The following is a 72,089-nucleotide window of genomic DNA, read 5'->3' as shown; positions in this document are numbered from 1 at the left end:
GAGACCGGTTGCTTGGCTGTGGATGGTGCATGCGCCGGCTCACGAGTTTCAGGTATCTTCATGACGTGCGCTCTAGCCGGATCAACTGCTACAGGATTCCTGTAGGACATCCTGTAGCAGTTTCTCCTCCTCAGGTGCATGCTGAAATGGTGGAGTCACGTTCACGGTTGCAGGGTCTTCGGATTGCCTTGACAGGTAGCGTAGCGGCCTCTGCATGCTTTGTTTTTCATTTGAAAATGATTTCTTCTGAGAGTCCAACGTTCTGGTTTGACTGCGCAGGTATTTCAATCGTATGGCAGCAATGGTGGTGGAAGGAGGCGACAACAGTGGGTGATGGAGAAAAACATTGGTTGCATGCCTCCTTATTGGACTTCAGGCTTCAAATTCTTCTACACAGTCGGTCCTGGCCCGTCCCAAGATTCTACAGGAAGTTTCCTGTAGAAATACAGAACTTCCTGTAGAAAGTCCTGTAGCTTCCTGTAGGAGGCTAAACTATGACCAGACCGTGCCCAAACCTTGGAAGAGATGAGTGTTTCTGGAGGGAGTGCTGGTGAGGTCACCTGGTAGCATGGTAGGGACCCTTATCCTTGAGTTGAGAGGCCTCCTTTTCTGCATGGAATACCTGCAACCTGCATTAATTTCCAAAGCTTGAGCCTGTTTTTCTGTTTCTGCCTCTTTTTTCTTTTCCTTGGTTTTTTCCCTCTTTTTTTTTTTTTTTTGAGACAGAAGGGGTGCCTCAATGAGGTTTTCACCCCTACTATCTGCCTTGGGTGCCTCAGAGAGGTTTTCACCCAAGGGTCTTTTTTGTTTTATTCCAATTTTTCAGAGAGACAGCAGGGGCGCCTCAATGAGGTTTTCACCCCTACCATCTGCCTTGGGAGCCTCAGAAAGGTTTTCACCCAAGGATCTTTTTATTATGATTTTTTTTTTCTTTTTTCTTTTTTGGATGCTCAGGGTATGCCCAAAACAGAGGCAGAACCCTTCTCTATGACCAACACTGATTTTTCCACAGTTTTGATGAACTCTTGCCTCGAAAGAGGTTTCCTGTAGATCTTTAGTCGATGCCCATTGACGAGCATGGGGATGGCTTCCTCATCGATGGTCCGGATAAGAACAGACCCATTATCATTACACTTCTCCACTGCATATGGCCCTAACCATCTTGTCCTCAGCTTCCCCTTGAAATCCTTGTGTCTGGAATCATACAACAGTGCCCAATCTCCCAGTTGGAATTGCTTGTCATTGAGGTGCCGGTCATGCCATATCTTCCTCTGAAGTTGAACCACTTCTGAGTGGAGAAGGGCCTGCATTCTGTGTTCATCTAGCCCATTCAGCTGCAATAACCTTTCTTGTTGGGCGTGGCTGAGATCTAGGTCCAGCTGAGCTGCCATCCTCAATGTGTTGTACTCGAACTCAATTGACAACAAAGCTATCTTCCCATAGACCAGTTCATAAGGTGTAAAACTGGTTGTGGTCTTCCAAGTGGTGTTGTAAGCCCAGGTGGCCTCAACCAGGTGATCTGCCCAATCCTTTCTGCTGCTGCTCACCACCTTAGTCAAAATCCCTTCTAATGCTCTATTGGTGACTTCCACCTACCTATTTGCTTGAGGATGATAGGGGGTGGAAGTCCTATGCTGGATCTTGTGATGAGCAAGCAAATATTCAATTAAGTTGGAGGTGAACTGGCTTCCTTGATCGGTGACTAGCTCTCTTGGGTAGCCAAATTTGTAGAAGATGTTTTCTCTTAAAAACTCAACCACCTTTTCTTCTGTCGCTGCTTTGATTGCCTTGGTTTCTGCCCACTTTGTCAGATAGTCTGTGCACACAATGATGTAAGACCTTTGCCTTGAAGGAGGATTGATAGGACCCACAAAATACATGCCCCACTTCTCGAATGGTTCAAGAGTCACTTGAGGTTGGAGAGGCATTTCGTCCCTTGGGGTTGGCTTCCCCATCCTTTGGCATTGGTCACATTGGCTGATATATCTCTTGACATCTTGATGAAGCGTGGGCCAATAGTAGCCTACCTGTAGAATTTTGAAGGCAGTCCTCTTAGCTGCAAAATGTCCTCCACAAGGCCCATCATGACAGGTTAGGAGGATGTCAAAGACTTCCTCCTCCCTTACACAATGCCTTAAGATCTGATCGGGGCCAAGTTTGAACAGGTTGCCCCCGATCCAAGTGAATGAGGCACTCTTCCTTACAATTCTGCTTTTCTCTTTGGAAGATAGATGTGGAGGGAACTGTGCTGAGACCAGATAGTTTGCTATATCAACAAACCATGGGGAGAGTACTGAGATAGCAAACAAATGTTCATCTGGCATCTGGTCATCCACTGTTCCATCTTCACCTGCAGGTAAATCCAATCTAGACAAGAAGTCAGCAACAACATTTTCTTTACCTGGTTTGTCAACGATAGTCAAATCAAATCGCTGCAACAGAAGTAACCATCTAATAATACGAGCATTCACATCTGGTTTATTCATTAAATATCTAATTGCAGCATGATCAGTATGTACAAATGTTTGATAGCCAGTGATGTAGTGTCGGAACTTGTTCAGGGCATGGACCACAGCCAGGAACTCTTTCTTAGTTACAGTATAGTTCAGTTCTGCCTTGGATAAGTTTTTGCTGATAAAGTAGATGGCATATGGGAGTTTTTGTTCAACCTGTCCTAAGGCTGCCCCTATGGCTTTGTTCGAGGCATCAGTGTGGATGTGGAAAGGTAGGGCCCAGTTTGGACCTCTTAATATCGGGGCGGACACCAACTTATCCTTTAATTCATTCAGAGCCCTTTGACAGTCGTCCGTCCATTTGAACTCAACATCTTTTGCTAAGAGGCCAAACAGTGGCGAGGCTAGCTTACTGAAATCTTTAATAAATCTTCTATAATATCCTGCTAAGCCTAGGAAACTCCGAACATCTCTTACTTTCTGAGGAGGTGGAACCTTTTTGATGAGAGCAATTTTATTAGGATCCACCTGCAATCCCTGGCGAGAAATGGTATGTCCTAGCACGGTCCCTTCAGTCATCAAGAATTCACATTTTTCCGGACTAAGGGACAGGTTCATCTCAATGCACTTGGTTAGGACTTTTCCCAGATTGGACAATGCTTCTTGGAAGTTGGACCCATAGGGAGTGAAGTCATCCATATAGATTTCCACCGAATCATGGACCAGCGCAGAAAAGATGCTTAATATTGCTCTTTGGAAATTGGCAGGAGCGTTGCATAGCCCAAAGGGAAGGACTCGGTAAGCAAAGGTACCCCAAGGACAAGTGAAGGTGGTCTTATCTTGGTCTTCCGGGCTGATTTGGATCTGGTTATACCCGCTAAACCCATCTAGGAAAGAGAAAAACTTCTTTCCCGCTAGTCCATCCAACACTTGATCTATGTAAGGCAGAGGAAAGTGGTCTTTCTTGGTGGCTTTGTTCAGTTCTTGGTAGTCCACACAGATTCTCCACTTTCCATTTTTCTTGGGTACCAACACCAGAGGGGACACCCACTCGCTATCTGAGATGGGGTAGATGAATCCTACATCCAACAGTTTTTGTAGTTCTTCTTTGACAATGTCCTTAAGGGCTGGATTCATTCTCCTTTGAGGTTGCGTGACCGGTTTACAATCTTCTTTGATGTAGATGTGATGGGTACAGACCGAAGGGTGGACTCCTTTCATCTCCTTATAGCTCCAAGCGAAAGCATCTAGATGACTGGCCAACAGACTATACAACTCCTTTTCCTGGGAAGGAGATAGGGAGGAGCTGATATTTAACGTTCTCTCGGGGCCAAACTCCACATTTTTGACCCTGGGAGAGAGTGGATTGGTCACACAAAGGTCCACTAAGGTGCTGGCTTGAGTATCTTCCACCAATTTCTCTAAGGACAATGCACTGGGAGGCGGATTTTGAATCAAGGTCTCAATCAAATCATCCTCAGTTTGAGGACCTCCCCTGGTGGTCTCTAAGGCACACAAGGGTGCAGAGTACACCTCATCCTCTTCTCCTTCTTCCAACCAAAGTGGTAAGTCATGCTCTAATAGAGGTTGGGCAGGAGGGTATAGGACTAGCTGCTTGGACATAGGACCATTTTTGATGGTCATGTTTCCTGCTCGACAGCTTATGTAAGCATCCGTTGTGGCTAGCCAAGGTCTTCCCAAAATAAGGGGGTATCCGGTAAGCTTTACCTTTGGCTGAAGAACCAAGAAGTCCGCAGGATACTCCCAAGAGTCAACAGAGACCAAGACATCCTCCATAATCCCTTCGGGAGTCACGGTGGAGCGATCTGCCAACTGCAGGACTGTCGAGGTCTTCCTTAAGGAACCCTGAAGGTTGAGTTTGAGCATGGTATCCCTGTTCATCACATTAATGGCAGCCCCTAAATCAATCAAAGTGTGCGGTATGATGGTGCCATTGATGTGGACATCAACTACAGGACTCCTAGGATCCAAATACTTTGGACAGATTACTTGCCCCAACATAAGATCAGACAGTTGTCCTACGACATTGATGGTTGATCTCTTGGATCTCCACAGCATAGGTAGGGCAGGTTGTTTCCCCGGTATATTCCTGCTGGGCTTGTCGGCTGTTGGGGTTCGGGTTCAGTTGAGCAGGCATTTGGGGTTGTCTCGGAGGACTAGGAGGTAATGGTTGTGGTTGAGCTGGTGGTGGAGGCAAAATAGCGGAAGGAGTGTTGTACTTGGGCCTCCACCCCGGTTGAGGTGCATTCCACAAGGCTGTGGCTGGACATGTGAGTGAAACGAATGAGTAGTGGGCTGAGTATGGTATTGAGGTGGGTAAGACCATGGAGGAGGTACAGATCAGGGAGGATGAGCAGGGGGCCTCCAAGAAGGCATAGGAGCAGATTGGTTGGGGCTATAATAGGCTTGGGATGTCCCTTGCATCCCCTGCTGGTAAGGTCTAGGTCCATGCGGCCTTCTTTGGTTGAGGAAGTAGAGAGGTTCAGTGGGTGCCTCAGTTCCTTGGTACATGGCCTTAAACCCAGGTAAGGTTGGGCATTGGTTTGTGGGGTGGTCCTCCTCACAAACGAAGCATACCTCTACCGAGTGTAAGGGACACTCGTTCTTAGGGTGCTTCCTTGTACACCTAGGACTAAAGATGGCCAAAGCCCTCTCAGCTCCTCTTTCTTTTGTTGGATTCAGAATGTATCAAGTTGCATGGCAATGGTCTGTCTCACCTCACTTTTGAGGTCCTCCAGCTGATTAACAAACTCATTCTTGGAGAAAGTAGCACTAGATGAAAGGGGGTTTCCCCTACCTCTTTTCCGGGCTGCCCTAGAGTGGTTTCTAAACACAGTCTTTATATCCTCGTAAGGTAGTTGGTAGATGTCTCCTCCAGCTAGCATGTGAAGGGTATCTAGGAGGTCTTCAGGGACTCCTCGGAGCAGGACCAACTTGAGAGATTTAGGGCCAAGTGTGCACCTGGCCCGTTTATAGCTAAGTTGGAATCTTTCCTCATAATCTTCTAAAGACTCCTCACTTCCCATGGTCATCCGAAAGATCTCTCCCTTGGCTTCCTTGGACCTACAGTAGTCCCGGTATTTGGTATTGAAAGCTTGCTGCATCTGAGCCCAAGTGGTGATACTATTCCCAGGTAATCCCATGAACCAGCGTAATGCTGCATCCTTGAGAGTAGAGGGAAAGAGTTTCAGTTTTTGCTCATCTTCTGTATAGTCATAGGTTCGACAAAGGACAAAAAACTCAAACAAGAAGGTATTAGGGTCTTCAGTAGTCAATCCATGGAAGTGAGGTAAAGCGGAGGGGCTTATGTTTTTCATTTTCATGTCTCCATTGGTCTCTCGGATGGGAAAGGCACCTTCTATTCTCTCATCCTCTCTTCCATCTTCAGCCATGGCTTCAGGTGGGATGGTTTCTAAATCTTCTTCTGGTATAGGATCTTCGTATGTCTCAGGAGGCTCGCCTATAGGTTCTTCTGGATCATTGTCACCAAAGAAGAGAGAAGGGTGACTCAGTGAAGTGGTGGGGGTGTTGGGTAAGAATTTTCCAGTTTTATCTCTGTTCCTATGAGGCATGAAATGGAAAGGCTTTTGATTTCTTTTTGCTTTTTCTACTTGTACCTGCAAAACTAAAATAGATTGAACTGCAACTAGCTATCTTGCTGGAATGAAGATGCGGAATTGAAATGAGACTAAGCTACGTTGCTCAAATGAAATTGCAGGAATGAAATGCTAGTCTACGCTTGCAGAATTGAAATTGCTAGTCTACGCTTGCAGAATTGAAATTGCTAATCTATGAAAGCAGGAAATATCTATTTTACTTTTGCGGAAATGAAATTGCAGAATGGAAATGAAATGAACTATTTAGCAGAAGGCGAGTGTAGAAAAATAGAAGAAAAGCAACAATCACCAATACTCTGACGCTTCCCTGGCAACGGCACCAAAAAGATGGTGGGCTCCAGTATTGCAGCAATAATGCTGCAACTCCTGGGACTCCCTTCTTTACTCTTATCAACCCGGTAGTTCGTAACAAACTTGGAAGCGACGGTGCTGTATGCACAAGTACTAGCTCTTGCCGCAGCTGTCACTTGGTCAGCTGGCACAAGTCCGCTAGGGGCTCAAGCCAACTTCTATGAGCTCTTAGAAGAAGCTTTGTACCTGATGGATGGAAGCTAACTCAAAGGAAGCTGATCTACTTGCAGAAAGAAACTGAAAGTCAAAGAGTAACATAAACCCTAGCAAACCCTAATTCTACCAGCTAGTCCTACTGATGCAAAGGAGAGGATGCAAACTATTGAAAAAGATGCCATTACTTCTACAAAGGTGAAATGCACATGCCTATGCTATCTCTATCTAAAGAACACATCTTTTTTGTATTTTTGATTACGTTATCAAAATTATCATACATGTACTTTTAACTGGCTTCTTACTGTGCAGGGGTGGATCAAGGAGGAGAAATGCTTGGAAAAGGTTGGGAAGGTTCAGAGAGGGTCTAAGGAGTCCCTAGCACTCTTCCAGAGAGTTTCACCAAGTTTGGCTATCCATCAACCTCACTTGTGAGCTTCTACAGGAAGTCTGCCGGGGTTCTACAGGATGTTTCAGGGATTTCTACAGGATGTTCTGACATTGGATTCTGGAAGATGGGTGAGTGAAAGAGGATGCATGAATGGATAGGGAGGTAGGGTAGGGGTCTGATATGACCCAGTGACTGATGGATGAAGTGATGAGAGGGTGTGGAGAGCTAACTTGTCTTAAGGAAGGCTAAGGCAATGGAAGAGCAAGAAGGTAGGGTTACGTGGACAGAAGAGGAGTTGTGAGATGAAGAAGCTGACTAGGAGATGGAGCAGCTGGCCTGGACGAAGCTTAGGTGGATGAGAGAAAGATGGATATGCCCTGCATGGTGTGCACTTAACTGAATCAACCAAATCCTGCATACAATCGAAATCTTAGCTAATCTATCCAAACTGTCAATGAAACAAATGAACAACAACTTTATTTCCAAAGAGAACCATGTACAACACTTAATCAAAGGAACATATAAAAAGGTCTAAATGCATGACTAACTTCTACAAATGAAAAACATTACACCAATGATTGCATGGTCAAGCAAACTAGTGTTTTTGTTGAGCCACACTGGCTCCACAATTCCAGCCCCTGATCCAATAAGGGAGAGGTGAAACTGAGAGTGCAGGCAACCCTTTTATGGAGCTTTTATCAATCTTTATCTTATCAATCTGTTCTACACATCTGAAGTAATTCTATTCCTCAACAATAACATACTTAACCAACACAACTAAATCTAGCTCAACAAACTTCGTTCCAGATGCAAAAAAGGAAAATCACAGTTCTTAAAGGAAAGATAACAATACAAATAAGGAGGCCCTAGGCTCTCAGGTTGGGCCGAACCCCGAGAGATATGGCTCCTATAAAAAACTCAGAGCTGATATCAAATCTAATTGCTTCCCATTATCAGAAAATAATCATAAGTCAAGAGTTATGCCAATAATGGCTACAAAAGAACAAAACAGAGCTAGAAACACGTAGTGCAGAATATGCAAGAGTTTTTCAAAAGTTTTTTTTGAAGGCTGAAGCCTTAACATTTATACACTACGAGGCCCTAGCTGGCCTCCTAAATCTATGGGACTTGGCTGCCCAAACTGTAAGTGAACAACTCCTTCCAAGAAATCTGCTTGGCTGCCTTCTAGATCCGGTTTTGGTGCCTTTGGAGCTCAGAGTTTGGGGTGAAGATCCCGAGGGAGGCTATTTAATACCATAGACAAACCCCCTACGAATCCTCAACCCAAGCTTGGCTGTCTCCTAGCCCGTGTCTGCTCAGTTTTGCTTCAACATGTGTCAAAAAATCCTGAAATGAGCACGTGTTAGCCACCTAGGAATAGTGACTACCCTTATTCGTACAAATGACATAAACATACTAGAAAATAATGCATAAGTTATGAAAAATGAAGGATTGAACAAGGGTAGTTAGGCCAAATGAGCCCAAAATGTTACCAAATTTGGGGCTCATCAAGTATCACATGTGCATAGCACCACCTGCACAACATGTACACAACACCACATGTACATCATACCATCTGTACAATGTGTGCACAATGCCAGACATACACAACACCACATGCACATGAACATGACACCACATGTACACAACACCATATGCCTGACATGTACACAACACCACATGTACAACATGTACACGACACCACATGCCCACAATACCACTTGTACAATCATGCACACAACACCATATGTACATAGCATCTCATGTGCAACATGCACACAACACCATATGTACATAGCACTGCATATACAACATGTACATAGCACCCTATATACACAACACTACATATCCAACATGTGCACAACACCATACGAACACAACACCACATATCCGTCATGCGCATGGTACAATATTTACACAACACTGCATATCCATTGTGTACACCCATATATACCTAATATTGCACATGCTATATTTGCACAACACTATCTATACCACCATGTACATAACATTGCATAAACAACATGTACACACACTATATATACACAACATCACATGCACACAACGTCTCATTCGCAACATGTTCAACATATACACCATATGCACAATAGTAGTACCACACATCCAAAACCACACTGTCTCTACCAAGCATCCTTTCTTCCACTGTCTTATCCATGTTTGTCCCAACATGTCACATACCACATTGATTTCATTCAGCTGATGTATCCCTCAGAGATACCTGTCATAACATAAACATAGGCATAATACAAGCATACAATATCAATTCATATCCATATGATACTGACCTTGTATATTTTTCATGACTACTATCCCCACTTCATTCCCCATAAGACTGGAACCTCGTCATGTCATCCACCTGCATAAGAAATCCCTCCTCCACCAGAATGATCCCTAACAACCCTGTTGGACAGTGACATAGATACATAGATATATACATATAAATATTAGCATTAAACAATCATGATCCTATCAGATAATGACATACATACATGCATACATACATACATAAAAACATTAGCATTAAACAACCATGATCCATGATGACCTTATCAGACATGACATGCATACATACATACATATATACATACATACATACATACATGTATATATATATATATATATATATATATATATATATATATATATATATATATATATATATATATAAACATCAACATAATCATGATCATAACATAATTACTAGATAACATAAGGTCAAGGTTAAGAGAACTCCCTTTATTTGTGCACACCATGCACAACATTGAGAACAATCGTTCCTGACATAGCCAACGCATCTAACACCTCAGATCCATTTACTTCACCTTTCCTACTACCTTTCTCGTGAATGTACTGCTACTGTCCATTTACACCAATGGACCAAACCAATCCAACCGATTGTCATATTTTTACCTTCAAATTACCTTACTCATGCATTGAGCTTCATTTAGATCTTGCATTACCTACTAGGTTTCATTCTGCTCTCCTTGAGCTCCATTAACTTTCCTCTTTCCCAACCAATTCCCAATACCCTCAAGACATAAAAGGAAAGGAAAAATTCAAACAAGAAGAAAACCATGAAAACCAATAACAATGCGACACCATAACCAAAATGGCATGGCCATTTACAAGACACATATAAAACCGCAAATCAAGCACAAGTAAATCACAAAACATTGAAAGCACAAGACTAGAAACAAACAACATGACTCAATCCCATGGTTCCCAATGCTTCCAAAGGAAATATCAACCTGAGCCTTCTTAACAATTTCATTGTAGTCACTTTTCCATGCAAGCCCCTACATCACATTTCCATAAACACATAACTATCGGTGCATAAATAAACATAAAAATACACCAGTTACCTAAGCTTGTTGTGTGAAGCATGTTGCGTGCAACTAAACACATCCACGCCATCTCTGAAGGGACTCCAATCCTTTGACAAATCTAGCTATAACTAGAACAAACTGTTATACTTGTAAAATACATATTTATGAATAAAACACATATCCTCATAATGTTAGAAAAATTCAAGGTTAAGAAGGATTCCTGTATGAAAATCACTCATTCATTTGGAATTGTAGTTTCCAAACATAGCCAAAGGATTTTTCACCCAATTCCTTTCTTTTATCTTTTCCTCATTGCAATTGAGTCTTACTATGAACTGCCACATCACCCAACTATTAGTTATATACACACGTCAACTATTACCTTGTCAAGCTAATACCAGGCATGTTGCCCTGCAACTGCTCACACATGTCAGTCTCACGTTCCAAAGATCAAGACATCATGTATATTAATTTGAAATCAACCTTTAATAGGTCTCACTACCATGTCATACTTAATAATCAACTCACATTCATCAGTCATAATACATAATGCTACAACTATCACCTACTTACACTCAAGTACATATCAGCTGTCTCAACACATATGTATTAGTACAACCATCTTAAAACAATATCATTTCAGCAAGAAATCTTATAGACACATACTCATATCATTCAAGTAATCAAACATTTAGACAACAAATAGATGACATAATAGACACCAAACACTCAAACACCAAATAAACGACATAGTCAAACATTCAAACACCAAATAGACGACATAAGAAAACTCATACCTTAATGTATCTCAGGGGAGGTTATCTTATTTGCACAATCAATCTAGATTAGCACGATATAACTTCACAACATATCAACTCAAACATAAATAAGGTCATGATATCCATAATAGTCACTAGCTAACATATTCACATCATAAACTCATAAACAATTATCATTCATACATAATAATCACATCTTCACAGCTAGTCTAGATTAATATAACACAATGTCACAAATAAGTTGAACCATACCTGAATATCGTAACCATAACCATTTGCATAGGCCAATCCAGGTTAACACAATACATATAACATCAAGATCTTAAATCCAATAACCCTAATCATTAACTAACATACAACAACAACAAGTTAACATATAACATGCTCATCAATGACATATAACCTAATCATCAAGATACCTATCATATAACAACAAGAAGTTAACCTATAACATACTCATCAACAACATATAACATAATCATCAAGTTATCTAAACTAAAACAACAATAGAAATGCATACAACCACCTGTTACTATCATTCATGACTATCCGACACATGTGCATATGACTACACTAATCAACTAGCATCTATCATGTATGTAACCATAACATAAATATAATGAAAGGCATACACATAACCATAATTCATATATGAATCCTTAACATACATACCTTCATATCCAACATGCAAACTTGTATGACAACATGCTCTTGCCTCGAGGTCCAATGTTGCAACTTCACTTTGATGATCTACATCTCCTACTCTATCTCATGAAACACAAAAGAATCATAACTTAACAGTATCATCATGATGACCTAATTGCATACAATGAAATCAAAATGCATGTCTGACCTACTGTACATGCATAACCATAACCATGAAAATGCATGCATAACAACATATAGACACCGACATGCATAACAAATGCATATACAACCATACACTCATGACAACACATCCCACAACAACATCATCAACCTTCACATGGCGACATCACAACAACAATGATAAAGACCATGCAAATGCAGCAAGAACATGGACTACAAGCTTAAGGAACACATACAAAACCAACATGAATGCATGACCAACACACATCCCATCCAGTTTGACGAGTGAACCATGCTCTGATACCATTCTGAAATGCCCTCCTCTCACTACCCAAGTAACCGACCAACCGAGGTAAACATGTGAAGAGAGGCTACTATGATGGGATTCAACCTCCTATGTGACCTTGAGGACGTGGAATCAATAGAAACAAAACATAAAAACCTTCCACATCATCTACATGACTCCCAGGAACCATCCCAAACACTTAAGTAACTAGCTCTTGGGTCTCACTGAGGTTTTAAACCAATTAACCCCTAGATGCTCCCATGATATGGGCATGCCATCTTCCAGAAGGCTCTAGACGCTCTCACAACATGGTATGTTAGTGTCCATGGACTATTTTTCTCAATTCTGTGCCAATGTCCCCGTGATTTGAGTCACTTTTTTAGGTCCAGAGCCTAGGTCACTGCCCAAAATTCAATGATACCTTCAAAACAAAAAGATAACAACAAAATAATAATACAAATGAAATTAATTAAACAAACCCTTAATTGGACCCCTACTAGCCATGACAAACATGTCATCAAACATATCACAAATATGTAATCTACAGGTGTAAACAACAGAGCTGAGCATAGGGGTCTCATACTTATCTGAGAATCTCTAAGAATCATTGTTCTGTTATATCATTAAATGCATTATCATCTATTAGGTCATAGATACATTTTTAATTCATTTACAAATCAAAACATGAGGAGATCCATACATCATCAATGTCATAAAACATGCTTATAAAAAACATAATAAGAACAAAAATATCAATGATACATCAACCATAGAATCCATATATAAAACAATACATTTACACATAAGATACCAAGGATAGAACCTCTTATTAATGAATGCAAAAGCAAACAGAGTACGAGACTACCATGTTCCACCCAACCATAGATTGGCTGAGTCAAATCTCTCTTTAGCCAATCACCCCCATGTCATATTCCAAGCATGAATGTGGGATCTCATAAAACACATTAATCAAAACCATGCAGGGCTTCCAGAGGCCAAACCACCTCAACCCATCAAATAGTGATTCCACCTCATGGTTAGACATCACAAAAACATCACCAGATTGGTCTCTACCCAAGCCTTCCAAGGCTCCAGAGTGTTTGTTCCAACTAGGCTTCGAGAACTAGTAACTCAACGCACACCTGTCATCGAGCTTCCAGAGCGTTTGTCCAACCAGGGCTTCCAGGAATAGTAACTCAACCCACCAAGGGCTTCCAGAGCGTTTGTCCAACCAAGGCTTCCAGGACTAGTAACTCAACCCAAGCTGTTATAGGGCTTCTAGAGAATTTATCCAACCAGGGCTTCCAAGAACTAGTAACTCAACCCAGGCTCAAGGAAACATGATAACTAACCAGAAAAATAAAGAAATAAACCTACAACACCATGGCTATCCAGGAAATGGAAAGGCTAGGAAAAGCCACTGTCAATCCAGGAAATCCTCCATGCCAATAACAAATCATGACCAATAAACCACATGCATATGCCATGCATGACAAATCTAGTAAGGAAAATATACACGCAACTAGGTACCTGCAAGGAAAACCCGCTATAGATGTTAATCCCGATCTCCTCTTGCACTATCCTACTCTTACTTTTCCTTCTTGCTCCAATACTCTAAGTACGACACACTCTCCAAGAGTGCTCCAAGAGAACTGAACAGACCAAGTCTTTCCAATTGATCCTCAGAAGCTTTTTTATCCATGAGGCCTCTATTTTCTTCATTTTCCTCCTCACATGCAATATGTGACCTTTCACCTCCCTTTTTTCCTAATTTCCATCATTTTCATAAATAAAATGCCAATAAATGCCTCATGACTTTCCAAAGCCTTTGCCAATTTAATTTAGCCATAATAAACCGAAGTGAACACCCACAAGGATGTTTTTCCCACCATTCAGCTTGGAATACGTGTCCCATGACTATGGTCTTATATATTTTTTACATGAATTTTTTAACAGGGAATGTTACAAGAACACAACTGCAATAATACCATCACCATGCATACACATAAATCACATATAAATAATAAGAAGACAAGGCCTCTAATGCAAAAGTTGAACAAGGACCTGACTTGACTCATGCTAACCTTGACAAGAATTTCGCCAAACACATCATGAACATGTAATGTACAGGTCATAAAAACACATATGAACATACATAATACCTCATACTTATCTGAGATTTGTCAAGAATGTCTGATTCCCTCTGACAATAGATGAATTATCATCTATTAGGTCATTCATTCATTATCCATTAATTTACTAATCAAAACATGATGAGCGCCATAGTTCAAGTCTTTCATAAAACCATAATTATAACCAACATATAACCAGAGAAACATCAATGATAGAACAACCATTAAAGCCACACAATAACAAGTACATTTAAACATAATACACAAGAGGAAAAGAGCTCTTATTAACATATCCAAAAGCCAACCAAGTCAGGGACTTCCACGTACCACCTGACCATAGATTGGGTTGAATCAAATCTTTCTTCCAACCGATCACCCCGGTGCCATATTCCAAGCATAAATGTGGGACTCATTACCAAAAAACCAGTTCTTCCTTAGGCTATACCACAACCCCACCATATACCGGTCAAAGATTCCTAGGCCCAAGCCCTCATCTATACAACTAGGCCTTACCATATATCCCACCAAAGGATTCCTAGGCCTAAACAAGAAACATGCACTACCAAGCTTTATTGCAATCCCACCATATATTGGTCCATGGATCACTAAGCCTATACAAGCATTGATGCCTCTGGATCTCTCCACCTAAATCATGAGTAATTTGTCTGTCTCCACCCTCTAGGATTTACCCTATATCACACAATTTATTGGTTGAGGATTCCTAGGCCCAACGAGGGTATACACAACTAGGCTTTAACGCAATCCCACCTTTACCAGTCCAGACATTCCTAGGCCTTGTGATTTTTCTTGAGACTACCTCACTCAATTTTGAGACCATCCAACAATCCCTATCAACTAAATGAAAGAACCCCATCACCCTATAGCTATCCTGAAATGGCAAGGCAAGGCTGAAAATCATTGTCACAACTGGAAAAATCCATGCCAATGACAACAAGAGAACCAAATACACACATGCACACCAAAAATAGCAAGGAAATCATACATGTCAATTGATACCTGCAACTAATATTGTTGTACCTGCTTGATCCAACTCTTCCTTGCTTAATCTTTACTTTCCTTTTCCTTCCTTGTCCTTCCTTTGCTTTCCTTTCTCCAATGCTAGAGTGATCCAATAATTCTCTAAGTGCGCAAGAGTGTGAGAGAATAGAGAGAGCTCCACAACTAAACTGACAAAAGGTTGTGAACTGATCCTCAAAAGCCTTTTTATCAATGAGTCCTCTATTTTCTTCAATTTCCATTATTTTTCCTTCATTTTCCTCCTCACATGCAACCTGCGACCTTTCACCTTCCTTTTCTCCTAACTTCCATTATCTTTCATAAATAAATGCCAAATAATGCCTCTTTTCCTTTCTAAAGCCTTTTCCATTGCATTTGCCAATTTCCCCTTAGCCATAATAAACCAAATAAACACCCACACTGGATGTTTTCCCCAACATTCATCTTGGAATATGTGTCCCATGAACTTGATCTTATTTTTCCTTTATTAACTTTATTACATGGATTTTTAACCAAGGGATGTTATAGCTACAAAGACAACATTCGTACATGGGGATTTGGATGAGGAAATTTACATGAAGTAGCCATAGGGATTTCCAGTAAATATAAATAAAGAGTCGGTACATACGATGAAAAGGTCCTTGCATGGGTTAAATAAATCACCAAGGATGTTGTATAAAAAAATGATACTTATATATTGGGACTTGGCTTCACAAGGAACAAAGAAGATCATTATGTATTTTTCAAATTAGTTGGTGATCATCTTATTTTAGATATCATTTTTGGGATTCAACTGCGTTAAGTAAGTCATTCAAACGTATGACCATTTCCATGAGAGGTAGTCGTAACTGACTAATTTCTCATGATTTTTGAATAGTTCACTTAGCACTCATTGCATCGGGTGATGCTCACAGGGGTGAAGAAGTGGGATTGAAACTAGTGAAATGTGGAGAACGAATCACATAGCATCAATCATCACTTCCGGGGCTTGCACCCGGTAACCAGGACTTCCCAGGAGGTCACCCATCCCAGAACTCCTCTGGCTCAAGCGCGCTTAACTGTGGAGTTTTTCCCACAATCAAGCCCACTTAGCTTGCTACCCCATTTGCAAAACCTTAGCAAGTATTGTGCCTCATGAACCATTCAAGTAGAGATCCCTTGACTCTTTTTGAATTTAAGTATGGGGGATTTACGCAGTGCATTATATTAGATATCATTTTTGGGATTCAACTGCGTTAAGTAAGTCATTCAAACGTATGACCATTTCCATGAGAGGTAGTCGTAACTGACTAATTTCTCATGATTTTTGAATAGTTCACTTAGCACTCATTGCATCGGGTGATGCTCACAGGGGTGAAGAAGTGGGATTGAAACTAGTGAAATGTGGAGAACGAATCACATAGCATCAATCATCACTTCCGGGGCTTGCACCCGGTAACCAGGACTTCCCAGGAGGTCACCCATCCCAGAACTCCTCTGGCTCAAGCGCGCTTAACTGTGGAGTTTTTCCCACAATCAAGCCCACTTAGCTTGCTACCCCATTTGCAAAACCTTAGCAAGTATTGTGCCTCATGAACCATTCAAGTAGAGATCCCTTGACTCTTTTTGAATTTAAGTATGGGGGATTTACGCAGTGCATTATATTAGATATCATTTTTGGGATTCAACTGCGTTAAGTAAGTCATTCAAACGTATGACCATTTCCATGAGAGGTAGTCGTAACTGACTAATTTCTTATGATTTTTGAATAGTTCACTTAGCACTCATTGCATCGGGTGATGCTCACAGGGGTGAAGAAGTGGGATTGAAACTAGTGAAATGTGGAGAACGAATCACATAGCATCAATCATCACTTCCGGGGCTTGCACCCGGTAACCAGGACTTCCCAGGAGGTCACCCATCCCAGAACTCCTCTGGCTCAAGCGCGCTTAACTGTGGAGTTTTTCCCACAATCAAGCCCACTTAGCTTGCTACCCCATTTGCAAAACCTTAGCAAGTATTGTGCCTCATGAACCATTCAAGTAGAGATCCCTTGACTCTTTTTGAATTTAAGTATGGGGGATTTACGCAGTGCATTATATTAGATATCATTTTTGGGATTCAACTGCGTTAAGTAAGTCATTCAAACGTATGACCATTTCCATGAGAGGTAGTCGTAACTGACTAATTTCTCATGATTTTTGAATAGTTCACTTAGCACTCATTGCATCGGGTGATGCTCACAGGGGTGAAGAAGTGGGATTGAAACTAGTGAAATGTGGAGAACGAATCACATAGCATCAATCATCACTTCCGGGGCTTGCACCCGGTAACCAGGACTTCCCAGGAGGTCACCCATCCCAGAACTCCTCTGGCTCAAGCGCGCTTAACTGTGGAGTTTTTCCCACAATCAAGCCCACTTAGCTTGCTACCCCATTTGCAAAACCTTAGCAAGTATTGTGCCTCATGAACCATTCAAGTAGATCATCTTATTTATTTGGTCTTGTATGTGGATGATATGTTTCTAATTCAAAACGAAAAGGAAATCATCCAAGATGTGAAAACTCAATTGTCTTCTAAATTTGACATGAAGGATATTCATGTTGCAAATTTCATTTTGGGCATGGAAATGAAAAGAGATTAAAAAAAATAAGGATTTTTGGTTAAATTAGAGGAAATGTGTTGAGAAAATATTGTATAGGTTTAATATGGAATAAAGTAAACCAATAATGGTCCTTGTTCATGTAGATGTAAAGTTATCTATAGATTAATGTCCTAAAACATAGGAAGAGGAAGAGGAAATTTTCAATGTTCTACATGCTAATGTGGTTGATAGTCTGATGTATGTAATGGTGTATAAAATATGAGACATTACAAATGTTGTGGGATTTTTAAATAGGTATATGTGTTTAAACAAGTGGGAATACAAGTGGTAATGTGTTTAAACAATGTGGACAAGTAATCAATTGCATGGGCAAGAGATGTAGTTGGACTCTCAATTGCATAAGTTGAATACATGTGAAACACTCAGGTAAACAAGGAATCAACATGGTTACAAATATTATGTTTAGGAATTAGGTTGGTACAATAAGTTGTAAGGATATATTGTTATAATCAAACTGTAATGTTCTAGGTGAAGAATCCAACTTATCACTTGAAGACGAATCACATTAATGTTCAATATTACTTTGTGAAGGAAATGGTTGAAGACAAGAAGGTGTTACTAGTGAGGATAAATTCCTTGAGTGTTGCAAATTTTTTAACGAATAATGTGAACATCGAGAAGTTTTCTTGGTGTAGATCTACCTTGGACCGTTGATTAAGAAATACTATGGCCCACTCTATTTAAAGAAAAAAAACAAGTGGGAAAATGTAGGGCATGCGTTATATTATTTGCACAACTAGCCCCACCTATGATTTTTCGGATCCTTGTGCTTTTTTCTTCTATGCTTGTCCCCTTTAGGGAATTTATATGGTTACCAATCCTAGAGTAAGACCCCAAGACCTTACAAGAGTAAGACCCTAAGACCTTATAAGAGTAAGACCCTGGGCACCTTATAAGAATAAAATCCTAGGCACCTTATGCATCGATAAGGCTACCTCGATCCCAAAGTGCCCCTTCAAGGACCACTACAAGAAATAGAACAATTAGATTGTTGGCTCACGTGAAGCATGAAGGTGAGGAATGACTATTAGGAGAAAATATTTGCATACTCAGTAACTATGCACTCCTTCCCCTTGCACTAATTATTGATCTTCCTAGCAAACAATACTAGCAGACCTGGACATCAACTAAGCCTATGGAATAAGTTAATGTGTTTCCACTCCCAATGTAGTTCCACTACGAATCTACTCATTTTTACACAAAGGTAGGAGAAGCGAGCACTTTTCCACAACATTTTTCTACACCTGATTCTCCTTACTTCCTTGATATATTGATTGATCAAAACCTCTCCATTCAAAGGTCTGGATTCAGTCTCTATAATTAGTGGAAGGAGGAATACCAACGTTGGCCAAAGTGATTAATTTAGTGTAGAGCACCTCTATCTATGGATTGAAGTGATAGAACATGACAACCCCACCCAACATTCTTGTATGAGCCACATTGTAAATATGATGTAACATTATGCAATGTTCGAAATCAAAGAAAAAAGGGGACTGAGTCAAAGGGACACAGATTCTAGAGCTGGGGGAGGAGAATTGTTGCTTGGGGTGTTATGGTTTTTTGTGCAAAGAAGAAACCTGCATTTCAGGATGGCCATTGAAGGCTACCTAGTGCATTAAGTTAATGAGCTAGTTCTTGAAATTAAATTGGCCAATGAAAAACACTCATGCCCATGCTTGCTTGAAAAAAAAACTACAAACAAGGACAACATAAATTTAGGAAGGGCTGCAAAACAACAAGGACACAATAGTAAATAATGTGACAAAAATGTAGGCCAAGAGGCATTCAAGAGAGCATTCGAACGAAAGGATAAGGAATTCATAGGAAGCATTCAGACAGGAAGAGGAGATGATTTCTTTGGGAAATACTGATTCAAACTCCTCACATCAAGGGAGTAGAGCCTTTTGTTTTTGAGGCAAATCGATAAGGGACTAGGATCGGGCCTCCAACATAAGTGTTAAAAAAGAAACATTGAAGAGGAGAGGAGAAGAGAAGAGAAGGGGATCAATTCTTTTCCCCTGGAGGCTGTGGGTTGAGTGCTAGCGTCTAGAACCCTGTAACAACTAGGGGTCCCTAGAGGCTATGGGTTGAGATAGGATTCCTAGATCCCTATAACAACTTGGGTCCCTGGAGGCTATGGGTTGAGACATAGTTCTTTGGATCCCTGTAACATCATGGGTCCCTGGAGGCTATGGGTTGGGATGAAATTGCTAGAGCCATGTAACAACTTGGGTCCCTTGGAGGATGTGGGTTGAGATAGTTACTATGGATCCCTGTAACAGCCTAGGAAGAGGCCATCTTGAAGAAGAAGTAGAGAAATACTAGAGAAAAGATAATTGGATATTTACCTATTGGTATAATTGATTCTGGACTCCCTAGAAAGGGGTGAATCACTATGCGTGCACTTGGTGTGATGTGGGGCACCTTTGGACTCCTTGTGCTAGAAAGGAAATAAGCAATCAACTGGTGGGTTTGAGGAAGGAGTCCTCTAGAGTCCTTGGTTCAGTTGATAGCTGGTGTGTAGTCCTGAAAGTAAGAATTTCCCCCTTAGACTATGGAATCTGGCTCGGGGATGGAAACTGCAAGTAAAAGTGGTTGTAGTTGTTTATGGTTGGGTGGAGAGTCCTCATCTTAGACTTAGTTTCCCTACAAACTTTAAGATATTTATCTATGAATGGTTTCTTACAACTAATTGAATCATGTTGGATTGTTGTTAATAATGGTTATGGAAACCAGGGACTGCATTGTGACATTATTGTTCACATAAGTGGTGCATCCTTGTGGGGATATCTCCCTGATATGTATGTTGAATGTATATATGTGTGTTTGTGCTTGAAATTGGAAAACAAATGTGTGTAAAAACTGATTGATAGAAAACACAATGTTTCTGATGCAATAAACCAAATAATAATGATGTTTAAGCTATATAGACGAGGTGAATCTAAATCTGAATGAAATACTTAATTGGCTCAAAATAATATGGTAAAAAAAGAAAATAAATTCATGATATGATTCAGGCCATAGCCAACACCAAGGGTGCCAGATTTGAACCTTGTAAAATAGTGGGTTATGAGACCCTTATATTAATATATAGATTACATGGAAGACCTATGCTGGGCAGAGTCGGTAATTATTTACAGGTTATGTATTCACTTACAAGTTGTTGTCTCGATAGGAAAGAAGTGTATGAATGTTAAGAGAGATTCCCGGGGCTGTTCGAGCCCTGCAACTTTCCCTAAATGACCTCATACCTTTCATTTGTAGGATTTCCATTCCCACCAAGGGGAATTTGGCAATGAGGGTTACATGTCCCTGAGAATATCCAAATGCCCCAGAAACTCTTGAGTGGCACCAGGGAGTTGTTTGTAGAGTCAGTGTAAACTATGGAATTATTTTCATGTGGCATGTGAGGTGGGGACCTATCAAAATATCGCGCCAAGCACATGACCAACAATAGTCATGGGAGCACCTACACCACCATGTGAGGAATTCCTTGTGCGCTGGTAGGGAAGGCTCACGGGCTAGGAATCCCTCATTAGAGTGAACACCCAAGCTTAGGAGGGGTAACACCATGGAATAATTTAGTTGGACATTAGCAAAGTGCCAAGATATTTAAGAATACCAGGAGGTATACTAGACCTCTGGGCCAGAGCCACGGTCGAGAAGACTAGCTCGAGGAAGCCTGCGTAGTGGTAGAGCTTGTCTTTAGGGAGATTATATAGATCCTTGTCTAATATAATCCTTGAAGTAGAGACAAAATTCCTTGAACAAGCCACAACAGAATGGAAAAGAGAAAAAGGAATTTGTTGTGGTGAGAGGAATGAAGCTCTAATATTATAGAATGGATTAGACACCCTTATCCCTTGCAGAAGAAGAATCCTTAAGCAAGAAGGCTTCCTATTGGAGGGACCAAATTCTCATTTTACGCGATTGGTCAAGAGACTAACAACGTGGCACAAAATTCTTGGACGGGGGTTGAACCCTGTAAGCTAATTTAATTAGTTACCAGGAAGTCTATCACTTGACGGACTAGGGATCGTCTCCAGATGGATACCGTAATGAAAAATTTATGTCAAAAGTTTCGGGAGGTCATAATCTCAGAATCTCGTAACAAATTGCAAATTGGAATTTAGTTGGAGTTCTGAGATTTAGGATTGACTACCCCTAGATATACAAGTGGAAATGTGTTATTAGTCATGAGGTAACTGATGTGGCCCAGAGGTGGGAGCCCAAAGGCTTATCCCCAAAATATCTCTGAAGGTACAACAAGGGAGAGATGGGATTGAAGCGTCGAGATGACGTGACAAGATGATGTAGGCCCGAAGGTGTTTCTATTGGCTGGTGGGTTGGCTCATAATGAACATAAGACTTGACGCATAACCTAGATGGATGAAAAGAAGGCGCAAATGAAAATGTTGGGCAAAGCCTGGTGGGATGAGGTAAAAGGTATGCATGGTTAGGATCATATCATCATTGTGGTGTTATTGGTTAGGAACTGGCCCACTTTTTGAGTCAGTCCGATGAAGTTCACCTAAGGAATAAAATGGGAGTTATGGAAAATGTGTCGAGAGGAATATAGTAGGACGACGTAAGTCATACCATGCAGCAATATTGGACAGGGATTGGCCACTTACCATGTTAGCTTGACAATCTAATCCTGGAAAAAATAGAGAGGAGCCACAAGGGAGGCACCAAGGTAAAGGAAGCGGGATGAGGTGGCATGAGATAGTTATGGAGGACCAATGAAAAGAGGCAATATGGCCCCACCATCCATGTAAGCCCGTTATGTGAAACCCGATAGGAAGTAGAGGGCACTTTTGATAGTGCATAGGAAGGGACTAAACGGGATGACGAGGAATGATTGTTTGGTTATCCATGCGAGATTGACAGAGCTCTCATTGGCAGAGGAGGAACCATAGATGGTCCCATTGTCTGCGTAATCTCGGTGCAATGAGCCGACGGGTAACCAAGCACGTAATTTGGGAACCGTTGGGAGAGGGACCAAGCGAGATGACATGGAGCTGATGAGTAGTTCATTAGAAGATTCAAGAACATGTAGGTACCGAGTTGGTTTGTGCCCCATAATATATCTAAGTGATCGATTAAGGGATGGGCGACTTGTTAATTTTTTCATAGGGAGAAATTATTCTTTTCTATAATGGTTACATTTCATCATTAATACATTAAATTCACCCCATATCATCATTACATTATACAGATCTACACCATTATACATCAACATGCGCAATAACATAGAAAGAAACATCATCATCATCATCATCAATGTAGCAGAACATAAAAGAAATAATAGAAGAAAGCATGCACACATATAGAGACACGAGGATTGGTCCGAGACCAGGGAAAAACCCACTATGGGGAAAACCCTTGCAACTCTTCTTCTTCTTAGAGCGTCATCAAATGAAGCAGCAAAAGGGAGTACAATGATCCATAACTTTATCTATGCAGCAAAACAATAATGATATTCATGAAACACATCTAATCATGCTAGGAATCATAATCCTCATACTGATGGCTATAATGTGTTGTCACAAACTGATGTCAACTACTATATACTGTTGTCACTATGTTGAACACTGCTGAGCATTGATGTCACTGTCAATGAGCCCAATACATTTGTTTGCAATGGATACTAGAAAATCATATATAAAGATCTATAGATCTATATAAATGTAGAGAGAAACCCAGATCTACCAGATTACTGAAGTCAACTGAAGTCAAGATGTCAAACCCTAGATCTGAACTAGAGTCACTCATCAAAACTGTTTGTGTGCGATTGAAACTCCTTGGTCTCTCGGTCACTGTATGAGAGTGCTTATGACTGCAAGGTTGTTGTTAATAAATATTTATTCGTACGACTATGGCACAATGCAGCGAAAACATAGAGTCACTCCCTTATTGTTGTTGTGCAAGCAATCAAGATGCCCTGGTCGCTCTCAGGACCACTCTATGTAAGCGACTTGGAATCACAACCTTCCGATCTGCATTTGAACTTAGAGTCGCTCTCAATAAACTATCTCTGAGCGACAAGAGAACCAAAGTTTCTCCCTTTCCTACTATGTGCCTATGACCAGGGATAAAAATATCTTGATCTGTGCAAATGATCAAGATCCAAAAAACCCAAACTCAGAGCAAACCTTTCACTTGTGATTTCGAACCCTATGCAAACTCCTTTCGATGAATATGTGCGAGCCAAGAAAAAATAGAATAATAGAAAGATGATGATATTTTGAAACGAACTTGAGCTCAATTCCTTTTATAGGCTTTCCTTAGGGTTAACTTGGGGTTAAGATTGACCCAAGCAGTTACCCATGTGGTTAGGGTTGACCCATTCCATAATACATGTATGAAAAAAAAATTCATAAGTCAACTTCCGCTTAACCAAATTAGGTGATATTTAGATCGATTTTGGTCCTCTTGAAAAAAGGAATACAATGAATTCATTATCTAGGTAATTTGAGCTGTCCAAGGTCGAATTTTACAACATTTTCCAAAATTAACACGACTTATCATACTGCATTTTGGGGCACCTCACTCCCTATAGTACGACAAGTGATAAACCCCCCGGAATAGATTTGAGCTGTCGGTTTAGAGGTTAGAGGCTTGATCAAACTACCTTCTAGTGGAATCCCACTTGTTAAAGTATGTTGAGCAATGAGGTGCCAGAAAACATTTATATGTCACGAGAAATACAATGAACCATCAATCATGTTTGAGATAGGAGGGCTATGGGATAAGCTATGACCCTTTGTCATTTCGTGTAGAAATGGAGCAGGGCCATAGTGGAATAAGAATGGGTTTGGGAGCTTCAACCTTAGTGCTCGACCTTTGGTCGTGTCATGTAGAAACAAGGAGAATAGTGTCGAGCCATTAGCAAAGGGAATTTAGCCTGCAAAGGGATTAAGCAGGGTAAGCACTTATAGGCTTAGATGACAGTCACATGGTAATTTTGGGATCTCCATGAGTTGTAGGAAATAAAAAAAAAAGAAATAAAATGTACATCAAAAAGCTGTCTAGGTTTAAAACCGGACTGGATGGGGTTCGTCACGGGCAAGTGATAATAAAAAAAATGAAGAAAATATTTTAGACTAATTAACTATCTAGTATTAAAAGTTGAGTTAATCTATTGATCCCTGTTTTGTGGGTAAACTAACATCAATGAAAGTTGTCTAAGAATAGGAAAATGGTCATGTTGTTGTTTTGATGGCCATAGGTCATAAATATGATGCTGTCTTGGTTATGATGATTGAATGATTAATGCATATGATTTATAAATGTGTTGATACACTAACATGATTGTTTTGTCACAATAGAATCTCCATGGTAAATCATGATCCCGAGTTTGTGTAGTTATTATTTTGAAAAGCCTAACCATGTGTGTGATTGAAAACACATCACAAGTAGCATAAAGAAGAAGTTATAGTGATGAGGACTAGAATGGTTGAATAGAGTTCTGATTAGTTACACGTAGAAGTGATGGGGTTCAAACTAATGAAGAAGAGAGATCAGTTGGCCAAGGGGGAGGGAATCATTCCCCAGATTAGATGGACATGTTGAGAATCCTAAGGGATGTGGTGAGAAGCTTTAAGGCTGATAATGAGATGCTGGTAAGAGCCCAAGAAAGGAAAGAATAGATAAATGCAGTCATATTGTAAAGTCTCCTAGATTGGCATAGGAAAAGGCAATATGAGAGGAGGACTAGTCATAGAGACAGGAAAATCCTTTAGGAAACTGAAGAAAACACCAATGAAGCAGATGGCGGCAGGTATAGAAAGAGGCATAAGAAAGGGAGTGAGGACACTGTGCCAGAAGGTGAGCCTTTGAGCACTCCAGGAGGAGGAACTACCATGCAAGTGCAATATTCAAGTAAACCATCTAATTTAGCTTCCCAGCGGTATATCCATTCTCACCATCCTCATCATTCAGCAAAAAAGGAAAAGGGCACATGTATGAAGAATTTAAGAAGGAAAATTCACCTACATTTGATGGGGATATGAAGAAGGTAGAGGATGTAGAAGCATGATTGCTAGGAATGAACAAAATTTTCAGAATACATGACTATTCCAAGAATATGAAAGCTAGAGTTGCCTCGTACAGTTTTAAAGGAAAAGTCGACATATGGTGGGAATGTTTGAAGAATTTTAGAGCCACCACTAGAAAACGAGTTGACATGGAAGGAGTTTGAGAAGTTCTTCAGATAACATTACCTATCTGAACGATAGTATCATAGCAAGGAAAAAGAGTTTTATGAATGCAAAATGGGTTAGTTAACTAGTGATGAGCATCTCACCAAATTATTGGAACTGTTTAGGTATGTACCATATCTCAAGGATGAGAAAGCCAATATTCAAAGGTTCATCAATGGGATGCCTATGGAATTCAAAGGTAAAATCAAAGTGCTGGAACCCCAAACCCTGAAGGATGTTATCAATAAATTAGGGAATTGATGTGAACAAGCAAAGTGCAGGCTTGAAATTAGGAGTAACTAGCAAGCCAAGAGAAAATATTGATGTAATAAGAATTGGCCTAAGAAAAACCCAGACAAGAATGGAGTGAGGCACCCAGCTCAGGCATGACAGTTTCAACAAAAACCCAATGTTGTTGTTAAGAAAAATGTGTAACAACCAGTGTCATCACAACCCAAGTTGGAGGTTTGAGAACCACTCAAGTGTTGGACCTGTGGTGGGGACCACAGGAGGAGAGACTGCCCACATCAACAGAATGTTGGACCGAAGATTTACAATACTTAAGAGGCAAGTACAATGGGTGAAGTAGGTCACATTATGCCAAGGATTTATGCAGTAGTGGACAATCACCAAGCGAATCACTAAGTAGATCACCAAGCATCAATCTTGAGATGGAAGGTAAGATACAAGAGCAAGTCATTTCTATTTTGATTGATCCAGGTTCTAATTATAGTTATATCATCCCGAAACTTGTTGAGAAGTGTGAATTTGGCAAGGAATTGCATAAAGAACCTTGGTTTATTCAATTGGACATGTGCATTAGGAGAAGGATCAACCATTGGGTATGGTCATGTGCAATTTAGCTCAGTGGCATTCTGTGACAATCCTCTTGAAAGTGTTACAATTGGGTGGGTATGGCATATTATTGAGCATGGATTGGTCATACTTACACCGAACCAAGGTAGATTGCTATGAAAAAGCAATAGAATGCTTGGATGAGTAAGGAATGAAGAGGGTGTTGCAAGGCAAGAGGAATCCCATATCAGTAAGGTTGATCACCATTATGCAGGCCAAACGTAGCAACATAAAATGATGCATGTTGTTTACAGTACAAGTTTCCAAGAATGAGGAAGCTAGTAGAGAAGCATAAGATAAGGAAGTTGATCTGTTTCAAAAGTACCATGGTTTGCAATAGTTTGTACATGTTTTTCTAGTGTAAGTTCCTAGATTACCTCTTCATAGGGAGATAGATTTTTTTATTGGCCTAATACTAGGAGCAATACCAACATCTAAGACTCAATATAGGATGAGCACTCCAGAGTTGGTTGAGCTAAAATTAGAACCGAAAGAAATGTTTGACAAGGGTTACATAAGGCCAAGTGTGTTTCCTTCGGGAGCACCAATATTATTTGTGAAGAAGAAATATTTCTTTGTGTTTTATTCTTTTTTATAGGTGTTTTAGTTTCTTAGATCTTGGTCCCCCCAAGATAGAGGCCAATAACTATAATAAAGAATTTCTTTTTGTTTTCTTCTTTTCCCTTGGTGTTTCAGTTTCTCAAACCTTTCACCCCCCCCCCCCCCCCCAATGATCTAGATCACTAGAAGCACAAGTTGTAAATGTAAACTATAATGTGAATCTCCTCATGGCAAACCTAACCAATAAGCTTGGGATATTCATAGAATATGGGGGTTCTAACATAGAATTCCAATTAGAGGGGAGATCCATAGGTTGGGAATAAATGAAGAGGGAGCCAAAGAAAGAACCTGAAAAATATCAACCCAATTCGAGTGCCATGAACCATTCACAACATTTGTTCAAAATGGAAGTGAAGGTTGATATTATGCTATATCAACATGATATTGATGCTTTGAAGCTAAATAAGTGGTTGTAGTAATTATAAATTTATTTCAATGTTCATCATATAGAGGAAGAATAAAATATTTCATTTGTGAAAATTAAATTAGAGGGGCATGCTTTGACCTAGTAGAAAGTCACATTGAGATGTTGAGGGTAGAGGGAGATTCTCTAGTGACTAAGTGGTAGGACTTTAAAATATTTATAAGGTCACAATTTTATCCTATCATTTATGTAGAGGAACAATGGATTTGATGGTACAAATTTAGGTAGAAGTAGGGGTAGAGTGTACATGAGTACACCACAAATTTTAGAAAGATGGCCATAATGTTGGGTATCTCTCCAAGAATTCAGATATACATCTCAAGTATTTGGGGGGTCTACAAAACCATATGTGGAAGCAAGTGATGTTGGTCAAGCCTAAATCATTGGATGAGGCATCTAGGCTTGTGTACATGCATAATACCTAGAGAACATAGGCTTGAAGAAAGGGAAACCAAGTGGATCGAAGGAAAAATATCACTAGAACGCTTCTAAGGAGGCGAATAAGAAGTGGATATGGGAAAAGATAAAAATACAGTGGCCACAACACACAGGCACAAAGAACCCCACAAATACTATAACATTGACAATCATATAGAGGAGAAGTGTTGGAAGTTTCATCCACAACTTAACCCAAAGAAAAAAAAGAAAGATAATAAGAAGAAGAATATCACGGTCATTAATTGGAGCAACCATGTTGAAATAAACTAGAATATGGATGAGAAGATCATCTGTACATCAGCGTAGGAGAAGGTGAATCTAAGTATCCTTCAACAACATGAAGATAAATAAATGACACAAATATTCCACATAAAGATACATGTGAAGAAGACAAATATTGATTCTCTATTTGACTTAAGATCATAGGTGAATCTTATTGTAGTAGAGAAGGTTAATAATTTGGTATTGGAAGTTCCTGATCACCCAAGCCCATGTCCATTAGGATGGATAAATAAGGATGAAAAGATAAAGTTAACAAAATAGTGTAGAATTATATTTGCTACCAATTCTTATTTTATTGATGTAGCAAAACTAGATCTAGTTCCCCTTGATGTATGTGCAGTAGTGTTTGGAAGTCCCTATATGTACATGTGTGATGCAATATTCATGCAAAGAGCCAACTAGTAGCACCTCATCAAGGATGGAAAAATTTTCACCATCAATGTGCATAAAGGAAAGTTGAAAAATTTCACTGCCAAGTGCAAATCAAGCCAGGAGACTCATCAGTTCTCGAGAGAAGTACATTTTACTATTTTTACAAGAAAAGCAGCATTTAGAAGAGTTTGTGAGAAGAAATGCATCCATGGAGGGGTGTCTTAAGAAACAAAAAAAAATGGAAGAGTTTCTACAGGCACACAAGGATGTGTTGTAAGATCCCAAAGGGATACCACACAAGAGGGAAGTAAAGACTGAGATCCAACTATTGCTAGACTCTCCATTTCCAAACATTGGGTTGTATAGGTAGTATGCTATAAAATAAAGTGAGTTGAATACAAAATTGTAGCAACTACTACAATAGGGTGTCATTTGACCAATACACCACCATGTGCATCACCCAACATCATTGTGCCAAAGAAAGGTGAGACTTGGAAAATGTGTATAGATTATAGGGCATTAAAAGAATTACACTCAATAATAGGTACCACTTTCCTAGAATAGATGACTTGCTAGATTAGTTGCAACAAGAAAAATACTTCACGAAGAAAGTTTATATATCACATTAGTCAGAGAAGAAGACACCTAAATAATTCCTTCAAAATAAGGAGAGGGTTTGTATGAATGGTTAGTCATGCCATTTGGCCTATGAGATGCACCATGTTTATGAAGTTAATGAATGATATAATTTCCCCTTTTGTAGATTCATTTGTTACTGTCTATTTGGATGAAATAGTATATAGTGCTACTAGGGAGGAGCACATATCACATTTTACGCAAGTGATAGAGACAATAAATTAGAAGAACTAGCTACTAGAAAATATCCAGAGTTATGAGTTGCACAACAATATTTGGTGTATCTGGGGTATATGATATGTGGAAGAGATTTGAAAATAAATGTCACCAAGATAGAAGCTTCATTAAATGGAAAATGCCTACTAATGTTTTTGAGGTTAGGAGATTCATTGGGGTGGCATAGTACCTAAGGAAATTCATAACCCCATTTTCAATGGTAACAACACCACTCCCTACCATGATAGCAAGGGGCAACCATTTCTAGTGCAAAAAGGGTCAACATAGGGCCTTTGGAGAGTTAAAGAAGAATATCAATTAAACAACAATTCTAACATTACCAAACTTGTAAAAACCCTTTGAAGTGGAGACATATGAAAGTGGGAATGATATGGAAAAATTTTTGATGTAGGAAGGAAGGACTATATGCTACCATTTTGAATTATTTCACAAGGAAGTTCTTAACTACCTTACCTACGATAAGGAGTTTTATGCGTTGGTGGAAGCTGCGAAGAAGTGGAAACACTACCTGATGGGAAAGGAGAGTAATACAAACAGATCACCAACTACTATATTACCTACAAGCTTCGATTAAGATACAATAGACCAGACATTACAATTGGATGGGGTTTCTAAAATAGTTTCATTTAGTGATCAAGTACAAGAAGGGTAGCACAAACAACCTAGTCAACATGATTTCAAGGCCAACCACATCAAATATCACAACTTTAGGAATTTTTATGGACATGGATCCATTCACCCATTGATCAAGATTTATGCAGGAATGAAATGAAATACAAATATAAACAGAAACACAAAGGTACAATGAAAACAATACTTTAATTCATTAATAACAAAGTACTAAAAATTGTTTACATGTAGAAAGGAGATAAACTAGTTCAGGTTATGGTAACTTATCTTTGAGAATATATGTGGTAGATATATGCCTTCTAAACTATATGTTACAATGAGGCTCGAAGGAAAATTTATTATTGAGAAATAATGGAAAATTCTAAACATCCAAAAACCTAAAACTAGGAGATGAAGCGCCAAAATTCTATGGGCCTCATTGGGGTAAATTGGTACATCAACTTCTCGAGGTTGTAACTTTTGCATACGATCTTCGTTTGACGTGTACGGTACCTCACTAGAAAGATATAACTAAGGAATACTAATTTCAAATAAAAATTCATACCACAAGCTATAAATTTTCCCATTTTCCAAAAATAAATGATTTATGGAATCAAAACGGCTCTGGAAGTTCACGACCTGAAAAACAACCAAAAATAGTAAATTGTGCTACAATTAAGGAAAATAGAAGAAACAATGGTGGGGCCTAAGTGGAATAGGTGTGTGGGCACAAATATCCACCTAGATCAGTCCTCCCCCTTAGGAAGAAATGGTCCTCATTGCATTGAGTGCCTCCATGGGATGGGGGAACTTTTGCTGAACTTGGTCCATGGAGAGCCACTTGCCTTGGTGCAGGAGTTGGCCAACTTTGGAAACCTGATACAGTTGGATCTTCTATTGGAGAGTTTTATTGATATGTGTGCCTATGAATCAATAAGTCATGGCTTGTTCCATGCATTCCGGGTTTATCTTTTTTGGTGTGAGTTGTTCTGCAATGTCTGATGTGTCCAGTAATGGTGGGAAGTAACACCTAAGGCGGTCTACATTGAATATTGTGAGCAGGCCAAGGAATGGGGGAATGTTGATCTCAAAATAATTATCTCCCATAACCTTGGTGATGGTGTAAGACCCATGGTGGGCCCCAGTATTGCAACAATAATTCTGCAACTCCTGGGACTCCCTTCTTTACTTTTATCAACCCAGTAGTTCGTAACAAACTTGGAAGCGACGGTGATGTATGCACAAGTACTAGCTCTTGTCGCAGCTGTCACTTGGTCAGCTGGCATAAGTCCGCTAGGAGCTTAAGCCAACTTCTATGAGCTCTGAGAAGAAGCTTTCTAACTGATGGATGGAAGCTAACTCAAGGGAGGCTAATCTACTTGCAGAAAGAAGCGAAAAGTGGAAAGGAAATGCAAACCCTAGCAAACACTAATTTTACCGACTAACCCTACTGGTGCAAGAAAAATGATGAAAGTTACAGAAAGGAATGCCATTGACTCTTAGAAAGGTAAAATGCATGTGACTAAGCTACTTCTAAAGTGAAATCTGAAAAGAAACATCTTTTTGTATTTTTCAGTAAGTTGGCAGAATTATTGTGCATGTGCTTTAACTGTTTTTGACTGTGCAGAGGTGGATTGGCGAGAGGAAATGCTTGCAGGAGGTTGGGAAGGTTTGAAGAGGGCCTAAGGGGTCCCTAGCACCCTTCTAGAGAGTTTCACAGAGTTTGGCTATCAAGAAACTGCTTTCTGAGCTTCTATAGGAAGTCTGCAGGGGTTCTACAGGATGTTCTGTAATTTTCTACAGGATGTTTCGAAAAGAGGATTTTGGAGGGTGGATGGAGAGAGAAAGGTGGAGAAGTGAGTATGGGGGTAGTTTAAGGGTGTGAGGAGGTCTAGGACTTGGTGGATGAGGCTAAGGAGCGATTGGATTTGGTTCAAGGATGGAGGAAGCAATGATGCACAAGAATGTAGAAATTAGGGCAAAGGGAGAAAACGTAGCAAATGAGAGGCAAGAATCTAAGTTGGAGGACGAAGCAGGTTGCATGGATGGGGTAAGGGTAGGAGAGGAGGTTTCACAGGTGCTCTGCACGTGATTTTTCAAAACTAACCAACAAAGACTCGGAAAATCAAGGACCTAGCTACTTTAACCTAATCTGTCCTAAATAACAGCAGAGAAAATGAACAACATTTTACTTGCAACAAAATCATGTGAAGTAGCTATGAAAACTAAGCAATCATGAACCTGAGCATGTAATCACAACTAGTATCAACTTCTGCAAATGAGAATCTAACACTAATAATTGCATGATGAAGCACAGACAGTGTTTTTAGTCGCAGCAAGGACACCCTGGTTCCAGCTCATGGTCCCATTGAGGGAGAGTTGAGATCAGAGGTGCTTGATAGCCTTTTTCTGAAGATCTTCTCTATTATTAACCTATAAAATCAATCTGAACATGAAAATCTATTTTAATCATCAAAAACGACCTGAGTAACAAAGCAATATTTTAATCTAAATAACAGATTTTATTCTAAGAATGCAGCAAAGACACATAAAAGTAAACAAAGGAGGTATCGGGCACTTGGGTTGGGCTCAACCCCAAGAGCTACAACCTCCTAAGATAGATTAGAGCTGGTGCAAAGTTGGATTCATCTTTATTGATCAAAAGAATAGTTACATCCCAAAAACTGTCTACAAGAAAAAGCTTGAAAATGTGCTGAGATGCAAAGCTAATCTATTGCCTAAAAAATGACTAAAATCGAACTACAAACTAGCTAACTTCTGCCAACAAAGTGACTAACTGAAATGAGGCCCTAAGCCTTCTTATTTATATAAATTGAGGACCCCAACAACCCTCCTAAACTTTAGGAACTCGGCAGCCAAAACTTGTAGTTAACGACACCTTTACTAGCCCTTGCTCGGCTGCCCTTGTGATAATCGATTTGGTGGCCCTTGAACTCCAAGCTGATGGTGGAGAATTTGAGGTAAGGGCCCATAAATGAAGGGGACACCTTCCTACAATTGCTCTCCCTTGTTCTTCCACGAATTTGGCTGCCAAGTGCTCATTAAAACCTGTGATTTTGTCTCAAAATTGACCAAAAAACTGCACAAAGCACCCATTAGAATTTTTGGCATAATGACTAACCCAATTCACTCTATTAGCATAAATATAATAAAAAACATGCAATAAACTAATGAGAATGGTGGATTAAGTCAAATTAGGCGGCCGAATGAGCCCATATAATTATCCACTTTTGGGGCTCATCATCACCCCCCTACTAAAAGTGTTGCTCATCCTTTGAGCAACTATTCTATCTCCTCATCTTTGATGGCCCTGGTGGCCTCCCTGTCATGCCAAGCTTCTGAAGTGATGTCCTCTTCTCGGTCATGAAACCATGCTTTTCTCTCTGCTTCTTCCCACTGCCTGTGCTCCTTTTCTTGTAGCAGTTTTGTCAGTGCTTCAACCTCAGCCGACAACTTGTCTTCTCTTTGCTGTTAATCGGATGTTTCCTTGTCTTTCCTTCTTCCTGTGATTGTTTGGCCGCCTTTTCCTCCAATTTCTCAGTCTCTCTTAGCTTAGCCCGAGTTTCCTGTAGAGAATTCTCAGCTTCTTGTAGAACTGTCTCAGCTTCCTGTAGAGTTGTCTTTGAGTCCATCATCTGAATTCTCTCTCTCCAAGTGAAGGTTTTTGGCTTCCTCATTCATAGGTGATGGTTATCTTTGAATGAGACTCCTCCTTTTGTTTAGTTGTGGTGTCCTCGATAGTAATTGGCTCTTTTGACTGTGGTTTGGGTATGCCCACTTTTATCCGTGTGATCCGTCTTGCCTTAAAGTACATGGGGGTCTCCCTTTTTCGCTTCCCTTTTTTGCTTTGGAGATGTGCTTAGGGCAGCAAGCATAGTTGCTACCTCCCTAGCCAATATCTCGAGTGATTTCCCCTTTTTCTGCTCTGTTTCCATGCTTCCTGTAGAAAGTCATGTGTCGACTGTTCTCATGCTTCCTGCAGAAACTGTTTTCAACTGTTTCGGTCAGCTTGGCTGGATGTGTCTTTCCTTTTAATTTTTGTGTGGTTGCCTTGGTTATGCCTTCCTTTGTTTGGACTTTTTTAGTCCTCTCTGCTCTACCTGCGTCTTTGATTTAGGTTGCAGGGGCATTAAGAATTCCTCTGTTATCTCATCGTCATGACCCTGAATTTTGTCACAAAAGGTCATCCAATTGGCACGGGTGAAGAGGTTCACCACCTCGGGATGTTCACGCAATTTCCTGGAATCTGAGGGTTCCTTCCTGATAGACCCCCCCTGGCATGGTGAGAGTGCTCTGTTTTAGGCTCTGAGCAGAGAGGGACTGCTGTTTTATGGTTTCCTCCTTTGAACCTCAGGACAGGATCTCTCAAGTGTTTATATTTTAACTTGCACCAATTCCTTGGTTCTAATGCTTTGGATGCCCCAAACTCGGTTGTCCGTGTATATAAGGAAGAATTAGGTTAAAACAGACAGAGTCTAGAACCCAATTTTCATCCCCAGCATACATACAACCATGTAAAATTCACATTCTTCATACACAGGTTAGCCCTCACAGTGCTTTATCTTTTCTACAGGAGGAATTTTCTTAACAGGAACGGTGGAGGAGAATTTTGACGCAGAACCAACTGAGAAATTCCGTGCAACACACAGGAAAACTACTATTTTCGACTCACAGGCAGACTTGTCTCTAACCCTCCAATTCAAGACAGTTCAATTCACCACTTTTTCGAAATATACCATGCATGGAAGAGTGTTTTTGAGCCTACCTCTCTCGGAACTCCAAATTCGACGAAGAAAAGTCCAGGCTTCTCTGCTCCGGAAAGTTGTGCCGTACTTCCTGTAGAAGACCCCCCCGGTTCCTGTAGAATGCTACTACGCCTCTAAGTGAGCCTGATACACAACAGAATCTTGAAGACAAGTAGAAAAACCGGTGGAGGACGACTAGTTAATCATTTTGTGGAAGCGAAGGACGCATACTTCAGTTGCAAGTGCAAATGAACAACAGGTGGTTTCAGTCGAGCATTTTTTTAATTATGGTGTGATTCGTGGTAAGGGGATGAGGTGGAAAAATGTGGTTGGCTCCATGCAGAGGGCAGTGTTGTCCCGAAACTTCATGTTTTCTACCTGTAATCACTTCCATCAGTTACATTGAAGGTTAAACGATCACCACTACCTGTTTCCAGATTTCCTCCTGAGATGGCTGAGCACACATGTCGTATTCACCCACCGAGCACTGTTTGAACTGGATGAGGGTGGCCAGTTATCTGGCCACCAATTTTTTTAACCACGACCATCTCATTGTTCATGCAGTTCTCAAATTACATTCATGCAATCAAAGGAACGAGTTTAGTCACGTACCTGGAAGTCAAATGTGGCTGCTGTGAGGTGCTTTTTGCTGCTGCATTTGTTTTTGTGGTTGCATGATGGCTTGGTTGCTGATTCATGGCCGTTTTTCTTGTGCAGGTACCCTCTGGCTGGATCCACGCTGCAGGAGCCTGCTTCAACGTTCAAATTTTCACCCTCATGCTGTTGACGCTGACTTTTCACAAGACAGAAACTTGTTTTCTCCATTGCTCCCGAATGATAGACCGGATCGATCTGAAACTTTCTGATCATGTTCCTATCATCATTATGCACCTCCCATAGCAAAATTGCGATCAATGGATGCACAGATTTCGAGAAAAACTGAAAATGGCTGAAGATTACAGAGGTCGATTTCTCGGAAACCATGCATTGGAATTGGCTGAAACTTCTTGGGTAGGTTACCATCACCTATATGAATCTACCCATGAAAAATTCTTTGAAACGGATGCACAGATATGGAAAAAATGCAAAAAAGGCTGAATGTGATGGGGGCTGATTTCTTGGAAACCGCGCACCGCAATTGGCTAAAATTGCTCGGGCATGTTGCCATCGTCCCTATACAACTCCCTGTAAGACAGTTTTGTAAATGGATGCACGGTTTTCATGTGAGGGAAAAAACAAATTTCAGCACTATGTATTTTTACTTCCAAGCATTCTACAGTTTTTTGCATGGTAAGAAAAATGGGCTTGGGCTATAATGCAGACTTGGAATTCGTTGATGCAGAGTCTAGATGGAGCTTGGACAGGTAGGGTGTGCGAGACTTTGTTGCTTGACTTGTCATTAAAAATTCTGGCTGTCAATCTGAGGAAAACAGGGTTTCTTGTATGACTGTGCAGGAACACATAACCAGGTGGGTGACAGAGGTGTAAAGAGATGGAACAGGGTGCCATATGGTGATGGGTGGAAACAGGGGTGGCTGCAGGCCTAACAAACAGATTCCAACATTCAGATTCCCCTCCAAAATCGATTTTGGCTCGCCCGAAGGTTCTACAGGATGTTTCCTGTAGAAATACAGAACTCCTTGTAGAAAGCCCAGAACTTCCTGTAGAAAGCCCAGAACTTCCTGTAGAGGGTGGAATGTCGACTTGAATGTGATCAAATCCTAGGAAAGGTAGGTGGTCATGGAGGGAGTGTCTGTAGGGATGTCCTGTAGCCTGGTACATACCCCTATCCTTTTTTTGCGTGACCCTCCTTGCCTGCAATGTATTCCCTGCAACCTACAATTATTCCACAGAGATTAGCCCTGTTTTTTTTTCTTCTTTTTTTATTTTTTTCGAAAACAACTAGGGCACCTCATGGAGGTTTTCACCCTAATTGCCTGCCCTGGGTGCCTCCAAGGGAGGTTTTCACCCAGCAATCTTATTCTCTTTTTATTTTCTCTTTTTTCCAACCCATTGACCGCCTCATGGAGGTTTTCAATCAATGAGCCAATCTAAGGTGCCTCCGAGGAGGTTTTCACCTTAGATTTTTATTTTCCTCTTATTTTCATTTTTCTCTCTTTTTTTTTCTACCCTACCCTACTTGAAAAACAAAATCATTTTCAAGTATAAGAATACTTCCAATGGAGCCATGTGCACATTGAGATTAGAGACAAAATTATGTGGAGGCTTGAAATGCATGCTTTGACAGCTATCCGGATTTCAGAGACCAAATGATTTGACTTTGAAGCGATCATACATAGCTAAGGAAGAGAGTACTGCTGCAACTTAGTGACTGTCTGGAACCATATCTCAATATAGCTATGATATCCTTGGTCCTCTTGCTGATCTGGATCATTCTTCATGTCACCTTCTATCATGACCTTCTCATCTTCCTCTTTTTGCTGATTTTTCTCTTGACTACATGGAGGATTTGATGGTAACCATGAGGGAGCTTTCTTGATCTCTGATTCTGATCTCTTCTCTTCATCAAGTGCAGCCCATGGTTCTTTGATCTCCTCTCTTGAATCTTCTTTTGTTGGCTGTGATCCTTCAGTGCTGTCAATATAATCTCTTTTCTCCAATACTCTTCCTGAGCTATGGTGAATATCTTGGAGCTTAAGAGGATTTGTTTGGACATGTTGTGCCTCAGCATTATGATGGAGTTGAGCTACTCCAATGTGTGGATTTGGAAATGGTGGTACGGGTAGTTGAGTGGGGGTGTATATTTGAGATGGATGTGGATGGGGTTGTGGTTGGGAAGGCATTTGGGGCTACCTTGGTGGAGGAGGAGGCGATGGTTGCGGTTGAGCAGGTGGTGGAGGCAAAGGAGTGGGAGGAGAGTTGTACTGGGGCCTCCACCCTTGATGAGGTGCATTCCACTGAGGCTGTGGCTGAGCATAAGAGTGAAATGAATGAGCAGCTGGTTGGGCATAATATGGAGATGGATCTGACCAAGGAGGGGGTGTGGACCAGGAAGGATGAGCAGGGGGACCCCAAGAAGGCATGGAAGTGGCTAGATAGGGGTCGTAATAGGTCTGGGATGTCCCTTGCATTCCCTACTGGTAAGGTATGGGTCCATGTGGCCTCCTTTGGTTCAGATAATAGAGTGGTTCAGTGGCTCCTTTTGCCCTCTGATATGCAGCTTTGATTCTGGGTAAGGAAGGGCACTGATCTGTAGGATGGTCTTTTTCACAGACAAAACACACTTCTATGGAGTGTAATGGACATTCATTCCTAGGATGCTTTCTAGTGCACTTGGGACAAAAGATGGCCAAAGCCCTCTTGGCTTCCTCTTGCTTCCTTTGGATCCACAAGGTATCCAGTTGCATGGCAAGAAACTGCCTCATATCACTCTTGAAATCTTCCATCTGATTTTCAAATTTGTTTTTGGACAAGATACTTCTCCCAATATTTCTATTTGTAGCCATTTGCTCAAGAGGAATGTTTTCTTCTTCTTCTTCCCTTGAGGTTCTTCAAATATGTCTTGCAGTCCACCTAAGGGTTCTTTAATCATAGCGATCGAAGAAGAAAGAAGGTTGGCTGTGTGAAGCAGTGGGGGTGTTGTGCAATCATTTTTTTGAATTATCTCTACTCCTACAAGGCATGAAAGGAAATCTTTTTGGTTGATTTTTGCTTTTTTCTGCTTGTACCTACAAAACTAAAATAGATTGAACTGCAAATAACTATCTTGTTGAAATGAAAATGCGGAATTAAAATGAAAGCAGGAAAGGACTAATCTATTTTGCTCGAATGAAATTGCAGGAACGAAATGCTAAGCTACGCTTGCAGAATGGAAATTGCGGAATTGAAATGCTAATGTACGTTACATAATTGAAATTGTGGAATTGAAATGCTAATCTATGCTTGCAGAATTGAAATTGCAGAATTGAAATGAAATAAACTACTTAGCAGAAGGTTGTAGTAGAAAATAGAAGAAAAGCAGCAATCACCAATACTCTGACGCTTCCCCGGCAACGGCGCCAAAAAGATGGTGGGCCCCAGTATTGCAGCAATAATGCTGCAACTCCTGGGACTCCCTTCTTTACTTTTATCAACCTGGTAGTTCGTAACAAACTTGGAAGCGACAGTGTTGTATGCACAAGTACTAGCTCTTGCCGCAGATGTCACTTGGTCAGCTGGCACAAGTCCACTAGGAGCTTAAGCCAACTTCTATGAGCTCTGAGAAGAAGCTTTCTAACTGATGGATGGAAGCTAACTCAAAGGAGGTTAATCTACTTGCAGAAAGAAGCGAAAAGCGGAAAGGAAATGCAAACCCTAGCAAACCCTAATTTTACTGACTAACCCTACTAGTGCAAGAAAAATGATGAAAGCTATAGAAAGGAATGCCATTGACTCTTATAAAGGTAAAATGCATGTGACTAAGCTACTTTTGAAGTGAAATCTGAAAAGAAACATCTTTTTGTATTTTTGAGTAAGTTGGCAGAATTATTGTGCATGTGCTTTAACTGTTTTTGACTGTGCAGAGGTGGATTGGCGAGAGGAAATGCTTGCAGGAGGTTGGGAAGGTTCGAAGAGGGCCTAAGGGATCCCTAGCACCCTTCCAGAGAGTTTCACATAGTTTGGCTATCAAGAAACTGCTTTCGTGATCTTCTACAGGATGTTCTGTAATTTTCTATAGGATGTTCCGAAAAGAGGATTTTGGAGGGTGGTTGGAGAGAGAAAGGTGGAGAAGTGAGTATTGGGGTAGGTTAAGGGTGTGAGGAGGTCTAGGACTTGGTGGATGAGGCTAAGGAGCGATTGGATTTGGTTCAAGGATGGAGGGAGCAATGATGCACAAGAATGTAGAAATTAGGGCAAAGGGAGAAAACGTAGCAAATGAGAGGCAAGAATCTAAGTTGGAGGACGAAGTAGGTTGCATGGATGGGGTAAGGGTAGGAGAGGAGGTTTCACAGGTGCTCTGCACGTGATTTTTCAAAACTAACCAACAAAGACTCGGAAAATCAAGGACCTAGCTACTTTAACCTAATCTATCCTAAATAACAACAAAGAAAATGAACATCAGTTTACTTGCAACGAAATCATGTGAAGTAGCTATGCAAACTAAGCAATCATGAACCTGAGCATGTAATCACAACTAGTATCAACTTTTGCAAATGAGAATCTAACACTAATAATTGCATGGCGAAGCAAACACAATGTTTTTGGTGGCAGCAAGGACACCTTGGTCCCAGCTCATGGTTAAACTGAGGGAGAGGTGAGATCAGAGGTGCTTGATAGCCTTTTTTTGAAGAAATTCTCTGTTATTAACCTATCAAATCAATCTAAACATGAAAACCTATTTTAATCATCAGAAACGACCTAAGTAACAAAGCAATATTTTAATCTAAATAATAGATTTTATTCTAAGAATGCAACAAAGACACATAAAAGTAAACAAAGGAGGTACCGGGCACTTGGGTTGGGCCCAACCCCAAGAGCTAAAACCTCCTAAGAGAGATTAGAGCTGGTGAAAAGCTGGATTCATCTTTATTGATCAAAAGAATAGTTTCATCCCAAAAACTGTCTACAAGAAAAAGCTTGAAAATGTGCTGAAATGCAAAGCTAATCTACTGCCTAAAAAATGACTAAAATCGAACTACAAACTAGCTAACTTCTGCCAACAAAGTGACTAACTGAAATGAGGCCCTAAGCCTTCTTATTTAGACAAATTGAGGACCCCAACAACCCTCCTAAACTTTACGAACTCGGCTGCCAAAAATTGTAGTTAACAGCACCTTTACTAGCCCTTGCTCAGCTGCCCTTGTGATAATCGATTTGGTGGCCCTTGAACTCCGAGCTGATGGTGGAGAATTCGAGGTAAGGGCCCATAATTGAATGGGACACCTTCCTACAAATCCTCTCCCTTGTTCTTCCACGAATTTGGCTGCCAAGTGCTCATTAAAACCTGTGATTTTGTCTCAAAATTGACCAAAAAACTACACAGAGCACCCATTAGACTTTTTGGCATAATGACTAACCCAACTCACTCTATTAGCATAAATATAATAAAAAACATGTAATAAAATAATGAGAATGGTGGATTAAGTCAAATTAGGAGGCTGAATGAGCCCATATAATTATCCATTTTTGGGGCTCATCAGACCATACGAGAGTGGTTTGAGCTTACGATGGGCTCCAGCGAGGCACTCTTTCTGCAAATGTAACCAAATTTTATCGTCTACCTGGAACTTATGGGGCACTCAATGTTGATCATGTCGTTGTTTTTATTTGACATTGGATTTCTCCAAGATGTCATGAACATGTTGGTGGATGTGCTGAATGCACTAAATAAAACTGGTTGCTTTATCTACTTGAAATTGAACATGGGAAGATTCTTCCTATGTAGGTTTAAAAGGCAGTGCAACATCAAGGGGACATAATGGTTGAAATCCCAAGACCACTTCAAAGGGGATGTGGCCAGTCAAGCTATGAAGAGCTTTGTTATAACTGTGTTGCACATAGGGAAGACTCTCATTTCATGCCCATACATGCTTAGATTTATACATGTGTATTATGTGCATAAACATCCTGTTGATGACCTCTGTCTGGCCATTAGTCTGTGGTGGAATGTAGTCTACTTTGTGAGATTGGTGTCCAAAAATGACCAAAGGATCGACCAAAACATGCTTACAAACCTTCTATCTCAATATGATATAATGGTTTGCGAGATCCAAAAATGTACCCATACTCGTTCAAAGAAGAGTCTGGAAGTGGCCTTTTCTATGGTACTCTTCTTGCAGGAATCTAATATGGTCATCTTAGAAAATTTTTCGACAACAAAAAATACACATACATTTCCATGCTTGGTAGAAGGAAGGCCAAACATAGAGTCCATGGAGATGGATTCGTAGGGCCGACTAGGAGTATGCAAAGGAGTATACAAACCTTGCTTGTTAATAGTTGGCTTGCCGATGATATAGGTAGTGCAGGATCTAATGTATTTTCTAACATTTCGTTAGATATTTTTCCAGTTAAAATACTTTTGTTGTGTGACCACAGTTTTCTACACACCAAAGCGTCATGCGACCCGATCATACTGCACCTTCCAAATTAACTTGGCATGCTCACTTGAAGGAACACAAAGGTGGCCTAGGTAGCATAATAATGCATCATGGAGGTGGAAGTATGGAACTTGCTTTGCATCCACTAGCATATGGTATATGGTGGTGAACTATGGAGAATTTGTGTTAGAGTCCCTTTTGTAAATCGAATTCAAACAACATATATCATTGTAATTTTAAAATGTGTGTGTTATTGCCTAGACTTGAAGAAGCGAAATTCGCTTTAGGAAAAGGGTTTTGGTTTTTTATTGGGACAAGCGTTCTAGTTTGTCAGGACAAAGGGTTTAAGTCCTAATGTTTTTGGCCAGTTAAAGAAAATCACTATAATATCATTGTAACATGAATCATTGTCCCTGGTATAGGATTCCACACATTTTTTATTTAATTTTGTCCCTATAGGGTTGTAGGGTGGTGCTAGGTAGGTGAATGAAGTCACCTTCAGGTTGGGGCCTATGTGGCACTTCAGGGTGGTAGGGTGGTGCTATGGTGAGTTGTGGCTTACTGGAGTGTTGGGGCATCCTTTCATCAGACAACTGATAAAACCAGGTCGTTAGCACATCCTTCCAGTGGTAGATGGAGAATAATTCTTTTCAATAATTCTATGAAATTGAAGCTTTATTTTTAGTTGGTACTGAATATTAAATAATTTATTAGAAAAGCATTCAGTGGTTTTTTACCTGGAGGGGTTTTTCCACCTAAAAATATTGTGCCTAATGTCTCTATCTTTATGAATTGTTGTTTACTTCTTTACTAAATATTTGTAATACTGATGAAGATTAACTACTACTCTAAAAAGGATTAATTAAGTTTTAATTATAAGAAATATTGATTCACCCCTCTCTTAATATTTACAATACTCCATTGACCTATATTAGCACCATTTCTTCCCACCTTGTCTATTCTAGGGACTTCCCAACCCCCATGAAGCAACCTAACCAAATTTGTAATAAAAAATGTGTAATATGTTTAACATAAGACTCACCATTATCTAGATCTAGCTCAGATATAGACCATGTTGGTTTCATTTCATCAAATTATTGTCCAAACACAAGATATTACCCCTCTTAAAGTGGTATCATAGTCTCCCATTAATTAGTGAACTTGAGTCCTCTTTTATTTACTATGTTTCCACATTAGTGGGATCACAGAATAATTAAACGTGTGATATTTATGGGTAGTTTGACAATTTCACCTATATTTTCCCCAATCATTAAATATCAAATTTGTTGCATGGATGGGATTATGAAACTTTGTGAGTCACCACCATGAATGGGAGAAACCATCTTCATAACCGCCACTCCAGACTCATCTCACTTTCCTCATCAAGAGAAGGCCCAACCTCTTATCTCAAATAACTCCCCAAAGTCATATCAATAAGAGAATCCATTTCCTATCCTAGCTAATTCCCTAAAGAATTATCAAAAGGAAATTCCCTATTATTTGGGAGCCCATAGCATGCATTAATATGCACATATATACCAAAATCCCATGTTTATTGGACATATATCTTGTAACAACCATTCCTTTCCTTTAGTATCAAAATCTACCCTCCACCCTCAGATAGGGTTACATATTCCCCTTCGATAAAGTGTTATTCTATTTGAGTCAAATGAACATTTATAAGTTACCCAATACGTAGTAGTGAATTTCACACACACATGACATATATGGCACCTCAAACCTAATCAACCAACTTATGACTTTGAGAATCCCATCGCATCCTCCTTGGAATTTATTTAATTATAATAAGCACATGCTAGAGGTGATGATGACACCCAATTACTCATGGGATGTAATGCATCACTGATCCTTATTCCTCCCCTAGAAGGGATTTCAATCTAAATGACCTTAAAATATGTGTAGTTGAAACCAAATACTTTATTCCCCATGGACATGTTGATTGGTTTAAAAACCAATCAGAGTAGATTTTGGTCACCTTATGAGTCAAGGATGACTTTCTCCTTGTAGCTATATGTTCCTCGGGGGAAGTTGTAACATATAAATATCTCTTTCAAGAGTTTGACATTTTGGCTAATCTATAGAAATAGAAATACACACATTATATTTATCCATTCTTAAACATCACATAATAAAATAGATATTTACACCCTTTATTTGATAGAAACAATGTCCCATACACCCTTATAAATCCATGAACATCAAGGCCGATATTGAAAAGCTTAACAAAGAGAATGGTGCTATTTATGTTTTTACTAGTTTTTAGGATTTGAACCATGTTTTTATGAGGCCCTTTATTTCATGGATGGGTTATTTGGGGATAGTAAAATCTAGATCCACCACATGGATTGATATAAATTCACTTTCACCACCCCTTAGGGAACTTTCACCTACCATGTCAAGCAATTTATACGAAAAAATGTTCGAGCCACCTTCTAATATGCCATAATAGATATCTTTCATTCTTATTCATCTTATTTTTACGTATCTTGATGACCTTACAATATGATCCAAGAAGTAGTTATAACACCTATAATATATTCAAACAATCTTTCAATGGTGTTAGAAATACAAAATTCACTTGAACCCCATAAAATCTATCTTTTCTGTTCCACTAGATGATTGCTAGGTTTCATTTTCTCCAAACAAGGAACAATAGTGGAAAATTTGATATTTTAGGATATTAGTAAAATAAAATCACCAATACCTTGCATGAATTGCAAAGTTTATAGGGAAAAGAAAACTTCCTATGATGTTTTTTTCCTTGTGATCTACACCACTTATGCTCATGGATTTTTCATCTTGTTGCGTTAGGACATCCCATTCTTATGCGATGAATAGGAACAACAAGATTTTGATGTGCTAAAACAATTTCTATTAAATGCCCCATCAATTATCCCCTCTAAATTCAATAAGGTTTACACCCTTTACTTAATTGCCTCAAATATTTTTGTTACAAGTGTGTTAGTTCAAGAGTAATACAACATAAAATCCCTGAGGCTAGGTTTAATAGCCCCGAAAAAACAAAATTAAATGGACAACAAATAAAACTAAATAAATCATATATATTTCTTATAATTAAAGAAGCGAGGGATAGGTACTTACAAGTGGGTCCTATATTTTTAGATCTAAAGGGTCGAAACCTTCATTTTTTCTCCAAAGATGTAGACCTACAACACAAGAAACACATCAATGAGAATAATAGAAAATTCAAAGCATACAAAGAAATATATGATGTGTTATTCCATCAATTATCTAATCAAATAATCATAAACATACCATATGAACAGATAAATTGGAGCAAAACATGAGTTTCTTTATTGAAATTTGTAGCACAAAGGTAGTTACACTGTAACTTGATTCTTAATGTGGGAACTAAATGGAACCTTCATTCATATCCTTCCTTCCTAGTCCACTGAAGGTCTCCTCCCCCAACAAAATTTATAAGGGTTTGAGACAAAAGGGGATCATCACTACAACATAAAAACTAGGTTTTTCTTGAACTATGGAGAGAGCTTAAAAGCACAATAATTATAGACCCGATCAAGGATAATTTTACTATAGTTTGGATGCAAAGGAAAATCATGGATAAGTGCACCATAAACGGTGTCTATAAATACCACCAAAAATTGTTTTGGGTGTTTATGAAATGGGCTACAATATGTGGGTTTCTAGTGTAAATGTGGGCTTCTTTAGGAGGAACTACATATATATGTGTTTTAAATATGGGATGATCACATATAGAACTTGAAAACCCCTTTTTAAAGATAAAGTTAAGTCTTCATAGGGAAACAAGGATGTTTCTCTAGCCAATAAGTGCATCTAGAGATAAGGGTGGAAAAAATGCTATAATAGATGCCACCTAGTTTACGAGGTTAGAAGGGAGTCTAATGATTGTTATACATTATGTATATACGATAGTACACATCAAGAGGTCATTGGAGGATCTCACCAAATTTAGGACCAATCAATACCTACAAAAGGAATACAAAATAAAACTCATATTCGAGGTAGGCATACCCATGCTTAGAAGGAAAGCATGGCCGCCAATTAAGTACACTATAGATCTGTGATGATGTATATAGAGTAAGACAATAATTATCATGAAAATACAGTGAATCCAAAAGCATATGATAACTATGAAAAATACATAAAGGAGCTATGTCTCAGTATCATATAGGAAGATGTCTTGAACAACATGAAATGTACAATTGATCTGCCAATGAAGTACCAAAGTCATGCATAAAGGAGTGGTATTTTCCTAAAAATCAGGTGCCAAAACATAATATGTTTTTGAACCAAGGGTAGCATATAAGGATGGATGTCACTATCAAGAAATTAAGAAGATGTCAAGTGACACGGATGTTGAAACAACCCAAGGTATTCAAATCAACCATTGATGGTACATTTCTATACTATGGGAGTAGATGAAATGAAGTAAATCATGCGAGAAATAATTAATTACCATTCGTTGATGTATACTATTAACAAACATTATGTTACCCACCAATATTGATAATGGAAATCACGTTACCAAGTACAATCTAACAAGTGCAAATAAATGTGTTGAAGTTGAAAACTTGAAAGAATCTATCAAGTATTGGGACATTGATGTATTCCCACTACAATAGTGAGGGAATATGTCACTGATGACTGCAAAACCCAAGGCACTAAAAGGGACTCTATACCTTATTCCCACAACAATGAGTTGGATTCGAAGGGAAAATATCTGATGGAATTAACACATCCCCCATCAACAATGCAAGTGTAATAAGGAAGCCAATAATTTGGAAGAACTCAAATGGAAAGAACGAAAAATCCTCCACTAAGTACGTCTCTCACATGCACTAATATGGAATAGCACAAGGAAGATACCTTTTTATATGTGAACCAATAATAGCTATTGACAAAGGCAAGGAATCCAAAAATAGGGTCAAATGGAAACCAAGGTACTGCACAAATCCAAATGGGTGATAATAGAAGTTGACATCAAACACAAGGGAAACCACAAAGTTAAAGGAAAATGATGAAAATCAATGTTAGGAAAAAGTTCACCTACTAGTGATGAAAACATGGACAAAGTGCCACTCTAGGTTCACTCTCAGAACAATTTGTCAAATTTGATAAGGGAAGAAATTCCAATAAAAGGTGAATTAGGACCTTCTAAATTGACATGAGTATATGACTAAAATGTTGAGAATATAATGAATGTGACTTGACAAAATGGGTATGACCAACACAACGAGTCAAAATACATTTTAAAATGGCTAACACAAAGTTAACTCCCCTTGAACATAAGCATGAAATATTTTGTCACTGAGGCAACATAGACTAGAAAATCAACATTATATAAGTTTGAGATATAAGAGGAAAGAGGCATAATTTTTTTTTCCATATGATTGGAAGAGTAACCCATTGAAGGAGTAATGAATATGAAATAAGGTTTAGCTTCTTAAGGCCATACTAAGTCCCAACTTGATGAGGATAAGACTCATAACATTATGCTTTGTTCAAAGGTGACACAACTAACCCGAACATTCCTATGCTCAATGCAGGGGAAATCATACAAGAGATGGACACTCAAGGGATGTTCCCTCTAGGGATAAGGATGTCACGTCTTAAAGAAAATAAATGAAAGGTTCGAAATTTCAAAAAAGGCATAGACAAATGGGTTAGAAGAGAGAAAAATGGAGCTGACATAAAGCCAAAAGTGAAAGCAGTCAAACGAAATGCAATAATACAACTTAACATATGGGAGCATATGAGGTAAAAGTTAGAATAAGAGTGAGGAAGGAGTATGCAACCTCAATGAAACGTCATGATGGGACTAAAGATGAATCTTGAGCCTAAAAAATAAGCACAACATGGGCATCAAATGGATAGTGAGAAGCTAACTAAGAGGCCCTTGTAAGGAAGTCTCTACCACTAAGTTACGACACACGGACAATGATTTAAAGATTTAGTGTCACAAAATAGTGGGGTCAATCCTATGGCATAAAAATGGTTGAAATACAAAAAAAAACTTCAATTTTCAAACCTATATACTAGTAATAAAATAATACTTTCCATAATAAATCAATTATCATGGTACTATAGAGATGGTAATGTTGCAAAGTGATAAAAATCTATTGCAATGCCTGAAAATATCATTACACCACTAAAAAATGGGTCATATACAAGCTCATAAGTTAAAAATATAAAAAAATGACATAGAACTATAAAGAAGTTGGCAAAAATTAGGCATAAATAGTAAAAATATAAAACATTTACATTTCTTTTCCATTTTACCCTTCCTAGTGCTTTTGTGGCAAAAATTTCCTCCAAGGTTTAATCACGAAGTTCAGAACTATAGACCACTAAATCAAATTCCACAAATTATAGGCAATTTTAGTCATTTTTCTCTTCAATTTGATTCAGTTATTAGAAATTTGATTGAAATTTGGTCGTGATTATTTCAAATTTAATGAAAAAACTATGCATATGAGGGTATTGTTATATTGAGTCATGTATATCCAACCCTATATGCAATGCTACTATCCAAAAGGAAAGTCATGTATATACACAAATTCTCAAAATTAAATTTGCAAGAACACAAATTTCCAAGCGAAACAACAAGAATTTGACATTCAAATCAAATTTTGTGCATGATAACCATCATGTGGAGAGAAAGAGAGCATGAATAAATTGGGAATTTAGTCTCGGGGGACCAAGAGGAAATGGATACCTTAATGAATTGCGAGTTTTTAAAATTTTTTCTGACAGACAATATGCGTGTGTAGAGATGGTTGTTGAAAATGCTAAAAAATTAATAAATTTAAAAACAATATTGTTTCATAATAGAATCCATGCCTCTCCATATTAAGATGGAAGACATATACTTTATTACTTGTATGTCTAGAAGAGGTGAAGTCATGAATTTGAAAAGTAAGTTTGGAGGCAAGATTACAATTGAAGATTATATTAGCATCTACTACATAACCAAGAAGGTGGGAACACAAATACCCATCATAATTATAGAGAATTTGGCCATCAAAGTCCTCTTATTGAGTATAACATGGATATCAGGTTCAACCTCATTACAATAGGCATCTCGATCATAGATGTTTTCGGTTGTAGACTTGAAAGTGACAAAAAATGATTGGTGCACCACCTAAGGTGTGTATAGATACCAACAAAAATTAGTTTGGGTGGTGATGACACAGGCTACAATAGGTGGGTTTTCAGTTTAACCCATAAACTCCACTTGAAAAATAACATTCTATATATTTATGATATATTTCTAATGAATACGTGGGTTTCTTTGGGAGGACTCACATATATATGTGTTTTACATGTGGGGAACTCATGTATAGAATATGAAAAAGCATGTTTGAAGATAAAGTTAGGTGTGCATAGGGAAAATGGGATTCTACCCTAGCTAACAAGCACATCTAGAGATAAGTGTGGAAAAATATGTTATAATGAGAGGGATGATGGTTGTGACCATGATATATATTACATGAGTAATAACCTATTAGCACCTCTTCTCAACTACATTGCAATGAAATGTTGCACTATTAATCACTCACATAGTCCAAAAGTTATGGTATTACATTTTTCTTCAAACCACCAAAGCTATTGCAAACTCCAATCAAATGTAAATAATTCTATAAGGATTTATTAAGGATATTACTAATTGCTTCTCATTAAATAATTTATCACTAATCTCTCGTTTAAAACCAAGGACCCATCAATAGATGAAAAAATCACGAATGAGTACCTCTTCTTGATTTCATTAAATGAACCATGTTATAAAGATATTCCAACCTACTTTCACACTCAGAATTTTGGCCCACACCTTTCTGTAGATGAACACCAATTTATATGCCACCAAGCCACTTGAAACCTCCTTATTAGAGATGTTATATGTCAGTTGGGAGTAGATACAATATTTCATTGTTTCCTCATCCTTGAATAAGAAAAATAGGTCTAAAATTGCTATAACAATGGTGATTGTAGTGAGTATACACCAAACATTTCGTCAACATTGGTTGTTTATAACTTTCCTTCTTTCATGATTCCATTCAAGCCATCAAGAAATGCTCAAAGTACTAATTATTCACTCATAAAATTGGAGCTCCACTATCTCCGCTACATCTCATCATCACCATTGATCCCTTCTGCAAGTGAGTGATCAACTTCATGACTCAATTTGCCCTCTAGTGTTGGTCACAAGTACATCATTTTTTTCATTGAATACTTGAACAACATATGAGATGAAGTGATGTCAACATTGAACAACATATTGCACATAATTTCTCATTTTTTCTTCAATTACATCATCACTTACTTTGAGGCCACAAAACATTTAATATGTAACCATGGAAAACATTTTTAGAATGGCCTCATTACTTGGATTAACCCATGAATTTTGAGCTCTTATTATCTATACTCTAATTGCCAAGTTGAGGCTATCAATAAGATCCTCAAAACCATGCTACAACATATGGTTAATAAACAAAAGACTAATTGCAACCACATGTTATTTTCCACACTCTTAGCCTCTAAGACCTTAGTTAAACTTACTCTAGGGTTTACCCCTTTTCATCTCATTCATGTAGAGGAAGTATTTTCCCCATAAACTGTGAAATTCTAAGTCTCTAGATTGCAGTTGAACTCCTCTAATATGCCACACCTTTCAAACAATGCCTTGTGGCTTTGTAGAAACTAACAAGGATCATTTAACTTCATTACAAAATGATGACTATATAAAGAGGAAATTGAAATCCACATAGGACTAGTAGGTTCACCCTCTCTTCTTAAACAAAGGTGAACTAGTTCTTACGTGTGATGTCATGAATGACACATTAGGTCTAGGAAATTTCAATACTATCTAACAAGGCCCTTTCATTATCAAGAATTTCCTACCTTTAGGAGCATATATCCTTGCTTACCCTAAGGGATGCCTCTTCAAATACCCTTGAATGGGTTGTATATGAATAGATTACATCCTTGAGCAACCCATCACTTGTATATTTTAGTTTGTAAATTTAGTAGATTTTCTAGTCTTTCTTACAAGGCCTTGTTTTTTATGCCATTTATCCATGTGCTTTCTTAATTTTCTAAATTTTTCATCTACCTACATGCTACATTAGTTTTTTTGATGGTACTAGTCATTGGAATTAGAGTCTCACCTCCATAGATTGAGTCATTTATCCACCCTCACGTGCATTTCCCCAATCAAGTGGTGTATTATTATATCCAACCATGAATAGACAAGAAGGGTATGCTATTGTGAATATGTTGCATGTTGACACAACTCAAATTTATATCCAGCATTGTAGTGCTTATCACAATTCCTATTGCCTTGCCACACAAATGAATAGAATTTTCCATGTTCACAATCCCGATATATTTAGGAAGCATTTACAAGTGAAAACTTTGTAAGGGAAATTTAAATCCATTATATTCATACATGTTCCTATAAGTAAAAAAAAATAAAAATTGTAGATAACATTGAAAATGAAAGACTAGATTGACATCTATCACATTAATATTATTTTTCTCATAAAACATCAACATAATTGCATGCATTTTATATCATCATCATCATGGTATACAAAAAATACATGAAAAGAATAATTAGAAAGCACACAACATGTTCACACATAATCATATGCATGCATCAAGAAGTAATCATAAAGGTTGTGTATATATAATAGTTTCAATATACAAGGCATCAATATGATAACTTTGGTCCTCGCTATTATTTCATCATAAAAGAATGTTGTGCACAAAGTGGGCCAATCCCATACAAAAATATCATATGTCTATATACATATAAGTTCTACTATGATGGGGAGAGCCCAAAGTACCCCCTTATGGGTGTGGTCCACTTGCCTCTCTTCTTTTGGATTTCCTCTGCCTCCTTGTAATAGCTCCTGCTACTGCAGCCCTCCTCAAAAGTGGGCGCCACTCTGGTGAAATCCCAGTACAAGCATCAATGATCTCCTCATTAAGATCTGCCCAACCTGCCTCTGCCACACCATGCAAAACTAAGCTAAATCGTTGTTTCAAGTCTATTTCCTGTGCACGAAGCTCTGCTATTACTTGTCTCTCTGCCTCTATCTGTGAATCCAATATGGGGTTTTGGGATGTTGGCCCCACCTCATTATCATGATGAACATGTTGGAAGCCAAATACCTTTGGCTCCTCTGAAGTCAATGATGTTGGCCCTAATACTACTCCTGTAATCACTTTTTTTGTCGGTATCTCTTCCCCCTTTGTCTCCACATCTGCATACAAAAAAAGGGTACCGATTAGTTTCGTATCTAGATATGTAGTTGAAGCAATCAAAGAAGCAAATGTGAAGATAAGAAACCAAATAAAAGTACTCATTCATGGAAACTAATTACTTGCTAAGGGGAAAAACCATCTCTTGATCCCCCTTGTAACCCATCCCCGCATAGGGGAACTCAAGGATAACATGTGGCATTGGCTATGAATATGGCCATCTAAATAAGTAATGGGTAAATATTTGTCTTGTTTCTTCACCACCCATATAGGCCAATTCCTCCCATGTGACTCTTACACACTCCCACTTGGATAAAAAATTGTAAGCATAGTAGTACCTCCCAGTCATAGAGAAAAAATAATAAAGGATAGATCCAAAGAAAAAAAACTAGCTCACCACATGTGTGATAGTGCATTTCTAGGAAAAAATTCCTCTATCATTAGAGAGGCCCCTATGTACAAACACCAATTGATTACTTTCTCTACAATCGACATCTCATTACTAGTGAATCTTTGAGTGTGAATGGATCCATAGATCCACACCACCATTGTGGTCAATTTCTACATGGGAAAATATCTGATCATGGTGACCATAATGGATTCTCCACCCTCCCCTCCATCATATTTTCATGGTTAATGCAGTACCAAGTCATGAGCCAATCAATGGTCGTTGCACCCTCCATGTGAGACATCAACTAGACATTCAATCCCACTATGGGGAGCCCAATTAGAAAATAAATATCAACATGTACATATCAATTTAGTAAGTGAAACTCATTTTATTTTCACATCTCTATGAAAAATCTCTACAACTCATCATTGGCATGCAACAAGGGACACTCAATATACTTGAACAAGACAAACAACCAAGCCAACTATTGAAATCTTATCCTTTGTGCAACCAAACAAATTACATCATGAGAACATAACAAGAATACACCGAAAAAAATAATTTGGGAAGTAATTCAAACTAATTTTCTATTAGTCTTCATGTATACGTATACATGGATAGTGTGGCTGGAGTAGTTGTACTCGCTCTTAACCAACCATTCACTTTACCTTATACATTTACTAAGTGTTAATCACATTTACATAGTATATTATGTATGATGACAAAAATAGGCCTAAGAGGCCCCTCAACATCTCCCCCACCATTAATTACTTGCGTGTCCTAAGAAAGGATGCAACAATGTTTCGGACCACTACTTCGTGTAGAAGTATCCTTACTATACATCAACCATGCATAAAAATTTTCATAGGTAACTCAGTAGCAACAAATACTAGTTGGATAGGGAGATGCACATGTACGAGGATTATTGTGACTTCTACTTGTTTGGTGGTCACTTATTACATATATCAATTGTTGACATTTTTTATAATCTTTCTACCATATGGAATGTTACTCCAACCAAAAATCGTTAGAAAAATCATCTCCAATCTAGGGACATCCTTTTCTTTCTCTCTATAAGTGAGTCCAATGCATGACTATCATTCCTGGCAGTATTTCATTCAAACACAACATTAATGAACACACACCACAAAAACCATCCTAGATTTTACTTTTGTCACAACCCAATAACAATTATGCAATATTCATACTAGGGGCTCAATCCACAAATTCTTTTATTGTTGTCTTCAACTTAGTCATTCAAATCTTTATGTGTATGTTCTTCTTGTCTAGATCCTTTTTGACTACATAATTTCGCTCCTCACGTGTTGCAAGTATTTCTATCAAATAGTTATTTCTACTACTGTCACCAGTTCTACTGTAAATTTATGTATCCTACTTATAGATGCTTTTCCATCCTTGTCTTTTGCTAGCTTTCTGCTAATTAATGCTAGTGTGCTACTACATTGACTCGGATGATTCATTGTTGCTTAGTACCAATATCTTAGAGTTTGCAATTAAATTTATGAAGGACAACATTAACAACTAAAAACACTAATCTTTGTTAGTAGCCGAGGTTTTTACAATAACTGTCGATTTAGTATCAACTGGCATTAACAAAAGGTTGCTCTCATCAACGAATCATTGATTTCAAATGCAAAGGTGGAAAATATCTCTTGCCTTGAATAAGGCTCATGTTTCAACCTCTCCTGACTTATGACTCCATTGAGTGACTGAAAGATTCAATCTACAACTCGACTCAACAATACTTCATAAAAAATCTCTACATAGATCATTACATAATATTTTATTAATTACAAAATCATGTAACTTTTTTTCTACTTCGAGAGTTCATTTACAATTTCAGCAATACATTAGTATGAATAACTTCAATAATGAGTAGAAACCATTAATTACAATACACTTTTTGTCTTTAAACTAGTCAAATTTTCAAGTTAATTTAATTTGCAATGAAGTCTAAACATCCAATTAAGCTCCAACTTGACATTCTTCATTGCAAAGTGAACTTGATTCAACACCTTTAACATCATATGTAGTATTTCAAGTCGATGATGAAGTTGAAATGTTTTTGAGTCACTTCATGAAAAGAATTCAATGTCCATTCTACAAACAAATCGAGTTGATGTTGGCTTCGTGAATAGTCAACAGGAGGACAAATCTACCAAATAGTTGACTCGAATAAATTCCATCCAAGTTAATCTAGAATGACAAGAAAAATCGCTACAGGTACTTTAAGGAATTTTTTTCAGCATGCATTATGGAATTTTTGTATGCTTTATTTGTAAATGTATAGAATTTGTTATTTTCTATAGAAAAAACCCACGTTCTATCAACAACCTCTGGTTGATCAATGAACAAATGACATTCAATCATTGTACAAGTGAATAATCGACTAATCAAGTCACTAGTCCACTTGGAATTGACTACAAGAATAAGTATAACATGGTCAACTTCCAACTAGTCTACAAGAATAGGTATAACATGGTCAACTTCTTCTCTTCCATTCATTGATGGTATATCAATAGTATTGCACCATCAATGAATTTTTAGGTTGAATATGCTAATGTTGGTTGAATTGGGTCCATGCGTTGGAGGCTAAGAGTCGACTACACAGTTGGTCGAATAGACCATAGTTCGAATGTTGAGAGTTGACTACATTTTAGTAGGTTCCTATACCAATAAGAGTCATAATTTTTGAATGGCTAAGATCAAACCTGTAATATGTACATACATTTGATTTTTTCAAATGTTTTCCATATTCAAGAAAAATTAAAAGATGTAAAGAGGGTATGTCATAAAAGAATAATCAAGGGACAAAAAGAATAAAAAGGTCAAAAAAGATAAAAAAAAAAATATGAACCCCAAGGAAAGAAAAGGACCATGAAAGTGAGCAAGTCAAAATGCCACTACTATTTACTTTTTGTGCATAATAAATGATTGTGTGCAGTTTGTAATCTTTGCCACAATCCATGATAGTAAAAATGTTTAAACTTGGCTATTTCATGTTTCAATTTCATATCTATAGATAGAGAATAAAAATCTGACCAAACTATTTAACCTTAGCAGATAAGTAGATAGGTAGAGTAAATAAAAGGAGCTCAATTGTTTAATCTGAACCCTTGGATGTAATAAGGTTAGAATTAGTCAGTTTACTATTGTAAAGAGAAAGAAAAATGTTTGATAAGGGTTTGCTAGCTCAAATGCACCCTAATAAAGAGAAGTAAAAATGGTAAGATGAGTAGATGGGTAAGTAGTAGAATGTTTGCATAATTATGTTGATTGATTAGACAAAAGCATGTGTATCATCTTTTTCATCATGGAAAATTTTAGGGGCAAATTTTCGGACTTGGGCTAAATTAAGGGGTTTTATATTTTTATTGGGCGATTTTGTATCATAGTACATTGTTACAAATCGCCTCAAATTTATTTTATAAAAAATTAGGTATGGAGATTAGCCGACATTATTTTAAGGGAGAGGGTAAAAAAAGTAAATTTAGCCCTTGAAATTAGGAGTTACAATCTTCCATTTGCCCTCATTTTCAAGAAAATGTATTTATGATAGTTATAAATAAAAATATAAATACAGTGGAGTATGGTAAATAAATAAAAGCTCTTTTTATACTTACTCCAAAGGTGCGGTAAATAAATAAAAATACAAATAAACTAGAGGTATGGTAAATAAATAAAACCTGTTTTTTATATTTAGTCCATAGCCCTCTTTCTATTTAAAAAAGCTCAAAAACGAGGTTTCATTTAAGTGAATCCTATGGGCCAAATACCATATCTATAAAAGAGGTATGGTAAATTAATAAAAATATAAATAAACGAGAGGTATGGTAAATAAATCAAACATTTTTTTTATATTTACTCCATATGTCACCTTATATTTATGAACACACAAGTGTGAAAATAAATAAAAATATAAATAAAGTGGAGGTATGGTAAATAAATAAAACCTCTTTCGATATTTAGTCCATAACCCTCTTTCTATTTAAGAAGGCTCAAAAAATAGGTTTTATTTAATTGAATCCTATGGGCCAAATACCATATTTATAAAAGAGGTATGGTAAATTAATAAAAATATAAATAAAAGAGAGGTATGGTAAATAAATAAAACATTTTTTATATTTACTCCATAATCCACCTTATATTTACAAAAACTCAAAAATTGTGTTATATTTAGGTGAAGCCTATGGGCCAAATTATTATTAATACCATGCAAAAAAACATTATTAGCTCTAATATTAGTATTAATAAAAATAAATATGGCACATGGTATTGACCCATGGTATTCACATGGAATGCAGCCTATTTAAAGGGGGGAATTAAACTAGCATAGATCCATCTTAACTTTGGATCAAATATCGTAATATGCAAACTAACATAGAGTGAAAAATATTTGATTTCTCTCGGGGCTTGGTAGATCAAGAGTAAAAATGGATCTTGTAGTTTAATGTCACTTAAACATTTTAACTTGGTTAAAATAAAAAAATAAAATAAAAAGCAATTATTAATTTTTATAAATTACTAATAGTAGTTTTTAAGCTCCAGGTTTATGATAACTCATGGTATTGACCCATGGTAATACCATGGTATTCATGTGAGCATAGACTATTTAAAGGGGAAATTCTATCAGCTTAGATCCATCTTAATTCTGGGTCTACCAAGTGCTGGGAGGGATAAATAGATTTCATCCCTCTAAGAGTGGTAGATGTGGAGTTAAGATGGATATAGGTTGGTTTTTACCATAATGAAGATATTAAATAGAGTTAGGAAATTATATTGTAAAAAAATCTTAAGGTGAATGGTTAAAGCTACATTTAGTCACTTCACAAAATTTAGTAAAAAATACTGATATCTCCATTAATATTGGTTTTTCTGATTTAACAAAAAAAAAATTCAAAAAAATGAAATCTTAACTCTTTCCGCATCACCATCGCAGAAGAGAGATAGTCGCTGCCCAGATTTCCCACCATTTTTCAAACATTCTCAAAATGACATCTTCATGAAAAAGTTAAGGCACTGATCTTGGATTAGTTGTTTTAAAAATATGCTGGTTTGTACAACCTTTCATCTTCTCTGCTATTCTTAGTTTGTCGTAATGATCTATAGGGGTTGGGTCACTGCACCATATTGTCTTAAAAGGCAGAGATTGTGCACCAAAAAGGAAATTAATCCACATGTTACAATGTTGTTAAAAATGGTATGAAGGTAGTGAATTATAATAATAAGAAATTTATATTGGGAGAGATGTAATTAAATTTTATTATTTAATTGAAGATTTCCAATTAAAATAATAATAAATCTACGTTTATACATTTATATATTGATTAGAAGGCTTCTGACAATGGTCACTTCTTTCCATTAGATCCCCTTCAGGCATTTCGGATACCTACTACTTCATTATATTATATAGTTGGGGCTTGCTACTTGTTGGCGTGTTGGGGTAAACAAGCTTGATGTGTTTTTTTTATCTTGCAGTTGAAGTCTATGGATTAAGAAAGAAATTTGATAGCTTGGCAAAAGTGGTAACTTGACAAAAGTGGTAGAGAAAACATTAATCTCTCCTACCATGACAAACATGGCCACTAAAACTTGCAACATTGTTTGTAGGAAGTGGAAATTATGTTTCTTTTTTCCAAACAAGTATGTTATTATATTACAGTTTAATGAATATGTTTTATTATTATCATATATGGTTTCATACTTTAACAAAACATTCACCAAGGCTTCACAATGTTTTATTATTCAGTGAAATATTTTCCAAGATTTTATAATCCAGTGAAAGATTCGCCATGACTTTAGAAGATAATATATTCTGGTGAGAGATTCGCCAAAAAAAAGATATATACATATTATATTAGTGGTAAAATTGCCTCCCATTTTTCCTATGTATCATGGGGATTCACCCATTTATTATACATATAAATTTATGGTGGTTCTTTAAATTTTCCCTGTTTTTCATCATAAAAGTTCCAAATGTGAATGGGCATTCAAGCATGCAGATGGATATAAAAGTCAATTAATTAATTTCCTTCATTCATTTCACCTTTTATTTAACTAATTTCCCACAACAAAGTTCAAAGTACTTGAAAAACCCTAAGTCAAAGAGGCTCAGAGCATTTCTCTAAATTTTGGAGGGACCAGACCCTCGGCTCAATGACTTATAGGCAATAAGTACTAAATCCCTTCATAAACATTCACTCCCCCCCTTAGTTCATTCATTTTCCCTAAATAATACTCTTTCCTAAGGTTAAATTACTTTTACCTAGGAAAAGGTGTTTCCCCCCACATAACTGATTTTCACATCAGAAACCCACAAAAACACTATATCCTAAGTTTTTATGTTATTTTCAGAAAAGCATTGAAACATGAAATATCAAATACTTAAGGTATTGTGCCCCTTCTTGTTCATTTTTATTAATTACTGATTTATTTAGTAAATCCCGAATAAAAACTCCTTTTCCCCGTATATATTTAGCTCCCTAAATATTAATTAACCCCACCCTAGTTTAATTATATAAACTATAATATTACCCAAAACCCTGAAAATCCACTAACTAATTGACCTGCGATTAAGTTAGTCTAAAACCCAATTAAATCCTACCACTAATCACCCTGATACCTTAACCCCATCTTAATCCCTCATTAAATAAAAAACCACCGCGCTAATCACCCCCCCACCCCCACTACCTTCCATGCAACTCCACTACCCGATCGTCGCACGATCGCCCCCCTCCACATCTGACGATCCTCATCCATTTTGGAAGGGCCCGACGTCCGAATGTTACCAGCCTGAAAAGGGTTGTTTTCCACTGGGCCCTCGAGGCTACGTGTCGCTCGATGAATGGAATCAGGCAGCCTCCCCCCAATACCACCAAGTGCCCAAAAGCGGTGTGATGGAAACCACTTACCGCCCGCCTGATACACACCAAAATAGTTATGGTTCACCCTGCTACACGACAAATGACCACTGTTCACCTGTACCCTCCAATTTTGACTTTCCGCATAAAGCCAAAAAGCCCCAAATCATTCATTTTTATCGTTTTTTTCAACTGTAAACCTCCATGCACACATTTGTAGATGTCGAAGCTGTCAACTCACATATAATTGCACCTTGAAGAAGCCACAAAGCTCCCAGATTGCCTTCCAGCCTACTCAGAACCTTTTCAACTGTTCACAGTTGCTAGTGGACCTGTTCAGAGCTAGTTCTCCCTAATTCTAGGTATTTAAGCCATAATTCACTGGAAAACCTCTCAAATTTTAGAACCAGTTAGTGAGTTTGTTAGTTAAATTAAAAATTAGTTGAAGCAACTCAAGTAACTTGACCTTACACTGTACTCAACCACCTTTTCCCTAAGAAACTAAAAATCACCTCCCCCATTCTCAAATCCACAAGAATTGAGAATGGCTACCCCAATTGCCATGGATGTGAGACCTATTTCCACTCCTCACCTGGACCTAGACCACCTCCCCCTGGCTGATAAAGATTTCCAAATCAAGGACACCTCTGTCCTTAAATCCCCTCTCAAACTATATTGCCGATATAGAGATAAATACTTGAACCATGCTGATAAAATTGGTCTCTGGGAGTCCAATTTGCCTAAGTACCAATTCCCTGAGGTTCACATTTTCCCAGAAATTGTCCATTACTGCCATGAAAACTATATCCCCAGCCAAAGAGTGGTGATGTCCCCTAACCAAACTGTACTTTTCACCGTCACTGCTGAATCAATAAATGAGATGCTGCAACTCTAACCTGGCCAAAACCTAACCCCTATCTCAATTGGAGACCTATAAGACCAATTCCCCAAGCTTACCACTACAAAACTTGCTGAGGTGTTCCAAACCTTCATCAGGGAGGAAAAGTATATCCCAAAAGATCCTCCTCCATATGTGGCTATCATATTTTCCCTATTTTGGTCAGGACATTGTAGCAATGATATCCAGTGTCCTAGGTTACACCACCAGTGAGTATATAGATGAAATCATCCTGGATTTCATGTCTATCTTCACTCCAAGACAGCCTCCTGCTATCATGTATGATTATGCCAAGTTTATAGCTGATAGGATGCATGACCAATTTCTAAGGATGAGTAATGAGAGAGTCTTTAAGTATTCTTCTGTCTTGTATCACCTTTTTCTATACTACCAAGCAGATAACTTCCCCTTTACTCTCCAAAAACTTGACACAAAAGGTCACCCTAGATCAATAATTTTCTGGACTCCATTGATCCATAAATGTAATTCTCCATATTCATATACAGACTTCATAGACCTATTTGTACATCCCATTGTGACAATGCTGCTAGGAAGCCCTCCTCCAAGAATCAGTTCAGATATAAGGAGGATCCTGCAACTCTCAAAATAACACAAAGTGGGGGATTGGTACTTGTACCAAAACCACACTAAAATTAGGATTTATGGCTGTGAGCTGGCCCCATATAAACTACCCAGATACCTCCCAATTAGGTTATTTGATTTGGAGTACTACAGGTAGATAATCAATTCATATGAGGTGCACTTTGTCAGAGCCAAAAAGAAGGCCCAGCTCAGGATCAAAGACCAATTAGGCCCCTTTATTTATAATAACAGAGAAGCTGGAAAGGAGGCAGACCAAATCCTTCAAAGAATAAATCTGAAATAGAGTTTCAGGTGGAGATATGATCCCTTGGACTTCATTTGCAACAGAAGACAAAAAAATAAGATGGCTCCCTACATTCATCATCGAATCCCTGAAATCGAAAAATATGAAAATCAATTGGAATGGGTGGAGAATACTTTAGAAGACAGGGATAGCACTGAAGTTGTCATGGAAAACACTTTAATTGATCTAGAGAAATAGCTTGATGAGGGTTCTTCCCTACAGGTGCTAGGAGAATCACAAGCCCAATGAGGATCACATGTCCAAGAAGAATCATAGATACAACAAGGGTCAGAAGCACCAAAAGAGTCAGAAGAACTAGACCTATCAGAGGGACCAGAGAAAACAGATAGGCCAGAGGTCACCATGAGTAACCCCCCATTCTTACAGACTCCTCTAAATGAGGAGAAAAGCCTCAAGAGCAACAGGGAAGGGGCCACTATCTCAGGAAGAGCAACATCACAGGCCTATGCAGAGACAATTCAGGCAAAGAGACAAAGAATAAATCCTTTTTTTGAATAAGAATATACAGAAGAGACAGTAGATGTTACAGGCACTAAAAAAGAAGGGAGCAAGCATGCCACTCCCTCTGGAGGCATCATAGAACCTTCCACATCACATACCCAAATATTGGAAAGACAACAAAGTGTGGAGGTATCCTCTTTCAGGATGCCAGTGAACAACGACCAGGACATCAAAGAAAGATACAAAGAGATAAAGGCCAGAAATGAGAGGCTGAAAGCCCATACCTATGCATAGTACTTGAAGATGACCCCTACTAATCAGCAAGGCTTATGTTAGCCTATGATGTAAAAGAGGGGAAAATGTAGATGACATTCATGAAGCCCACTCCTTAGCAACTGAGAACAACAACAGACTTAAAAAAGATAGACTTCAAAGTACTGGCAAAGGACATTCATCCTATTGACCAGATTGAGCTGCACAAGCAGACATGGGAGATGATTTACTCCACCTTGACAGGGAAATCCATCGTTGCCCACCAATTGCAAAACTCCCTAAATAATATATCAACATAGTTCCAGTTGGAGAAGGCCTCTTCACAGGCCAAAGATACCAGAATCAAGTCCTTAGAGGACTTAGTCATTGAATTGGGACATGATCCCAAAGATGTAAAGGCCATAGAAAAATTAATAAAGAAGAAGAATGATGATATAGCTGCTCTAAAGAAACAACTCAAGATTCCCCAGTTGCATCACCCACAAATAGTAGAAGTCCTGGAGGCACAAAAAGGACATGAAGAGCTCATGGACTTCATCCTAAAACTAAATGGCCAACTAAAAGAAACAGAGAAGAAGTTGGACATTTTGATTTAGTCCAAGCAAAGTGACCTGACAAAAACTTCCACAACTGCCATTCCCACAGTGACAACAGCAGTTCCTTCTACATTGGCAGCATCATTGGCACCTGCAGCTCCACCTGCCACAACACTGCCAATCAAAACTGAAACTACAATAGCAGGCACAACAACAAAGAAAACAGTTGAGCTAGTAAAAGCCATGGAGGAGATGTCAATCCAGGCAACAGAGCTCAAAAGGCTAAAGGAGAAAGTGGCAAGCTTAGAAACTGACTGTAAGCTTGCCAAAATTCAACAAAGAGAAGAAACACAAAAGCCCTAAGGATGGGTGAGAAAATCAAAGTCCTAGAAAAAGATTTAACACTATAGAAGCCACTAGGACAGACCAAAGAAATGCTCTGGGCCAATATCGTTGACTCTGTCAATGATATTTGGCCATCAATTCAAGTTATATTTGAGCAAATTGAATTGGTGAAAATAGCCACTGAGGCTATCCAGAAAGTAAGAGAAGAGTGAGGAGACCAACCTGAGGATGCCAATCGACTCATCCACTTCCTGAATAGTAAGAACAGACATGAGCTCAATGAGCTTGGTGTAGAGGATAGGACCGAAGCCATCCTAGAGGTTAAAAAGGTTATTTCCAAAAGAAACCTTATGCTCAATTTAGAAGAAAAGTGCCACAACATGCAGGTGGCCATTGACAGGTTCATGGCCAAATTTCAAATTTTGAGGGACAAAGGCCTTCCCAGTCCTATGGTCATCCATGATAAACTCATGAACCAATTGGAATACACTGACAGACTTAGGAAATTGGCTAAGGAACAAGCCAATACTTCAGGTATAAAAGCCCTGCCAACTGGAAAAGTATTGTATGATACCTTGGAAAATCTATTTTTCCTAGAACATGAGGTGAAACCTTTGTTTGTCTCCAAGCCCAATTTTGCTAAATACACAGAGGTAGACGAAATTTACAGAAGAATGTTGAAAGTGAAGTTACCTAAGGATGAATGGTGGTAAAAATGATAGATTTACTTTGAAAAGTTTTACAGTAGAAAGTTACCACAGGAAATCTAAAGGCAGCCAGGTGAAACAAGTAAAAGATAGATCAACAAGGTCAAAGAGTAGCAGAGTCAAAGAGTATCAATGAAAGATCAAAGTAAAGAAGACTCCAACGTGGAAATACCCCAACCATTAGCCAGCTTAAAGGGCTTAAAACTCAACAGAAACAACCAGCACTACCACAATAAAAGGGACAACATGATGCAGTTTTCCATCTGTCTCTATCTTCATGCTTGAAGATATTTTGATTCCCTAGATTAAATCTCAGATTGTTATGAGATATTTTGTATATATTTTTTGTATAAATACTTCATATTTCGAAGTATTTAGGGTGGATTCAATGACATTTCTATAGACTTTTTCTCTCAACTCAAAGTTCTATTGTATCAATGACTGGATTGGCTTGCTGGATCAAGGAATAAAGCTCAGATATTTTACAGGATTCTTGTGTAAAGCAATATCCAAATAAGTATTCTCTCATGTTTATTGTTATTTCTCTTATGTGTCTCCATAATCTTGTTTGTTTCTATCAAATCTAAATGTATGACATGGAATGATATTTCAGAAATTGCTTGAATGCACTCTGTCTTGACTATTTACATTTTAAATTTTTTCTACTAAACTATCTTAGTTAGGGAATTCTTAACTGCTCCCTTGCTTCTGTAGTGTTTCTCCCCTTGGTTTATAGCAAAGGATTCTTAATTGCCCTTTGTTCATGATCACCTGCTTTCCTTCATTCTGATCCTGTCCAAGGATTCTTCATTCCTCTTTCACGCTGGTTAGAACCATTTCATCCATTAGACCTAAAGATTTTCCTTTTTCTTTGCTATCCTACCCTATGAACATTCCCTTTATTGATCTGGTCCAGTTATCCTACCCATTGATTGACTCCATAGCAAAATGGCTTGAAGACCTAGCTCTATCCATCTGTTCTAAGAATTCCACCACCCAACCTTCAATCTAAAATCAAAATCCTCATGAACACTAAGAACTAGCCTAAAATCTAATAAAAACAAAGTTAAATCATAAAGAGAGAGCTCCCTTTGGACTTAGGTTGGCTAGAACCTGAGCCTAAAAGATTGGTTTGTGGTTACCTCGAATGATTCCTTCTTTTAATAACTTCTAGGGAAAAAATCTGAGTGATAACACATCCAATAATCTAAGGCAAAAAGCTGATTATATTGGTTGGTCCACAAGTTGAAAGTTGAAAGTCAATTTTGTAATCACCTTAAAATTTTATTCCAACCATGGCTTAAACATGCCTATGTTATGTTACAATTTCAAAAACATGTCTACATGTCTCTTGATTGAAAATCTATTCATTCCTTCTTATAACTATTACTGAAATACTATGGGTGAGTCTGTTAACTATGCCACAAATATGTCGAAATCATATCGCTCTATTTATATTAATGATATTAAAAAAATTAACTATTGGGCAACGTAAACGTCGGGCTCTAACTAACCCATTTTTCTAACATATACATTTTCAAATAAACAATCACTAAGCCATAAATATTTTCTCTTTTTAAGATTCCAAGTGGATATATGGACAAGTTTGCATCTCTTTTCCTGAGAGAAACACAATAATACATAATAGATACAATAGTATCAAATATTGGTCTGAGAGTAATTTTACACAAGATTCATACTTTATATCAAGGAGTAACATCTTAAATTCTTATTATAGGTTGTTGCCTTCAACACCAAACTAAAAATGTTTCAAATGCCATATATATTTTCATACCTTGCTATTGCAAATTTTACTATGTAGGTTTTATATCCAATATATTAGCATGAAAATACATATTTATGCACAATGTTTAGGAACAATAATTACAGGTAATGATCCCAACTTACGTATTTTCACTTCTTTATCTTAATCTTTTGTAGGTTTGTGATATGCATAGTCAAAATCATAGTGGGCTCCAATAAATCTTCTTTGCCACTTTGAAGGTTGCTTCCAATGATCCTAAATTCACTTTAATTGTCCACATCTCATAGGATATCAATATACCTTGAAGTTGATCCATGGATAATTTTTTAATATCTTTCATTTCTTCCACAACTAAAACTTTTGCATTGAATCTAGAGGGGAGAGATCTAAAAACCTTTTGAACTATTACAAATTCATCAATTACTTCATCAAGGCCTTTAATAGTATTAACCATCTCATCTACATGAAGGAAAAAGGTTGCTATGTTTCATCTTCTTTCATCCTTAATCTTTCAAACTTCATTCGGTGAACTTGAAGTTCAACTCTCTTTACCTAGTCATCTCCTTGATAGTCGCTTTGTAACTTGTCCCACATATGCCTTGTTGATTTTCAATTCATAACATTGCCAAATTATGATTCTAAGAGGCCAAAAAGGATAATACTCATTTCTTTTGAATTCTAGGTGCAATCAAGTTTTTCATCAAGTTTATCAATCAAAGGAGTTTCTGGATCTTTATATCCATCCACCTTCGCATACCAAACATCAATGCCAAGATACATTAGATATGTCCTCATTCTCACTTTCTACAAAGCATGTTTTTCCATTGGACAAAGGAGCTTTGTTTGTGAAACTACCATTGTAACTAGCCATGTTTCTTGTTGGTGTTGAGAAATCAATGTATCCAGGTATTAGGTTTTGATTCCTCTTTTCTTGATAATTACTTGTGATTTATGTTGGCTTATTTTATTATTTTATTATGTTATCTTTCATCAAGAAATTACCAAATCAAAAGTACATGAAGACCACAAGAACAAGTTACACAAGATGTAGTCACTCAACAAGGGAAAAACCCTTAGCTAGGGGAAAACCTAATCCAACTCTTCCAATAGTAGATTCAAATAAAGATGAGACAATCCAAGGCCCTTTTGACCTAAAAAATACCCCCTACAATCACCAAGATAACCCTTCCATCTTGTAGTGATCCAGGAGGATCCAAGAGGATTGATCTAGGAGGATGACCCTGGAGGATTGATCCAGGAGGATCCAAGAGGACTGATCCAGCTGGATCTCTAAAAGGTACTAGTGGCATGGTAAAAAGGCTCAAAACTCAAAGTGGAAAAATCTCAATAAACTTAGCTTCAAATCTAAGTGCTTGTCATCCTAATTCCAACAGTGCGAATGACACTTGAATTCGAGCTCATATGAAGAAGTTAGAGAAATTCAAAATACAAGTTTGACTTGGACAGGGGGCAGAGAAAATGACATGGCAAGATTCTTCAACGAATGGGGAAGTTCCAAGTGGTAGGCCACCATTGGCCCTGTAGTTTGCTGATCATAAAAAGGCATAGGTCTGTGATTAAAGAATCGACCCCCAGCATACTGGGTTGTGATTTCGATATCACAATTGTAGATTGGAGGCAGGTCGATGGTTACAAATCGGCCCCAAGCAGGAAAGGGTGTGATGTGATGATTGCATATCACACATCGCAAAGGGACAACATTTTATAAAATCATCCCCAGAAAGTCAGGGTTGTGATTGTGATATCACAATTGCATATCGCACAATGCAGCGCTTTCATAACAGTAACAAGCCTGGGTCTACCGATTGCAATACGCGGATTTCCCAGATGTGATACAATTATAAGGTGTGGTTTTTAAAACCTGTCAGGTCCGATGGTTCACATATTGCAGTTTGCACTGCACAACGGTTTGTTATGGAGAATCACCCTCATCCCCATCAATTGCGATACACCGAAAGGCCTGCGGACACGACACAATTATACAATGCAGTTTAATAGTTTCGTTGGGTCCGCATTTCTTGCTAATAGCTCATCGCTTAGGTATAGGGTTTGTGCACTAATTTGTGAACTATGGATGATTGCAATTTGCGAGGTCTTTTCTCAGATCCAAAAATTTATGTGTTTCAATTAATAAGCTCCGTCGGGTCCGCATTTTATCGCACATCGCACATTGTTAAGTGTAGACTCTCGATAACAGTAACACCCTTCGGATTTCGCCGATTACGATTTGCAATGGGTTATCGATGCTGATAGACTATGGCCATCACTGATAAATCCATTTTTTAAGGATTTAAAGCATCGATTCTTTGTGTTAAAACCATCGGTTTAAGGATTAATGTGCAGTTAAGGAGTTTAGTAGAAAATAGCCTATGTGAACTGTTTTCGGTAACTTCCTGTATTAAGACTGCAGAAAACACCACATGCTGTTTGTGGAGAATCTCGATTGTTGAAATGACCTCCTATACTTGTCATTTGTTACAATTGCTCAGATTGTTAAGGATCTTTCCCACCAGCATATAAATTGGGTTATTTGCACAGCGAGAGGGGAGAGAGAAGTAGGGAGCACCGGAGGGCAATGTAGATTTATAAAGCAGAGCAATGGCATTGCTCCTGGAAGGTGGCCGAAACCTTACCTTAGAAATCAGAAGGTTCCGAGAAGGTGCAGAAAGCCCTTTCATCAGAATTGGGCATTTTGATAGGTGATTATGCATGATTTTTTTCCAAGAAGTCAGTGGTGATGTCTGTCTCTAGAGCTGGGATCTCTATTTGTCATGTATCCTCTATATTTGAGGTATAAGGGTGTACTTCTTCTCTTTTCGTGCCATTTAATGAATGAAGGCCTCCCCATTATTGAGCAGGGCCCAAAGATGTAGTCCAAATTTGATGAACTTTGTAATCAAATCTCTGTTTCTTAATCTCATGCGTGATTATGCCTTTTTATATTCATTTTATATGCTTATGTTCCATGGTTTTTAAGTGCTCTGTTATATGTAATTGAATAACGCATCCATAGAAAAAATATCCCGGATCAAGTGGTATCAGAGTAGTGCTTAGTTGATGTGAATTGCATGAGTACGTTAACCAGAAATAAACCTCAAAGGACATGCATCACGAAGAGGAGATGCGGCGGATGTTGAAGCTTGTTGGGAAGAGAAGTAGTCTTGTTGCTGTTAAGAATTGCAAGCGTGAATGACAGAGTGTGCAGCCATGGAGAATGATAAATAAATGCATGAGACCTTCTTGCGAATGTCCAAAATGGTGGACATCATGTATGGTGCATATGAGAAGAGAAGAGAGGAGACAGAGAGATCAGAGAGTGATGCGTCATCCACATATTCTGGTGCTTATGCATCTTATTCATCACCTTCCTTGAATGAGGAGATTAACCAGAGACTTCAAGAAGAGAACATGGAATTAATAAAGCTACTGCGAGAAGAGGAAGAGGAGAAGCATCGATTGCAGCTTCAGTGGCCAGCCACAAATGACGCTCTGAAAGAATTGAAGCGCAATGACCAAAGTCTTCAAGTAGAGCTTTTTGAATTAAGGAGGCTTCTATAGGAAGAGAAAAAGGAGATACATAGGTTACTATGCCTACTGTAAGCTAAGGACAAGGCCTTGGAAAAGCCACAGTGTGACCCCTGTGAGGTAAAAAGCAATTCTTCAACTCCATGTATTGTTCCTGATGATGATTTCACCATTTTTGAAAACCATACTATAGGAATCGGGTCCAAACTGTTAAAGAGAATGGGGTATCAGGGAAAGGGCCTCAACATTAATGGCCAGGGCATCATAAACCCCATCCAAGTAGAGGAATTACCTCGACATACAGGACTTGGATATGTTAGGAAGGAGGTTGGGGAATGCGCCAAAACAACCAGTGAACCATCAATGACAAATGATGAGAAGCCCTCATCAGTTCTTTCCAAATTGACAGTGGAGGTAAAAGATGTTGATTTCTCTTCAGTTTCATCTTCACATAGTATAATTTCTGTTGGAAATGTGGAGATACCCATTACAGGGACAAACATGAGACTCCTTACCAAGATGAGGTACAAGGAAGAAGAAGGACTTGGTGTTAATGGCCAAGGCATAACTCAACCATTGGAGGTTGAGCAAAGACCTCGATTCCAAGGTTGGGGTGTTGAAAATAGCAACAAGAAATGTTATAAATAGCATTTCAGGTACTAGTGTTGGAAATAGCAACAAGGGATGATAAAATAGAAATGCTAAAAATAGCATTTCTATAAATAGCATTTTGGGATACATTCCAATTTTAATTAGTCCCTGAAATAAAATTGAGAATTAAAATTCGAATTTGATCTTAACAGCTATTTGAAAAATAATTAATTAATTCATCTTGAGTTAATTAGTTGGAGAAAATCAAACATGAAGTCTATGTGGAGACATGCAACAGTTATCCCTTTGATTGAGGAAGTTATCCATTAATTAAGGAGATCAGGATGAGTTGTACTTTGAGTTGTAATTAGTTAGCTCAGTTAACTGAGTTAAGTCCAGTTAGATTAGTTCCAACAGTTTGTGGAACTGATTGTGAGTTCAGTTAGTTAATGCATGCATGCATGTAATTGGTGTACTTCAAATAACTGAATATTCTCTCATAAATAACTCTTGCATGTCAGTTCAATCAGAGATCTCGTTGAGATCAGACGATGGGACAATGTACTATTAGTTGGAGGAATTTTCCTATATAGGAATCTCATCCATGCAGAAGGAATTATATCCTTCAGGATTACACAGTTATTTCAGAGGTTAATGAGTTGTGTGAGAGGTGAATTCACACAGGTGGAAGCCAAAGTACCCAGGAGAAACTACGCAAGGAAATAGGGGGCTTGGAGGACTGAAGGAAGGCATATGTTATGTCTATTCAATCCTATGGGCAGCATTGAGGGATTGTACTGAGAGCTGGATAGCTTGTGAGCTAAAGCTTTTTGTAATCTGGAGATATTTCCACTTGTATGATAATATAGAGATCAGGGTTTTTAGCTAAGGCTTTCCCCTGAGTATTCTTCTGTGTTCATGTGTGATTGTTTCTTCTTCATCTGTTATATGTGTTCTATTTGATCTTACTAAAAATCGATTAAGCTTCCGTAAGTTTGTTTGTAGAAGTAGATCAAGTATTTTGCTTTAGTATATTGCATTATCAGGTGATCTACAGTGAGAATTTCTACATGGTATCAGAGCAAAGGTGATCAAAGCGGAGAACAATATACAAATAAGGGAGAAGTTCGAAGGTTGAAATTCTTGATTATAGAAATCGAATTCTTATCACATCTCAAATTTCACCAATGGCGTTCAATGGTTTGAGATTCGAGTATGTCCTGGATGGCAACTCGAACTATATAGCCTGGAAGGATCACATGGAAGCGGTACTATAGGAAAATGGTTTGAAGGACTTCATTAATCAAGAATTCCCCAAGCCAGCAGTAGCTAATGCCCAAGAATTGGCGGAATGGAAGAAATGTGTGGCTAGAGCAAGGAGGATTCTTTTGGAGGGAGTTTGAGACCACATTGTCTTGAGTCTCCATGGGAAGGAGACACTATTTTCAATGTGGAAAACATTGAAGGATCTATATCAGAACAACAATGATCAAAGGAAGCTGGCACTGAAAGACAAGCTTTGGAAAATCAAGTGTGAAAAGGGCGACACGATATCTACATATCTAAACAACCTCACCACTTGTAGGGATGAGCTTGGAAGTGTAGGAATGACGACAGTTGATGATGACATGGTGAGTCTTGCTCTCCTCGGTCTTCCTAAGAGTCGGCATAGCTACGAGGACTCAGTTAATGGAAGAGAGAAACTGCTAGATTGGGAATGACTATGGTCGGATATGTTATAGCTCCATTTACCACCCTTGGTACTTGTGATGCTTGGTTTATGGCCTAGGGCAACCCCTCCTTCCAGACTTGGTCCAAATATTTTAAAAACAATGTTTTATTCCCTGTACGCTACTTTTCCTTGAGATAAAGTGTGTACATAAAGGTTAGTCAATACCCAACCCGTGTATATGTGTTAAAACACTTAAAAAAATTAAATTTCCTTAATTATGGGCAGAGTTCACGAGTTTTACCTGTTGTTTACCTCCTAGTGCTCGTGGCCCAACTGTTTCCCA

This window comes from Pinus tabuliformis, chromosome 6, assembly GCF_031772625.1.
Source record: "Pinus tabuliformis cultivar Carrire ecotype Pingquan chromosome 6, CPIR1, whole genome shotgun sequence".
Lineage (NCBI taxonomy): Eukaryota > Viridiplantae > Streptophyta > Pinopsida > Pinales > Pinaceae > Pinus > Pinus tabuliformis.
The sequence above is the reverse complement of the archived record's forward strand: the minus strand, read 5'-3'. Positions refer to the sequence as shown.